This window comes from Heteronotia binoei, chromosome 11, assembly GCF_032191835.1.
Source record: "Heteronotia binoei isolate CCM8104 ecotype False Entrance Well chromosome 11, APGP_CSIRO_Hbin_v1, whole genome shotgun sequence".
Taxonomy (NCBI): Eukaryota; Metazoa; Chordata; class Lepidosauria; order Squamata; family Gekkonidae; genus Heteronotia; species Heteronotia binoei.
This window is the reverse complement of record NC_083233.1, coordinates 55,836,494-55,901,636: the sequence shown is the minus strand read 5'-3', so window position 1 is coordinate 55,901,636 and position 65,143 is coordinate 55,836,494. Positions and strand designations below refer to the sequence as shown.

The following is a 65,143-nucleotide window of genomic DNA, read 5'->3' as shown; positions in this document are numbered from 1 at the left end:
GTGGCACAGAGTGTTAAAGCTGCAGTACTGCAGTCCTAAGCTCTGCTCACGACCTGAGTTTGATCTCCAGCGGTAGCTGGGTTTTCAAGTAGCCGGCTTGAGGCTGACTCAGCCTTTCATCCTTATGAGGTCGGTAAAATGAGTACCCAGCTTGCTGGGTGGGGGAGAAGTGTAGATGACTGGGGAAGGCAATGGCAAACCACCCCATAAAAAGTCTGCCGTGAAAACGTTGTGAAAGCAATGTCACCCCAGAGCTGGAAACAACTGGTGCTTGCACAGGGGACCTTTCCTTTCCTTAAAACATTTCATGCCACCTCTTCAGAGACCTGTTTATGGAAGCAGGCAAAACAAAAACAAGATCAAATCATAAAAAATATAAAATGATTGAAACTCAAAACCATTTAAAATCACCCAATAAAAAGCCAGAAGCATAGAAACATAAGAATTAAAACAGTGGCTCTCCCCATCTCCTCTAATTTAGCCCTAAAGAGGAAGACAGAGGCAACAGAACTGCAACATCATGTGGGACTCCTTCACTGAGCCCGCTGTGGCCTCCCTCCACTGTAGTGTTGCACCATGTGACAGGTTAGTTATAGTAAGGAACTTTTTTCTCAAATTCAGGCCCTCCCAAAGCAATTTATTAGGTGATTAGAATGCACATGATTTGGCAGTGGAGGTGATGTGTCACAAAAGAGCACTTGCAGATTGGAAGCAAGGAAAGGAACCAAATAGGTTAAAAGCTCTTGGATTTAACAACTGACAAAAATATAGAGATTTCTCCTGTTCACCCTACTGTGTCATGGCAGTTGGAGGCTGGCAACATTGGACAAATACTTCAATCGTGGAATGAACCACTCCCCACAAGTATTGTGCTAGGGGACTTCAGACCTTTAAAGGAGATAGAAGAAGAGACTTTGTAAAAAAAGAAAAAAGAAAACATAGTGTAAATAGAAGCAAATAGCTTGATCTGTTTCCTTTTATTTATTTGAGGGACATTCTCAGAACAAAACCCCATCTTGCATACTCCCACACACTGCTTGAAGAATATGAGGCAGGGAAATGTGTGGCTCTGTGGACCACAGCAGGATGATTGTCCATAGCCATATTATTCTGTGGCAGTTAAAATTTCCTCAGTTTCCCCAATCAGCCAGTATGTTGTGTATTTCTATGTTATTTATTGTTTACTGTAATTATTTATCTTTGGGATTCTATGTGGGAATGAATGTGAATTGGTTGCTGTTAATTTAAATATTTTTTGAGGGGGAATGCTAAATTATTGGGGGGTTATTTTGTTTCATTTAGCACTGGGGGTCTCCAGAGCTGCATCTGAGCTACACTGTGGTACTTACTTGCTGCTCCCTGGTCTTCTCATAGTACGCCATCTCAGACTGAAAGCTGCTGTCCTTCAGGGAACAGCACCTGACTGAGCTGAGCTGACTTTGGCTGGCCCCCCTCTGCAGCACAAAATGAGACTATGCCACTGAGGCCTCTGGGATAACATAACAGTTTCAAAAGCAGTGTCTTAAGTGATACTTCAGCCTGGGAGGACCAGACCCTCCTTGTCCAAAGCCCCTATGGCAATAGGACTATCATGCCTTGGGATGGGCAGCCCACCAAGAAAGTGGCCAGGAAGGAAACGAACCACCCACTCTGTCATCCAAGTCGATCGTCTCTGATTTAATGTACCTGTGCTACTTTCCTAGTGCCAGTGAGTTTGGTGTGGGTTGTTACATGGAGTGGCTGCCAAGCACTGCTGCTCTTGCAAACAGTGTGACAGATGCTAGAGAGAGAAAAGGAAAGAGGGAGGAACAGAGACACAAACTGCAGACAAGCGTAGTCCAAGAGGCGTATGGATGAGATGGAGGCTAATACTGGAATCAGTGGGATTATTCAAGACCAGCTTCTTGGGAAAAAGTAACAGCCAGGAGTTGTGTTCATCCAAGTAATCTTTTCCAGCTCTAAAGGGTATTAGGGTAAGACTAGCCTGTGTTACTAAGATCACAACTCTTGTGCTTAAAATTTTTTCAACATAAAAGTGCAGACAAAAGAACAGTGGGTTTTTTTGTTTGTTTTTTGCTATAAAGTTGCAGCCAATTTATGGCAACCCCATAGAGATTTCTAAGCAACAGACACAAATAGGGGTTTGCCATTGCCTGCCTCTCCATAGCATCCTTGAACTTCCTTGGTGGTCTCCTATCCAAATACTAACCAGAGCTTAGCTTCTGAGATCTGACGAGATTGGGCTGGCCTGGGCCATCCAGGTCAGGCCAAGAAAGCAGGAGAAAGGAGCCGCTATGATAGCAGCAGATGATCGCAACCACAAGAGCTTGAGTACCAAATCCAAGCTCCACTGAGCTCAGTGGGCCAAGAACTGCAGCCTCCTCCACATCCAGAGTCATCTTCCTTGCAGTTCCTCTCTCTTTCTTCCTCTTTTTGTGCTGCAGTTGTGAAATGTATTTGTTTGTTCTTTCGTTTCAAATTATAATCAATTTGTTTCTGACTTCAGTCAATGGGTATTATTTTTGCTATGCACTGTTATGTCTAAGGAGAAACAAAATAAGATATAGCTTCTAATTTATTATTTATTTCTTTATATTTATTGGGGGGGATGTTTTTTTTTTAAAAAAAAAAATTACAGTGGTTCTGCCACTGAGCTTCTTGTAGACTATCAGGAGGGAAGGGGGGGGGAGCATCTAACCATGTGCAAGCAACGAAGTGGATTAAATTATCCTGAAAAGTCCTCAGAAAAAGAAATTTGAGTCTAGCAAGAAACACTTGACTAAGGCAAAACCTCAAAAACAAAGGTCTGGACCCACCCAGAGCATTCTCTGCAATGCTGTCCACATCTTCTGCCTGAAGCTTGAAAGGTACAGTGTGCTGGAAAAGGCTTAAGAGGATCAGAGTAACTCATTTTCACACAGCGTCTGAATTATGCTTAACAGAAGAGAGACACTGTACATGAAGACGAGGCATTTCACACAAAAAAATAAGGCATTTCCAGCAACATTCCCTAGTTATAGGCAAGCACCCTCCCAACACACAAACACACACTTTGAGCAAATTCCAATGCAAGCCTCCTGACAAGAACTGTAATTGTTCAAGATTATTTAGCCCTGTAAGAATTCCCAGGGCAAGTTCATGTAATATTAACTGCAATATTCTAAACAAAATTAGAAATGAAAGGGAGCCGAAAGTACATTTCCCTTGTTTGCCCATGATGGATGGTGGTTACTGAGCCCCTTGGCGATCTTGGTTCATCGGACTTCAGATTTTACAAACTACCTTTTGATCTGGCCATGTTCTTTAGTCTTCCTGGAAAATTTTCATACACACAGTCAAAAGTACAATAAAAGTTCCAGCAGTGTTTCATTCTCATGACTCGTTTCTGTCTGTTTTTGTCTTTCAAAATCTCTTTTCAAATGCATCAATGCATGAAGAGCACCATTTTTACATTGTTCAAATCACTGTTTAGGCTCTCAGCCCCACCCACCTCACAGGGTGTCTGTTGTGGGGGAGGGAGATAAAGGAGATGTGAGCCGCTCTGAGACTCTTGAGTGGAGGGTGGAATATAAATCCAATGTCTTCTTCGTCTTCTTCTTTAGATCAGGGGTGTCAAACATGCAGTTGGGGGGCCGAATGAGGCTCCCAGAGGGCTTCTATCAGATCCCCGAGCAACTGGCTTTCATCTGCTTCCTTCTCCCTCTCTCTTGCTTCCTTCTGCATAACAGCTTGCTTTTGCAAGGCTTGCTCAATTGCACAGGAGCTACAGAGCAAAACCAATATTTTCTCCATTGACTGAGGCTCCTCCCTTGGGGAGGAAGGGGGGAGGAATAGCTTGCTTTGCCAGGCTCTCAATTGCACAGCAGAGCTACTGAGCCAAGCCTCTCTTCCTTCTATTGGCTGAGGCTTCCCCCCCCCCCCCATTCCCCTGGAGAAAGAAAGAAAAAGCCAGAGCTTCCTTTGGCCAGTTCCCTGGATCCAATGGGAGAAATACAAAGAAAGCATCTTTATGACCAATGAGTGCTAACATTTCAAGCATGTGTTAAGTTTTAAAATATATATGTGTGTGTGTTTGTCTGTGTTCTTTATAAAATTTATATCTCTGCTACCTATTCTTAAATAGGCCCATGGCCCAGCCTGGCATGGCCAGCCCAACCTGACATGGCCCGGCCCAACAAGGTCTCATTTATATCAGATTCAGCCCTCATAACAAATGAGTTCAACACCCCTGCTTTAGAGATTCTATTACAGTTAGGGTTGCCAATCCCCAGTTAGGGGTAGAGGTTCCCCCAATTTGGACACCCTCCCCCCACTTCATGGTTATCAGAAAGTGGGAGGGAGGGAGGGAATGTCTGCTGAGCACTCCATTATACCCTATGGAAACTAGTTTAAAAAGACTGGACCAGAGGGTCCATTTCTATGAGCCCCAAAAGAAGGTGCCTTCATCCTCCATTATTTCCCAAAGAAGGGAAGGCATTTAAAAGGAGCATGGGCCCTTTAAATGTGATGGCCAGAATTCCTGTTGAAGTTCAATTGTGCTTGTCACAACCTTGTTCCTTGCTCTACCCCCAAAGTCTCCAGGCTCCAAAACCCCAGATATTTCTTGAGTCGGATTTGCCAACCCTAAGTGAATTATGCCTCCTTTGTTCCCTCATCTCCACATCCCCGTGTGGGTCTTCCACTGACATTCAGATTTCAGATGTTGCAGTGTGACAAGTTTTGCAATGTGATGTCTCTGTGATCAAGGGAGACACTGCATGACTGCATTTTACATCCTTCTGGAGCCATCTGTAGGAGTCAAGCTGGTTTTGAATTTGAGACACAGAACTGTGTCCTGAATACCAAGTTTCACTGGAATATGTCAGTGGTCAAAGCAACTACTGCATCACAGTGCATTTTGTTTAACCCCCTTCCCCCACACCAGGGGTGTTTGCCCTTCAAACAGAGTTTTGAACGATCCAATTAATATAAAGCACTGGAAAATGAGAGCTGGTGTTCTTCCTATGGAACTACTGTGCAGTATTTTGCCCTTGTACTTTCCCCTAGATTTCCACAAATAAATGGGCTAGACATTGTTTTAAGAACATTTTAAAAAGATTCCTAGAATAATGGGGGGGGGGGGTTGGCTCCCCAAACTTCCTTTCCCCATGACTGTGTCCTTGCCCCTATGTGGTCTGCGTTGTTTCATTTAACTTGTGAATCTCCATAATAGAGGTAATTACCTAGCCTTGAAATCAAAACTCTTGCACTTGAGTTGGAGACTGGATTGGAGTCCAGAGGATTTGAGTGAGTCTGTGGAAGCCATTCATAGCCAGCCCTAGTGCACATAGGATTTCACTTACTCTCACCTGATTTCCCTTGTTATTATCACCTTTGTCCAACATACCTTTTGGCCAGGTCAATCCCGTGATTCCTAGGATGGCCTATTGGGAACTCCCTTCTCCTTTTTTACCAGTGGAGAAGTTGTTTGGATCCTATCCATAGTAAGAAACATGTTTGCCACATACATAGGTCCAGACTGTTACATTAGGATCCAGGGCTTCTTTTGTAGCAGGAACTCCTTTGCATATTAGGCCACACACCCCAATATAGTCAATCCTCCCTAAGCTTAAAGTAGGCCCTGTACTAAAAATCCTATATGCTCTGGGAGGATTGGTTACATCAGGGGTGTGTGGCCTAATATACAAAGGAGTTCCTGCTACAAAAAAAAGCCCTGTTTAGGATCTATAAATCTGTATTTATTTCTGCAACATATAAGAAAATGAAAATCAAACTTGGTGGGGGAGGGGTTGGTATTTACAAATCTCATTTGAAATGCTGTTTTGGAGAGAAGTTTTACAGATACCACCGAAGACAAATTAGTGGGTTCTAGTGGGCACCGAAGTTTTACAGATACCACCAAAGACAAATTAGTGGGCTCTAGATCAAATCAAGCCTGAACTCTCGCTAGAAGCTACAATGATAAACTGAGGGTCTGCTGTACTTTGGTCACATTATGAGGTGGCAAAAGTCCCTGGGAAAGACAATGATGTTATGAAAAGTTGAAGACAGCAGGAAAAGAGAAGACCCAACATGAGATGGATGGACTCAATCAAGGAAGCCATGGCCCTCAGTTTGCAAGACCTGAGCAAGGCAAGGCTATTGACAATAGGACATTTCAGAGGTCATTAATCCATAAGGCCACTATAAGTCAGAAGCAACTTGTTGGCAACTAAAACACACAAGCACATGCACAGTCTTTGCATGCACAGGCACACACACACCCAATTCCATCATGCTCCATTTTTGTTTATGGTATTGGAGATACGTCAGTCACTCAGGGGCACAGGGTTTGTTGATAATTGTAATTTTTCTTGCAATTTAAAGAAAGGTGCAGGAATGCAACACTGGCTCTGAAATGAAATGAAAAGGAATTATTTGTGCAATTTGTTGTAGCTCTTTGGTGAAGAGTTGCGTAGACTCCACCTTGACATGTGCCCCTCTGCCCAGACTCCCATCCTACCTGCCAATCCCAGCACCACAGGCGATTACCTGATAGTTTGGGGAGTATCATGGGACAAAGTCTAGCACATAAGTGGTCTATTCACCAAAGCCCTATTGCTACATGACCTGAAAGCCTGATGGGAGCTTTTCCCCAATCAGGTGGGCACCTTAATTTACATCAATCATATGTTCCTAGGTGCCCTGCAAGGCTGTAGTTGAGGGCTGTAGTTGAGAGCAGCAAGTGCAGTTCCCCAGTCTAGCCTCAGAGTGTCAGGGTCACCAGTCAAACTACGGGGCCTTTCCAGAGCTGGACAGGAGCCACAGCATCTCTGTATTAAAAACCAGCTACCTCCTGGGGCCCAGCTTGCTTCACTGGCTCTCTGCCTGGCTCCACCCCTGCCCACTGAGAACACACTGCTTGCCATGGCTGCGTGCCCAGGAAAGCCGAGGACACTGCGAAAGGTTTTTCTCTGCATTGCTGAACCGCCAGGGAAGTGAAGGTCTGTGCCTGCCTGACTCAGCACCGAAACTGCCATTGCTGAGGTTGGAAGCCAGTGACCAAAAGTCTGTTCTGGAGACTGGGTATCGCCGGGACCTTCCTGCCAGAGGACTGTGGGTAAGACACTGCTAAAGGGTGGGTGCTGCAGGTTGTGGGAGGGAAGAGGCTTCACTAGCTGCACATTTAAAGTACTGGGACATTTTCCCCACCCTACCCCGAGCAGCAAAAAGCTGCAGGTTTTGTGACTGAGTTCAGTTTCTTCCGGATGAAAGAGTGCTCAAGAATTCTAGTGTTTTTACAATATCTACAAATGTGCCCAGAGTATAAGGGCAGGCAAAGGGCCATTCCTAATGCAAGCAAATAATACCCTGGAGAGCAATCGGGAAGTTTACCCCAAGGCTCTCCCCACTCAGTTCCAGCTAACTCTAGCTAGAAATGCTCAGCTTCTTCTCTCTCTGCTTCTGTCTCCTCCTCCCTGTCTCTTTATAAAATTGCCAGCCTTCTGTTTCTGCTGACTCCCTGGCCTTCCTTTTGCCTTCTCCAAGCTCTGGGGTATCTTACTGGGGGGGGGGGGGCAGGAAAGAAGTCCTCAGCTATCAGGAGATCTCCTCTTAACCATGAGCTTCCCTACAGCACAGCAACCAAGCCATCCATTTAGACATTTCATAGGGAGGGGGACAGATCTGAGCTGTGAGTTTCTTCCTCACCTACCACCTTTTAGCCCTTTAAAGGGCTTTTTCCTCCTTTCCCTGCTCATTTATATATATTATTGAATTTTAAAAATATACAAGTTAATATCAATATTAATACTCATATGCAATTAATCTTATGGAATCAGGTTATAAACAAGCATAAATACATACATACAATAAAACATCTAGTAAGAATTTTAAGTTATATAGATGTGTCTAGATATGTAGACCATTTTCTATCCAAGGAAAGAGATCAAGATGAAAACAAGATTAAAGTTAAGGCAATAATTCCTGCATCAAAATACAATCCATCTAATTGAACCCATATTATCATTAAACTATTAAGTAAGCATTGCTAAGAATTCTTAACTGACTAAATAATTTTTTATGCAAACTATTACAGATTATTCCAAAAATTACTATCGAGTAATTACTATTAGGTGTGATCCACGACTAACACAGTAAAAGAAAAGGAAGGCAGAAAAAGAGAGAAATAAAAAAGTACTAGTAAAAGGAAAAGAAACAAAAAACTAAACTGAAGAAAAATATTAAAAACTTATAAGTAGGGAAGATCAAGATATTGTGGTTTGTGTGGTTGACTATCATTTGCTGTAATGAACTCAATAAAAGGAAACCATTTCTCTGTGAATTTCGAGATATCATTGTCTGAGTTTGAATGTTGGATATGATCTGTTGTTTTTTCTAGTATGAGAATGTCCCAACCCTTGGATAACTAGCTGGAGATTGTTGGAACTTGAGTGATTTCCATTTTGATGCAATTAGGGTTTTTGCTGCTATCAACAATCTAGATATCCGCCTAAATTGATGTGTTGTTGGATCTTGCCAGATGTCCAGGAAGATCACTTTGGGAAGAAATGGGATTTCATATCCCGTTATAATTTTGATTTGATGCAAAATCTCATGCCAGAACAAAGCTGAGGCACACTGTACTGTTTCCCTGCTGAGGCACGCTGTAGTGTTTTCATCATAGCTCGGCAGAGACAGGGGCAGTTAGGGACTCCAGCCTCCAGGTGGGACCTGGAAATCTCCCAGAATTACAGCTTATCTCCAGGCTACAGAGATCAGTTTCCCTGGAGTAAATGGATGTTTCTGATGCTGAACTCTATGACACTGTTCCTCACTGAGGTCCCTGTCCTCCCCAGGCTCTGTCCCCAAATCTCCAGAGGTTTCCCAACCTGGGTCTGATGACCCTACCCCCCCATCCCTCAACAGTGGACAGGGGGAACCTGGCACCCTGGGGGGGGGAGGGTTCAAGTCAGAAGTGGATGTGGCAAAATTTCTGTGGTGTCTGCATTTTTGCAGGGATGGGGCTGCATTGCAGCAGTTGGAGGTACTCAGGAATGGGACCAGGGGAAGGAGGGGGAGGGGCATTGACTGCCATTCCCATGCCACTAACTGCTGCCACCCTGGCAAGGATGAGTTTTTTATGGCCCTGTGAGGATGTTGCCTTAACCCTCTTGGAACGCCCCCACACACTCATTATTTTTCTCCTGTGCCTCAATGAGAACCATGTGAGGCAGTGAAAATTCAGGAAAGTCTTTGTTCTTTGAAGGGGCTGATCATCCTTAGGCTCAAGGCTGTTTTAGCTGGGTCTTACCAGAATCTGCTGCCTTTTTTTAAAAGTCTTGGAGTGGGCTCATTAAGCTCTCTCCGACTAACTTACCTCACCTCACAGGGTGGTGGTTATAAGGAGAGAATGACATTGTAAGCTTCTTTGGGTACAGGGGGACAGGTAGGGTTGCCAAGTCCAATTAAAGAAAAATCTGGGGACTTTGGGGGCGGAGGCAGGAACAAGGATGTGACAAGCATAATTGAACTCCAAGGGAGTTCTGGCCATCACATTTAAAGGGACAGCTCACCTTTTTAAATGCCTTTCTTCCATAGGAAATAATTAAGGGTAGGGGCACCATCTTTTGGGGCTCATAGAATTGGACCCTCTGGTCCAATCGTTTTGAAACTTGGGGGGTATTTTGGGGAGAGGCACTAGATGCTATACTAAAAATTTGGTGCCTCTACCTCAAAAAATAGCCCCCCCCAGAGCCCCCAATACCCACGGATCAATTCCCTATTATTCCCTATGGGAATTGTTCTCCATAGGGAATAATAGAGTGCCTAGTAGACATTTCCCTCCCCACCACACGCTTTCTAAAGGGGGGGAGGGCCTCCATACCAGGGAATCCCCCCTCCCTCTCTCACACACACAAATACTTACTGGGTCTTCTTCCCTCTGCCTGCTGTGAAAACGAAAGCAAAGAAAGGGAGGGGCCGTTCTCCGAAGCCCTTCCTGTTTCCTCCTTCCTGCCCAGCCTTAAAGGGGCAGACATTTACAAACTGCTCAGGATCTCTTCACCAACATGAACCCTACAGGTATATTCTCCCCCCCCCACCACTTCCTGATTTCTGGAGACCGGGGGATGAAGCTGTGAACCCAGAAGTCTCCCGCCAAAGCGGGGGGGGGGAGAAGCCTAGGGACAGGCCTGTAGCCATGGCAGGGCAATTTGGGGCACCCCCCCCTCACACACAAAAAAGAGCCCTGTGGTGCAGAGTGTTAAAGCTGCAGTACTGCAATCTTAAGCTCTGCTAACATGACCTGAGTTCGATCCCCGGTGGAAGCTGGGTTTTCAGGTAGCCAGCTTGAGGTTGACTCAGCCTTCCATCCTTCCGAGGTCGGTAAAATGAGTACCCAGCTTGGGGGGGAAGCGTAGATGACTGGGGAAGGCAATGGCAACCCACCCTGTAAAAAGTCTGCCGTGAAAACGTTGTGAAAGCAATGTCACCCCAGAGTTGGAAACGACTGGTGCTTGCACAGGCGACCTTTCCTTTTCCACAAATTAGCCTGCCCCTTCACTTCCCATCCCTCCTGGCCCCCCCTCCAAAGGGGGCTGCAGAAAAGCAGGAAGAAAACCCCGGGGAGCCCACGTCTCTCTGACACTCAAAGAGATGCAGAGGGGAGGTCCTCTTCCTGCTTCTGCAGCCAACTTGGGCTGCAGACAAGATATCTCTCCCCCACAATCTCTCCCCTGCCCCCTGGATTTCCCAGTGCCCCACCACCCAAACTTTTCTATCTACAGCCCTGCAAGGGGGATCTGGTTCAGATTAGGATCACGTGCATGAGGAAAGTTAGCTTAATCCTCCCTCACAAACTCACTGTTTTTCTGATCTGAGCCACCATGGGACAAATCAGTGGCTCGGGTCAGAAAAACTGTGAGTGTGGGAGAGAAGAAACAGATCAAAGAGGTTTTGGTTTTGATCCAGTCCAAAGAGCTGTGCTCAGAATGGTGTTCCCTTTAAAAACAGGGGCTTCCATAAAGGAAAGGTCCCCTAGGATTGCCAGCCTCCAGGTGGGGCCTGGAATCTCTTGCTTTTACAACTGATCTCCAGATGGTAGTGATCAGTCCCCCTGGAAAAAATGGCTGCTTTGAAGGGTGGACTCTGTGGCACTATACAATACAGAGGCCCCTCCCCTTCCCAAACTCACCCTCTCCCAGCTCCACCCCCAAAGTCTCCAGGTATTTTCCAACAAAGGCCCGGAAACCCTAAGGTCCTCATATGGGAGGACTCTTCAATGGCTTTAAAAGGGCACTAGACAAATTGTATGGAACCTAAGACTGGTGAAGACTACTAGCTATGATGGCTGGATGAGTCCTCCACGTTTAGAGGCAGGGCTGTTTGTGGAAAGTGATGTCAAGTTGCAGCCCAACTTATAGCAACCTCATATGATCTTCAAGGCAAGAGACATTCTGTGGTGGTTTGCCACTGCCTGCCTCTGACTTCATTGCTGGTCTCCCGTCCAAATGCAAATTAGGGCTGAGCCTGCTTAGTTTCTGCCATCTGACAAGATCAGGCTGGCCTGGATCGTCCAGGTCTGGCAAAAATACAGGTTGCCAAGGGAGCAGTAGAGAGCTGTGGCCTTCTAATTGTGGGCTTCTTGGAGACATCCGCCTGGCTGCTTTGGACCTTTATTCTAGACCTAGAGGGCTTTTTCTTGTGCTTGGTTGCAAGACTCTGGCTCTGCTACAAGCCCTGGCTCTCCTCCCCATCAGACCCCACCCAGCCAAGGAACCCTCAATGCTACACCTAATTACACAGTGTTGTGAGGATCAGCAGTTACCAGCAATGGCAAACCCACAATCATACTTGTCCCTTTGGCAGGATTGGTGTAAAAGCTGGTTCCCTCCACCTGTTTGTCTGCCAATTTTCTTCTGTCTTGCTCTTCCCTTTGGAAAGGGCCCAGCTTGGAGTCCACCCATTGCCCCCAGTTAGAACAAAATCAGGGCTGAACAACATTGCTTTGTCTCATGAGCCTCTAGTGGTGTAAGTGAGAGGTACAGATACAGTTGAAGCCACCACACCCACCATGCCATTCTCCCAAGCTGAAATGGCACTGGGTGTTACTATTTGACCCACTGGACAAATTTACATGTTCCAGAGGCACACTTCTTTCAGATACATAGAATCATAAAGTTGGAAGGGACTTCCAGGGTCATCTAGTCCAAACCCCTGCACAATACAGGAAACTCACAAATACCTCCCCCTAAATTCACAGGAATCACATGAAGAAGATATTTGATACCTGGAGAAGATATCTGATGAAGTATGCATGCACATGAAAGCTTGTACCCAGAATTAAACTTGGTTGGTCTTAAAGGTCCCACTAGACACCAACTTTGTTCTGTTGCTTCAGACCAACATGGCTCCCCACCTGAATCTATGCTACTATCATGCCCACTCATTTTTTTTCTTAAACTAAAAAGCCCCAAATTATTTCAATTTTTCTTACAGGTAAAGTACTCTGCCCCAGTGATCATTTGGGCTGCCACTTTCCTTCATATTTTCCAGCTCTGATTTCACAGATACCTATACTGAGAAAGTAGAATTTCTGTGCTGAGTCATTAGTCTCTCTAGCTCAAGATGCATCAGGAAGGGCCATTTCCTCCAACATTTCACAGATGGAAAATGGGAACATTCTTGTCTAACATTCCTATTTTCCACATGAATGATCATTTACTTTCAATAAGGGCTCTCTGGGGTTGATTTATGGTACTATCCTAAGCGAAGTTATCTCCTTCTTAGTCCATTGAAGTATGTGGGTTTAAAAGGGTGTAACTCTGCCATGGATTACATCATCAGAAATATTTAAAAAGTGTTTGTTCTTTTGGTTCAAAATAATTTGCCCTTCAATTTATCCAGATTCAAAGAGGGAAGGTCATGTACTTTCATTTACATGCATAAATAGTCAAGACCAGCTGTGTCCACACACTCAAAGATTAAAGATCTATAAACCTGGGACAAAGAGTCTGGAATATGAACTTGTAGTCTGTGCTAAAAAAATATTTTTAAAAGCATCTGCAAAAGTTTTTTTCAAGAGCCAAATAGGGGCCCTGTTTGACCAGTGGCAACTTTCCCTATTCTAGACTAAATAAGAACCATTGGGGAAACTGATTTTTGTCCTGGGAATAGGGTAGGTGGAGAATGTTCCTAAAACCATGGGGTCCCAGTGCAGATGAATGGGCACTTCTGGCTTCCAACTGAAAACAGCTGTTTGGGCAGTGATCAGTCCCAGGGTCTTCCCCAGTAAGATGCCAGCAGGCTTAAGTTACAGGGAACTTATCAGTTTCAACAATCTTACAGTGGCTGCTGCTTCATATCTGGGCAGAATCCACCATGATGGTACTTACCAGTGAAGCTCTTCACAGTCAGAGGCCTGAAGGAACATCTCATCACCCTGTACATGCCAGCACACCAGCAAAGAAGGTTGTCAGAGGCTGTGTTCTCTGTAGCCCCATTTTCACAGGCTAGCTGGGTGAACACTAGAGACAGGGCCTCCTCAGTGGATAGATACACCCAAGATCAAGATCCTCCTTTACAGAAGTTATCTGGTGTCAGAGTTACAAGCAATGCTTTTTTTGAGTTGGAACACAGTTCCAGCTGGTTTGGTGTCAGGGGTGTGGCCTAATATGCAAATGAGTTACAGCTGGGCCTTTTCCGCAAAAAAAGCCCTGGTTACAACTGTTTAGCCACCAGACAAATACATGTTTATTCTTCCTTCTATACATCCTTCTTGCCTTTGGATTTTTATTAGATGCTTCATTAGATTGTCCTGCTTTTATTCTATGGCTTTTAAAAGAGGCCTTTCCTGGCTTTATGTTGGCCGTGTTTAGATTTAAGAGCTTTGCCAGTCTGTATCTGTTTCAAATGGTTTAAGTTTGTCTTTTTGTTTCTTGCAGTTTTAATACTTTTGCTTTGTTTACTGTTTTATTTAAGATTCTTATTGTTATAAGCTGCCTCACAGATATTTATATACAGGTGAGGTATAAACATTTTAAATAAATAAACTGGGATAAAGTGGCTCCCCTATTTGGCCATGGTCCAGCCAGCTAACTAGCTAATATTCAAATAGGAACAGGAAGTAAGTGTCCCTGTCATCTTTTCTTAGCTCTATGACTTTCTTCCAATACCCTGAGCACAGAGGTACTCTGGATTCAGCTAGCTGTGTTGTTGATTGTGGTAACAGAAAACATTTGTGGTTGCCTAGCAATAGCACATCTGTTCCACTCTCTTCCAGGCCACTGGGATGGTGTTGGGAATTTGCCCTGCAGCTTCACAGCGACAGACTGAACCTTCCACACATCTCCCTCCAATTCCACTGCTAGGATAAAATTGCCATTTAACTTTTAATTTCAGCGGCAGACAACCATCCTGTAATGTTAATAGGGCAAGGGAAAGGCCCAAACAGATGTACCAATGTTGTCTGTAATATCACACTGAGTCTGGAGGTGTTTTGAACACCTCCAATGACTGATGCAACTCTGGAGATAATCCTCTACCTTCCTTTCCTTAGCTAGATTGGCAGAGTGGAGATACTTGGGAAGGAGAACAGCTAGACAACTTACCAAGTGCTTCTGAGGCACAGCACGATGTTAGGGAGAGTTCTCCTTCTCTAAGCTCAAAGACAGCTGTAGAGGCAGTTTTAGCAATCCTGGAGAAGTGGTCCCACCCAGCTAGGGACCTTGAGCTTGTTTGGAGGTTCTAGCAGGGGAAGAATGGTACACTCCTTCTATCTGGGATGGTCGTCCTCTTCCACCGAGCACGCAGCTTTGGGAAGGACGCACATGGAGCAGTGAGGCAGGTAGGGGACACCCATCTAGCCAGCCACATCAGCTGAATCAACCCTGGCGATCAGTGGGGTGACAGATGTCGCAGTCAGATTGCCCTCACATCCAGGTCCAACTCAAGGAATATCTGTAGACTTTGGAGGTGGAGCCAGAAGACTTTGTGGGTAGAGTCAGGAGCAAGGGTGTGACAAGCATGATTGAACTCTAAAGGGAGTACTGGCCATCACATTTAAAGGGACCGCACACCTTTTAAATGCCTTCCCTCTGTTTGGAAATAATGAAGGATAGGGTTTGCCAGAACTACCTTTGGAGTTCAATTATGCTTGTCACAATCTTGCTCCTGATTCCACCCCATTGTCTCTTGGCTCCACCCCTAAAGTCCCCAGATATTTCTTGAATTGGACCCGGCAACTGTACTGCCACCCCACAGGCTGAGTCCAAGCAAGGGATGAGCCTCAAATTGCACAAGGTGGCCAAAAGCCTGCTGTTCAAGCCCCAGATGGAGCAGGTACAGGCAATGGCAGAAGTCCACTCTTCTTTTCACAACTCCTTCTGAGGGAGGGGTGGGCCTATGGATAGTTAGGGGCCTCAAGGTCTGTCCCAGTTGCCCCAAGGCAGTCAAAATCTTGGGGTTCCCTTGCAAATTATCTCAGTCAGGGGAGAGGCAGAGAGAGGTAAACTTAATGATGATGCCAGCAGGAGCTGCACCAGGCAAGTTGGGCAAAGAGTGGCTCAGTTGCTGTCTGTGCATGCAGGCTGGAAAGGCTGCAAGCAGGGGGGAAACGGGGGAGCTGCCCTGGGGCCCCTAAAGGGCTGGGGGCCCATAGGCCAGTGCCTGCTTGGCCTAATGGTTAATCCAGCCATGGCCATGGAGAAGCTTGGAAATAATTTACTAGACTTAGTGAGAGCCCTTGCCCAGTGCCAGAGAGAAATGTGCTCACCAGTGGAGAGTGTATTTGTGGCCTCCCTTGGAACCAGGTTTCTGTTTACAAAACAGAAACAGCTGTTTCATCAAATCTTTGTCAGTGGGGCTTCTTAGCCTGGAACAGGTGAATATACAGCCTAAGAATTTTCTCTTGCCATTGCAGACTTCCTTGGGTGGGCCCTTTGCTAGTCTTGCCTTGAAATTTTAAAATATATCAGCAAACTATAAAGGTCATAAACATTTATTTAAGTAAACTAGACAAGGATGAATCCAACCCACCCTTGTCTTAATCTATTTAAAGGGAAGCAGCCAATTGACTTATTGAAAATGACATTCTCCATTGTGAATTGTTAAAATGCTAATGCTGAGTAGATCTTGTCACTTTGCAAGATAGGCAGTTGATAATGCTTGTATTTACATTCATTGTCAAGGAGGAGATGATTCCCAAAACCTTTTTTCTCAGCATCCTGGCCCTCCCCATTCAAGCTGGGCATTCTTGCAAAGTAGGTTTTCTCTTCCCAAATGTTTGCTTGTCTTCTCAAACATGTTATTTCAGCAATACCAGAAGTATTCAGGTCACGCCATCTGTTTAAACAGTCAATGGAAGGCATTGACCGTCAATACTTCCCTGTCTCTGTTCCAGCAGAATTCAAGGTTTGCCATATCAATGTGCCCTCAAGAATCTAATAGAGAGAAATTAAGAGATACTTTACTTATGTAAAGTGTTATACTAAACTCTAAACTGGAGCTAGTCTCGCCCAACAACCCATCCATCCTGTCTATTGCCTGCCAGTGCCTCAAAGGCCAGCAAGAAGAAATTGGGGGGAGGGGAATGGGGTTTAATGATAATGGTTTGAGAAATCCTGAGCAACACCCTAGTGTTATGTTTCATCTCTGGTTTCCACTGGAAATCATATCATAGAATCACAGAGTTGGAAGGGGCCATAGAGGCCATCAGTCCAACCCCCTGCTCAATGTAGGATCAGCCTAGAGCATCCCTGACAAGTGTTTGTCCAGCTGCTGCTTAAAGACTGCCAGTGAGGGAGAGCTCACCACCTCCTTAGTAGCTGATTCCACTGTTGAACAACTCATATTGTAAAAAAGTTTTTCTGCTATCCAGCTGATACCTTCCTGCCCTTAATTTAAACTTATTATTGTGAGTTCTAGCCTCTGTTGCCAATAGAAGAAGAAGAAGACTGCAGATTTATACCCTACCCTTCTCTCTGAATCAGAGACTCAAAGCAACTTACAATCTCCCTTATCTCCTCCCCTCACAACAGACACCCTGTGAGGTGGGTGGGGCTGAGAGGGCTCTCACAGCAGCTTCCCTTTCAAAGACAACTCCTGCAAGAGCTATGGCTGACCCAAGGCCATTCCAGCAGCTGCAAGTGGAGGAGTGGGGAATCAAACCCGGTTCTCCCAGATAAGAGTCCACACACTTAACCACTGCACCAAACTGGCTCTCCACACCAAACTGGTGTGGAGAGTAGGAACAGCTCCCTGCCCTCCTCTAAGTGACAGCCCTTCAAATACTTAGAGCAATAATGTCTCCCCCACTCAACCTCCTCTTCTCCATATTGAACATTCCCAAGTCCCTCAGCCTTTCATGTTTTACAAAGGCAGGAAGTGACATCACATACTGCCAGTTCCCCCAGTATGGGGCTCAGGATAGTTGCCCCCGTTGCTAGTTAGTTAAGACTGCCCCTGATTCTGTCACACTCTACAGTGATCAAGAAACACAACCCCTGGAGCAGAGGCTATGCAGTTCAGGATTAGCTTGGTTTTCATTTTATTTTGTGAGACAAAGTAAACAGGCTTCAGTCTTGAAGGTCAGTTTGAGATGAGGCAAAATATGCTTCCTGTTCCAGTTGCTGGGATCACCAAGGTCTGATATAGCCCCTGCACCCACATTGTCCCACAATGCACTGCTTTACTTTGTTGTTCAATTGCACAATCAAGTCCAACTCTTTGCGACTCCCATGGACCAAGTCACATCAGGCCCTCCTGTCTTCCACCATCCTCCGAAGTCCGTTCAAATTCAAGTTAGTTACATCAGTAATGCTATCCAGCCATCTCATCTTCTGCCGTCCCCTTCTTCTTTTGCCTTCTGTCTTTCCCAGGATCAGGGTCTTCTCCAATGAGTGCTCCCTTCTCATTTGGTGACCACTCAGATGGCTGCCAGTCATTCCTATGAGCAAAAGAAAAGTCCTACACATGGGGATAATGTTCTGGTGGGGTAGAAGTAGACTTATCTCTCCTGACAATATGGGGCTCAGTATCAATCAATAGAGTTGTCATAAGAAGGTACAATATATGCAAGGTACATTGTAAGCTACAATATAAACAGTATATTTTATTTACTGATTTATTTACTTAAAACCTTTATTAGCCGCCTTCCTATCTTGAGGTGGCTTACAATGTAAATAACATTAAAATTATAAAACAAATAAAAAGCCCTGAATTAAACTCACAATTTAAAATTGCCAATTATTTATTTTATCACAGGCTCAGGGCAGCTAACAACAAATAAAAACAGCATATAAATTAGAATATACTATAAAAGCCACAAACGCATAATTTACAATCAGCAGAAGGTCCAAGACGTAATTTACAATCAGCAGAAGGTCCAAGACGCACGTCAATGTAACACTTATTATTAGCGCTACATCCATTGATGTTTATAGTTATTATTTAGCACTCTTACAATCCATATGCTGGTATCGGTTAGGCTGTCAACACTGTGGAATGGCGGACACCTCCCCTTTGTTCCAGGGCCCAGCCCTTCTGGTCTCCCCCACAGTGCATATTTACTTGACTGCAGGTGGGGCCAGACTGGGAAGGGCTTCTCCCAAAGATCTTAACCTGCAGGCAGATAGGTACATATGGAACAAGGCAGATATAAAGACAGTACTGTGAGACTTGGCCCACAGATCCCATGAGGTATAGTCGAGCAAGTGCTAAACTTGGACCAAGCAGACTTCTAGCCTCCCTTCAGTCCATGAAGATCACCAGATGGCCTTGGGCTGGTTGCTATTTCTCGCCTAATCTACCTCACAGGATTGCTGTGAGGATAAAAGTGGGTTGGGGGAAGAGCCCCATATAAATTCCTTAGATGAAAGGCAGGATACAAAGGAGATGGACACATCTAAATCTTAAAAAGACAGGAAAAAATCACTTTTGTAGGTAACACAACCACTCTACTGGAATTTTTCCTATAGGGTCTATAGCAATTCAGAATGGGTTGTAGCACTCTAAGTATTCAAAAGGTGTCTCTCACATTATTTCAGTATAAAGTAATAATAATCTCACAAAGTAGGTCAATATTATTATGCCTGTACTGCAGAGGGGGGGAACCAAACCAGCCACTTTCCTAAGGTTACACTGTGTCAGACTTAGGCATAGTGGTGGTGGCGGCAGCTACTATTGTTGAAACAGATATTTGCCCCATCTATGCATAAAGCAGAGGAATGAGGGTTCTGGTTTTAACATTAAAAGAGAATGTAAATGAGGTGAGTTGAACTCTCCACCCTCTCCCACCTTTCCCCAGATTTTTTTCTCTCTCAGACTTCTGGTATAGAAGTCAAGCTAGGTGAGGGAAGGAGGGAAGGGGGATTCCGCTGTCCTGACCTGCATGCCCCTTTCAGTGTTAAAATCAGGCCCACATCCACCCAGTACGTTAATGGATTAAACAAATGGCTGGCAAACTGGATCCACAGCAGAGATTAAATCTGAAGCATGGGTGTAGCAACACAGAAGATCCCTGAGGTGTATTCTACTTTGCAATTTTAGTTGGGAGTGTCTCACACCCACTCTGTATGAAGGACTCCTTTGATTGGATTTTCTTTTAAACCAGCCTGTCTTTATAACACAGCACATGCACACCCACTGTATATAGAATCAGGCCTAACAGCGTGTACACTCTTACATACACTCTTAGGGTGTTTTCGCACTCACCTTCAGCCGGCGCCGCGACCCTCTTGACGACGGAGGATCTGTGCTGATTTCCCACACGAAGCGCTGGAGCAACCAGAAGAGCCGCCAATTTCCGGCGCGAAGCCCGCTCAAGCGTTTTCCTGCTTCTTGGCGATTTACGTTTGAGCGGGCTTCGCGCCGGAAATTGGCGGCTCTTCTGGTTGCTCCAGCGCTTCGTGTGGGAAATCAGCACAGATCCTCCGTCGTCAAGAGGGTCGCGGCGCCGGCTGAAGGTGAGTGCGAAAACACCCTTATACATCTGAAGTAGTAAGCTCTGACTCACAAAATCTGAAACTGAAAGGAATTTTAAGTCTTTAAGGTGCTTGTTGACTCCTGTATAAAGAAGATCAGTGCTAGATCAGGCAAAGGACCATTTAGTTCAGCAACCTAAGGTATGAAAGCAACAGACCTTTTGTTAATTCCCATTTCAGAAATTCCAACATTCTACCTAGTCCAGCATCCTCCTTCCAACAGGAGCAAGCCAAATGTTTCTGTGAAGCTTGCAAAATGGCATGAAGGCAACAGGCTTCCACTCTTGTTTACCCCCAGATCCCGTTCAAAGATACACTGCCTTGGAACCAGGAGGCCCTATTTTTCTCTCACAGCTAGCATTCATCAATGGACCTCTCTTTCATTAATTTATCACAGTTTACAGTTCAAGTTCTTCTCAGCCACTGTATTACACCAGATTGACAAGGCATGTAACTGCAGCAGAGATGGTGGGGTCTGACATATTTGAAACTGTCTCTTCAGGCCTTAACTAGAACGGAGATTGACTAATTTGCTACAAACAATAATTATCTCGCATGTGATGTTGGGCAAGTTGAATGTCAGCCTGCAAATGTTAGGTGCACTGGAGCCAAAAAGCTTCTGGGGATTGCCAAACCATTGCAGCTTGGTAAGACTAATTGTTGTGTGGCATTTTGGTTTTCCCTTTTATCTGTTAGGGGCAGAGTTCCACGACAGGAGTTAAATACAGAGCTCCCAAGCCTCATAACATTTAATGCAGGGGTGCCAGCCTAGTTCACACATGGAGTGGAATGCGATTGCAGAATGGTCTTCATTGCTGTAAAACACTGGCCTACATTAAAAACTCTCTGCCAATAGAAATCCTGTATGGCAAGCCAAGAAAGGGAGGAACATGCTGGTTTTCTGTTTACCAGGGTTGCCAACTCCCAGTTGGGAAATTCCAGGATATTTGGGGGTGGAGCCTAGAGAGGGTGGAGCTTGGGAAATGTAAAGACCTCAGCAGGCTATAATTCCATAGAGTCTACCTTCCAAAGCACCTATTGTCTCTCTGTTGTCTCAATATCAGTTATAATTCCAGGAGATCTCCAGGCCTCACGTGGAGGTTGGCAACTCTATTAAAAGGACAGTGAAGGCGAGTTTCTCTCCTTCCTTTGGACTTTCTGGAAGCATCTAGCTGTATTTTGAGCTAGCTGCAGCAGGGCTTTTCTTAGGTTCTTATCTCCTGGTTACACTATTGGCTGATAGGCATAAACTAAGGTAAATGTTTTCCTAGAATGGAGATAAGGGGAGAGGCGAGAAAGAGAAATTTTCCCTGGTTTAGTGTCTGCATGTTTAAAGGTACAGGAGCTGAACCAGTTAAAACTGGAGGGGAAGGGGACTCTTCTAAACAAAGGCTCCTGCTATAAACTAAGAGTCCCAGGAGTCAATCTTCAGAGGCATGCATAGGGAGGCAGGCCTGACACTCCATGCTAATAATAGCATACTTGACTTGTGGTATATATCACGGTGGCAAGAGAAGGGGAGGGAGGGAGAGGCTGGGATATGTGAGACAGGCTGCCTAAAGTTGGATCTCCATTTCGGTATGCTTGCCCCATTGGGATGAGGTCAGCTGTTGCAGCTCGGATTCTCCAGGGGTGTTTCATCCTCTCCAAAAATACAGCTTGCAGGGCAGGAATTGCAACACTCCTCAGGCATTAAGTGTGTATAAAAAGGGCAGACAGTCATCTGGAACTTTAGAGAAGTTTCTCGGCTCCTACCAGAACAGTGTATTTAAGTTCCTCTTTGAGAACAGGCAAAGAGGCTTTTGCCCAAGTGGAACAAAAAGGTGAATTTCTTTTAATCCTTTAGCCGAACAATTTTTTCCCCTTCTACTCTGGAATTCACGCAAAGAAGACCTCTGCTTAGTTTGTGCAAGACTGAGCTTTGAAGCCCTGCTTCATTATTTCAGTTTTTTGCCTGGCAAGGTAGGAAGAGGGGAGGATAAGCAGGTTGTGAAGATTGAAACAGGATCCTGAAGCTGAAATTTAATTTCCTCCCCACCTTTCTGACAGCTGCTGAAGCACTTTGTGGGTTAAGCAGACGGATCTCTGCTTTTGGATGTCACTCAAGTGCTGCTTTTGTTTCCGGGACTAGAAAAGGACTGCTTGGAAACTTTCAAGGGCAATTAAGAACAGCTGTGTTGGTTTTTTTTCTTTTTTAGATCCCCCTCCTTTCTGTGGATTCTGACAAAGAGAGAATCATGGCTGACAGCCAGATGCCCTTTTCCTGTCACTATCCTGGACGGCACCGAAGCCTTCGAGACCCCTTCAGAGAATCCAGCTTGTCTTCTCGACTGTTGGATGATGACTTTGGGATGTCCCCCTTTTCGGGAGACCTAACTGCAGACTGGCCAGATTGGGCTCGCCCAAGGCTGACCACAGCATGGCCAGGCCCGCTGAGATCAGGGATGGTCCGCAGCACTGGCCTTTCTCCACCAGGATACAGCTCCAGGTTTGGGGGTTACACCGAAGGGGCTCCCTTTGGGGGAAGTCCTTCGTCATTGTCCGGAGAGCCGTGGAAAGTGTGTGTCAATGTGCAAAGCTTCAAACCTGAGGAACTGACGGTGAAAACGAAAGATGGTTATGTGGAAGTGTCAGGTGAGTAACAAAGCCAGTTCAACTACTGGGTGGTGGGCATGAGTTACATGAAGTGTTTTTATGGTTACATTGAAAAAAATGGCTGCAAAGTTTAATGAGTGTTTTTTATTTAGTACATGCTTGTCCCACAAAGGTGCTAAGGGCAACATATATGGTTCTTCCCTCCACCCCCTATTCCCCAGTTCTCACAGTGGTTCTGTGAGATGGCTTATCCTGTAGGAGAATGACTGGCCTAAGATCACACAGTGCGTTTCATCTCTTAGTGAAGATTTGAGCCCATGTGTCCCCATTTCACCATGTCTCCCTGTTACACTATTTTATACTGGTAAATTGATTAGGTATGGGTGCCTATAGTTTTTCCCTACTAGAGCAGTAAGCAACTTGGGGGCATTGTTGCCTGGGGCAACATACAGGGAGAACCTCATCTCCCTAGCACTATAGCCTCTATTCACACCTTTCCAAGCAGTGGCTCTTTGTGGCTAATTTAAATCACAGATCCCCAACTTAATAGTAAATTTGGCCCTAATTTATAGGCCGGCTGGGAAATATTAATTCACAAATGATGGTCAATCCAGGAAACCCCCCTCAATTTATTTATTTATTTAGCGGATTTATATTCCGCCCTTTCCCATATGGGCTCAGGGCGATTACAGGCATAAAAAGAGTTAAAATACAACAATAAATTAATAGTCTAGGATTAAACAATACAACTCAGTAAAAAATGTAATACAGGCGGGACGGGCACATTTTTCAGATTAAAACAGTTTTAAGCTATGGATTCCAGTTCTGGCTTGGAGAGCAAATGTTTGTTTGTTCTTTGGGGTCAGAGAACTATTTTGGTTCTGGTGTGCTACTGGAATTGGAAAGGAAAGTCTTTTTAAAATGGCCTTTCCTACTAAGCATGTGGCAGCTTTTAATGATTCAGCCACAAGTTATTTTAGGTTTCCGTATCCAAACCATGTTGCTTTTTAAATAACATGCAAATTAAATTAAATCATTTGATTGATCAGTACAAAGGCAGGTGATCCATCAACTTTAAAAACTGTTGACAACCCTTTCAAAAAACAGAAACAAACAAAAAAGTAGTGTACTTTGAAGAAAAAGGGATCCGTATCTTTGGTGTGAATTTCTAGAGTACAAGCCTACTTAATCGTTTATAATGTGTCATATAGTGAGCAGGCCAGAAATAGAGGTGCTCTTGATAAATATGAACATGTGCTCTAAAACACAATGTCCATAAATGATTCCTGTGGATAATGTCAAGGGGGAGGAAACTACATTAGCATTCACAAACAAAGTTTGGCTATGAGTTCATCTCAGGTCTGTGCTGGCCTGTTGTTGATTTATCCCAATAGGAAAGAAAGAGTTAAATAAAAACAGGACTTTATAGGGATTCTATTCATACGGTCCTTTGAACAGGCTGCAAATATGCTCCTTTTTCACCTTGTATGTGGATTCCCTTTCCTTTGTTTCCCAGTGCTAATCATAGTTTACTCTGACCTGGATAGCCCAGACTAGCCTGATCTTATCAGACCTCGGAAGCTAAGCAGGATTGGCACAGACTGGTATTTGTATGGGAGACCTCCACGGAATACCAGGATCACTATGCAGAGGCAGGCAATGGGAAATCACCTCTGAATGTCTCTTTCCTTGAAAACCCTCTGGAGTCACCATAATTCAGCTGCAACTTGAGGGGAGGGCATCTTATAATTTGCAACGACACCAAATTGGCAAATTACAGACAGAGAGTCAGCATGGTATACCACTTAGAGTTCTAGATTAGGGGATCTGGGAGACCTGAGTTCAAATCTCTACTGTACCATAAAAATTTTCTGGGTGACTTTAGGCCAGTTACACAGATTCAACCTAACCTTCCTCATAGGATTGCTGTGACAATTAAAAATGGAGAAGGGAACAATGCTGTAAGACAAACTAGGTTCCCACTGGGGAGAAAAGTGATGTATAAATAAAGTAAATTAATGAATACAGTTGCTTGCCTTACAAACACAGAACTGGAAACCCAGTTCCTGGTTTGGAAGACAAATTCTACCGAGTATTGGCAATTTCAAATGCTATGGACAGCTTGGGGTGTGCTAAATGGGAAATGGAGAAGGATGCTGCTCATGAGAGGGAAGGGAAGAGGAAGAGAGAGTCACATGTCTGCGGGTTGTTCAGATCTTCTAAACTGCTGGATTGTCTCAACTGAACCACCAACATCTGTGTATACAGCGAGGAATACTGAAAGACCGCTGAAACAGGAGAGCCAGTCTTTAAGGGGTAGAGCACCCAGGTTGCTCCCACATGGAGGTATTGCACACCCTCAAACTACAGTGGTTTCAGGGGTGCTTGTAGATCTTGCTTGTTTCCCCTGGCTCCTCCTCCCAAACCTGATTGGGTTCAAATCTTTTCTGATAGATCCCTAAGTGGGTTTGGGATCCATGTGGATGAGAAGGTATGCATTTCCACAATGTTACCAAGTTCACATTTGGTGTAGCTCACTTACCCTCTATCAGACTTTTCGTTTTTCAAAGAAATTAAATTAGTAGTGTCTTTACACTATAGCGATAAACCTGCTACTGATTTTTATGTCAAAATTGCAGGAAAAGCACTGTGGTGGCAGGCAAGGGGAGTAAATGGCAGGCACAAGAAATATGGAGATTTCTCTGTGTGGAGACTCTACTGGTACTATGAATGCCTTTGCAGTAGCAATGAGAGCTCAATGGGGAACTGCTCCCATGTGGAAAGGTGAAACTTAGTTTTATAATCAGATGCTGATATTTACAAAAAGTACAAAATACACACACAGTGTCCATTGCAAGTGGCTTAACACACATGTACCACTGCTTTTCTTTTGCCAAATATAAAGTATCAGCCATTGGGAAAACATTGGACCCTCTTCCTATTTCCCCAAAGAAAACAGTTATTCAAATAGGCATGTGCCATGTTTAAATGGAGAGCCGGTTTGGTGTAGTGGATAAGTGTGCGGACTCTTATCTGGGAGAACCGGGTTTGATTCCCCACTCCTCCACTTGCACCCTGCTAGCATGGCCTTGGGTCAGCCATAGCTCTGGCAGAGGTTGTCCTTGAAAGGGCAGCTGATGTGAGAGCCCTCTCAGCCCCACCCACCTCACAGGGTGTCTTTTGTGGGGGAGGAAGGTAAAGGAGATTGTGAGCCGCTCTGAGACTCTTCAGAGTGGAGGGTGGGATATAAATCCAATATCATCATCATCTTCTTCTTCTTCTTCTTCTTCTTCTTCTTCTTCTTCTTCTTCTTCTTCTTCTTCTTCTTCTTCTTCTTCTTCTTCTTCTTCTTCTTCTTCTTCTTCTTCTTCTTCTTCTTCTTCTTCTTCTTCGGATTGCCACCTTTTTGTAAGGACATTCTCTGTCTTGGTTTCCTAGCAGGCAGCAAGGGACACATCAAGTTCTCACACGGGGGGTGGGGGGAGAGGGAACAGCATGGGTTGACTTTTCTGGGCTACAGTCCATTTAAGAAAGGAAAAAAGTCCTAGTGATTTTGCACTCATACTTTTCCCCACAGATTTAGGGCTATCATGATCCAGAGTATGTAGTTGAAGACCTGGGTAGAGTGGCCAGATTGTAACCTGGAGATCGTGCTGCAACATTCCAAGGATAGTGGCACCAAGTGCAGCTGGTACCTCTTAGCACTTGCCCTCACACACCAGCCTTCTCCCACCCAACCCTAGCCTGCTGTAACAATTTGGATTCCAGTTTTACCCTATGGCAGTGGAAAGGGGGACTGGCGAAGTGGGGTGGCACAGAAAGCATACTCTCTGGGCCACATTTGGACAGTCCTCAATCTGGAATTGTGCCATTCCTACCCCTGTTTTCCATGCCCCAAGACTGTGTCTCAGTCTTTGTTCCCCATCTATAAAATGGAACAACTGTCTTTTTTGGTTTGGTTTGTTTTTAATTAACTTCCAGATGCCACATCATCTGGGAAGTTGTCAAGTTGCAGCGCTTCCCTCCCTGTTTCTTACAAGCTGTCTGATTGCAGTTCTGAAAAGCGGGTTTTCCTTTGATCTGCCTCTCCCCCAGGCTTTGGAATGAGATGAACAAGCAGCACTGGTGCCAACCCAGCTTTGTATCTTTGATTAAATTTCATGTACCTGACAATATTTTTAAAAGCCCAGAGAGAGTAGGCCAGGGAGACAAAGGGAGAAGGGATTGGAGGCAGGGATTTCAAAATAGATGACATTAGAACCATTTTAAGACAATTAAAAGCCCCACCTCAAAAAATATATGAAATGTGGGGGAAGCCACTGAAATTCCTTACCTAGTCCACAAAATAGCAATTTTCACTAGGAGAGCAAGATCAGAGTCCAGCACCTTAAAGACCCCTTAAACAAAAATGTAAAAAAGAAGCCCTGTTGGATCAAACCAGTGGTCCATCGAGTCTAGCATCCTATTTCACCCAGTGGCCAATCAGTCACCCTGGAGGGCCAAAAACAGGACATAGAGGCCAAGGCCTTTCCCTGACATTGTCTCCAAGCTCTGGCATTCTGAGGTTTGCTGACTCTGGATGCAGACATTCCCTTTAGTCATCATGGCCAGTAGTGACTGATAGACCTGTCTAACTCTCTTTGAAAGCCATCTGTGTTCATGGCCATCATGACATCCCACTGGTAGGGAATCCAATTACTAACTGAGGAAATGAGTACTGCCTTTTGTCTGCATTGAATCTAGTGCCCATCAACTCAACTGGGTGCCCCCAAGTCCGAGTATGATGGGACAATGATGTGTTATATTTGACTGCCTACTGCCATGTGCAAGGCACTGCAGTTACCCTGGGATAAACATGCACACCTGAACCATCTAAAAGCAGTCCATCCATACAATGACACTAAAATTTTGATTGCCTGATTTAAACTAACCATAGGGTTGATGTACATTTCAGGATTAAAGGTCGAAATTACATTCTGTGTGGCTCCATGATCCTTTTAACCAACATTTGCTCTCAGTAATAGAATGCAGCTACTAGGCTATGATTAGAAGCCATCAGAGGCAAGAGGGATTATTTAGCCCTCATCCTGTACCCCTGTCATCCTACTAAAAATCAAGCTGCTGTTGGCCCCAGTGTGTGTGGGGGGGGTGAACACCTGGATTTTTTGCTCATCTGGGCCAAAGCTGTCAGGAGGGAAGGGGGACAAATTCTATCCTAAAAGTAGATTCAGGTAGGTAGCTGTTTTGGTCTGAAGCAACAGAACAGAGTTTGAGACCAGTGGAACCTTTAAGACCAACAAATTTTAATTCTGGGTATAAGCTTTTGTGTGCATGCATCTGCAGAAATACTAAGGGGAGGCTGACCCTGTTTAGCTTCTGAGATCGGACTAGCCTGGGCCCTGCAGATCAGACAATAAATGCAGCCCCTCCCCAGATCCATGCCTTGGTGTGCAGGGTGTGCCATAACATCACAGTCAGGCATACCGGCAGCAAGAACAGCTAGGTCGAGGGGACCATTGCTGTTGAAGACACCCTTTCAACACTGTAACCAGTGCTTTTTTCCTGGGAGAATGCAGTGGAACGGAGTTCTGGAACCCCTCTGGAAACAAAATTCTACCAAAATGTTTAAAAGTTCATGAGGGGCACCCATTTCCCTCTTGAGAGTTCCAGCATCACTTTTTCCAGACTATTCTCAAATAAGGAAATCACAGAAATATTCTTTCCCTAGTAAAAAGGTAAAGGTAGTCCCCTGTGCAAGCACCAGTCATTTCCGACTCAGGGGTGACGTCACATCACAACATTTTCACGGCAGACTTTTTATGGGGTGGTTTGCCATTACCTTCCCCAGTCATCTACACTTTCCCCCTAGCAAGCTAGATACTCATTTTACTGACTTCGGAAGGATGGAAGGCTAAATCAACCTTGAGCCGGCTACCTAAACCCAGCTTCCGCTGGGATCAAACTCAGGTCATAAGCAGAGAGAGTTTGACTGCAGATGCATAGGTACCCTACCGCTGCTTCTAGAAACAAAACAACATCTCGGGATCCAAACATGAAAATTCTATTAGGGGTGCCAAATGCGGGTACAAAATTCTGGTTTCCTTGTTTATCCTGGGGACCCAGAAAACTGTTGTACAGAGGGATAGCGGCAGCGTCCCTGTTCCAATCTAGCATCGTGTGTGTGTTTTTCTGAATGGGAGTTGGGGCCCAGATATGGTGACTTCAGCAGCCCTGACTCCCTCAGGCCACTGTGGTGATGTTTTACCTGAGGCTGGGGTTGCCAGCCTCCAGGTGGAGCCTGAAGATTTCCCACTATTACAACTGATCTCCAGACAACGAAGATCAGTTCTGCTGGATAAAATGGCTGCTTTGGAGGGTGGACTGTATGGCATTGTACCATTTTGAAGTCTCTCTCCTCCCCACATCCTGCTTTCTCCAGGTTCCACCTCCGAAATCTCCAGTATTTCCCCTCCCAGAGCTGGCAATGGCAACCCTGCAACAGAGATCAGTTCCCCTGGAGAAAATGGCTGTTTTTGGAAGCTTGATTCAGTGACATTGTACCCTGCTGAGGTCCCTCCCCCAACTCTGCCCCTCCCCCCAGACTTCACCCCCCCCTCCAAATCTCCAGGTATTTCCGCACTCACAGCTGGCAGCCTTAGGCTCAAACTTCCTCAGGTATGGGATCTGAAGGTAGTTTGTGATAAGAGGCTCCTCTGCCCTACAACAGATGGGAGGCCTCTGCTTCAAAGTTAACGTGAGCACTTCATGCAGACTGTCAGTTCCTCAGCTGTTCCTCTAGAGCCATATCTGGGCAGTGTCCACACTCTCCAGGCCCTTTTACTGCTTGCCGGAGCAGTCTGAAATTGGCAAGGAGCAAAACAGAGCCAGTCAATCTGCCATGAGGGTCGGCTGCAGGCCTGTTCTTGCCTGAAAATGCCATTCCGCATAGCTTGTCTGCGTGTTTATTGAACTGCTTCAGACTGCAGCTGCTCCGGAGGGTTCGGTTTGTTAAACAGACGCCACACACAGGGAGGGCATAACAGGGAGTTGCTTCCAAAACTTGGCTTGAAGTGAAATCTAAACTGAATCTGGAGAGTTTGTTGATCAGAGCTAGGGTCACCAACTATGAGGCTTGGAAAATTTCTAGCGTTTGGCAACGGAGCCTGGGGAGGACAGAGTTTAGGGAGGGGGGAGTTTGGCAGGGGAGGGACCCCTTGATTCCCCTCCCCCCTTTTCAGATTTCCACCTGAACATATACGAACATATGAAGCTGCCTTATACTGAATCAGACCCTCAGTCCATCAAAGTCAGTATTGTCTACTCAGACTGGCAGCGGCTCTCCAGGGTCTCAAAGCTGAGGTTTTTCACACCTATTTGCCAGGAGCCTTTTTAGTTGGAGATGCCAGGGATTGAACCTGGGACCTTCTGCTTACCAAGCAGATGCTCGACCACTGAGCCACCGTCCCTTCCCCAATCTGGAAAAAAAAACCTCTTGGAAAAAGGATTGCAGAATTACATGTTGTGTAGTCCTGCCCTGAGTGAACCATATGCAAGCACAGGTTCTGCAAGTAGTTGTGTTGGTTTGCAGACAAATTCCAAAACCACAAATCATGCAATTATCTTCTATTAGGACCAAAATAGTGTGCATCTAATGCACAGTGCAAGCTTTAAACTTCTCTAGAACTGTTCTTCAGGCTGGACATTGGGGGAGCCAAAAAAGCAGGAGGATAAAAAAACATTGTTTCAAAGGGAGGGAGTGGCTCACTAGTAGAACATCTGGTTTGCGTGCACAAAGTCTCAGGTTCAGTGCCTGGAATCTGCTGGTTTAAAAGGCTCCCATGATGTGAAAGACTTTTACCCTAGATTTTGGAGTGTCAGAGTCTGCAATATTGATCTTGATAGACCAATGGTCTGACTCAATAAAAAGCAGCTTCATGCATTCAAAATACAACGACCTGCACTTGTAATTTTGACATGGAAAACAAGATGTGCTGCAGACTAAATTGGACTAATTTAGATGGCGTTGGATGCAGAACAGGTTTTTAAGTGTACCAAGTTGCTGGAACAAAGGAGGGTGGAAATGCCATTCTTCCTTTGTGAATATGAGAGGCAGCAAAAGGGTAAATATCTCTCCAACATTAAACGAGACGCGTAGATCCTGTGCAAGGCAGTGAGCAAAAATGAAACGCAATGCTTCTTATTGAAGCTGGAGGTTAGTTTAAGGTGTTGCGAAAGGTAACGAGCCAGTGGAATTCAAGTGGGTTACAGAGAGCCAGTGTCATATAGTGGTTGGAGTGCTGGAGCAGGACAATGGAAACTTGGGTTCAAATCCCCACTCAAATTTATGAAGTCACCTTGAGCCAGTCATTCCTGTCAACCTAACCTACCTCACAGGGTTAAAAGGAAAATAAAAGCTCTATGGATGCTGTTCTGAGTTCCTTGGAGCAAGAGCGGAATTTTAAAAATGTGGTAACTACATATAAGCTACCACAAGGACGGTCTATTATTATAGGGTTGCCAATCTCCAGGTGGGGGCTGGAGATTCTCTGCAATTATAGCTGGTCTCCAGAGTACATAAATATCTTGTTTATTTATTTAAAACATTTATTTCACTTATCCGGAAGAAAAAGGGTTTTTTGGAAGGGAGATTGCCTGGATTAAGATCCCAGTAAGGTCCCTCCCCTCTCCAAAACCCACTCTCCCAGGCTGCACCCTTGAATCTCCAGGTAATTTTGAACATGGAGTCGGCAACCTTAGGTGACATAAGGAAAGATGCAGAATAGTTTTTTGGTGAGAACAACCTTTGGAAAGTTGTTCTCTCTGGATTTGCTAAAAGGTTTCTTCCCCACCACTCTACTCTTGGCAGGTAAACACGAAGAGCAACAGGAAGAAGGAGGAATAGTCTCCAAGAACTTCACTAAGAAAATCCAGTAAGTACAAAGACCCATCATTGTTTTGTTCTACTGTTCTGCATGTATCTCTGTGTGAATGTCTGCAGTTCACCCCTGTACATGTGCATCTCTTTGTGCAGTAAGAAATACCCCAGACGCAAAAGACATTAGTGGACATTGGCATAAAAGGTGAACGTGTACATGTATCTTGAGCCAGGCTAACTCTAGGCCAAACCAGGCCTGATTTGGTAGTTATACAAATTGAGCTCCCTGCAATTGGTCTTTTTCATATACCAGGTGTGAGAGAAGCTAATTTGGATTGGGACCATGGCAGGTGTGAGAGAAGCTAATTTGGATTGGGACCATGGCATGAGAGCAGGGCTGGCTTACCCACTAGGCAAACTAGATGCTTGCCTAGGGCACCAGGAGCGAGGATCGCCAAATTGGGCTCCCCCGCCGCCCATGACAAATGCCTAGTTTGCCTGCCTGCCTCTCTCCCCTCCGTCACCGCAGCACTTTTCCTTCCCTTTCTGCCCGCCCCCCCCCCATTGCTGCCGCCGCTCTTTTCCTTTCTTCCCACCCGCCACTGCCATACTTTCCCTTCCCTTCCCATCCGCCCCCACATCACCGCCACCGCTGCTCTTTTCTTTCCCTTCCCGCCTGCCCCCCATTACCGCAGCCGCCGCTGCTGCATTTTTCCTTCCCTCAGGCCAGCCCTAGCCCTTCTAGTGTATCCCCACAGCTGCCGCCTACTTGCGAGTAGGCAGCAGCTGCTGGTCTACTCGTGATTAAGCAGCAGGCCCAGTGACTGGGGCAGAGCTCTGCTGCCTAGGGTGCCAGAAGGGCTAGGGCCGGCCCTGCATGAGAGAGTGGAAAGGAGTTATGTTCTCCTCTGTGCCTTTTTCCCATCCTGAAATGATGCCACATAGATACTATTTGCCTCAGCCTGGAAACATAACTAGTATCTTTCCCCACATGTAGCAATCCTAAATTGCACCTCTCTTTTCCGACTGGAGCTAATAATAGCGGGGGGGTGGGGAGGGGTGATGCTCTCAGAGCAATGGCACAAAGGGAAAGCGTTAACTCCCTATGTCCCAACACCAATATTAATTAGAATCCACCATGGCTGCTTTATGATGTAATACATAGTTAAGCTCCTACACTATCACTTCTTAAAGCCCTATGCTAGAAAAAACTGAAAATGGAGAACTATGCAACTTGAAAGCAATACAGATGACTGGCTTACCATGGGGTAGTGGTTTCTGTCACAGTTTGGCTTGTCTGTTTCTTTGTTTGGGTATCTGTTACTATAAACAAGCACAGTAACTCAAGCTGGCAAGCACAGCAACTCATGGGCTACCTGTTGTATATAGGGTTGCCAACACAAGGAGATCTCCCAAAATCACAACTGCTCTCTGAACAATAGAAACCAGTTCCTCTGGAGGAAATGGCTGTTTTGGAGAGTGAACTCTATGTCTATGGCATTAAGCCATGCTGAGGTCTCTCACTTACCCAAAGCCCACCCACTCCCAGGTCCGCCCCCAAATCTCCAGGAATTTACTAGCCTGGAGTTTGCAACCCTGGTTGTATACACCTGCTCCAGACTCTCCTATGGTAGCAAGATTGTCTCCACAAAGTTCATTCCATTCACACATCCTGCTTCCCTCCACCCAGGGCTGGCACATGGGAGTAGGCCAAGTAGGCAACCATCTGGGGCACCACTTGGCCTAGAGACACCATGAGACGGCCCTGCGCCTGCTTCCGTCCTGACTTTGCCGAGGCTTCTGGAAATCAGGTGGCCTCAGCAAAGTTGGGGGGCGTGGCAGCGAGCGCGCTTTGAGAGGGCGCGCTACCTTCCAGACTTTGCTGAGGCCTTCCAAGGCTCGGGCAGACTCGGCAAAATCATGCGTGTGTGACAGTGATGTCATCTCTTGCGCAAATTTAGCAATGGGAGGGGTAGAAAAGCAGGATCTGGCCTGGGGCGCGCGCAGGAACCACATATGTTTTTGCTTCTTCCCTCCCTCCCTTCTTTTATTAACTGTTTTCCCAAGCTCACCATCACCACTAAAATCTGGTTCTGGTTCTGCAAGTATGATACCTATTTGTGGGATTTGATTTATCAGTCAAAGACCATCCATAATATTCTACTATGGATAAGCTCCCTGGCTTTAAAGCATCTGTTTATCTGTGGTTGGGATCATGGTAGCTACAGGACAGGTGTTTCCAGATTTATAACCCACCCTAAGGCCAAGGATGACTCAGAAGAACCTGCAGGTGCTCCCAAATTGTAGGCTCCTGGCCCTTGAAGGAAGGGGAATGTTGAGAAAGCAGGTGGCTGGGTGGGGGTGACTTCCTGCTTAGGCTTAGAGTTACCCTAGAAAGTGACTAATCAGCATCCATTTAAAAATCTATTTAGGAATCCAGGCATCACACTCTCAAGCCCCCACTGTTTACTTTTAAGCACTGAGTCATGCTCCGGAACTTTCTCTGTCTGAGGATTGCAAGGCTCAAAGGATTTTTCGAGATGGAATTGACCCTTGCCTTATTGCCAGCCTGCCCCCAGCACATAGATGCGGCATGGGCAGATGGGGTTTGTGACTCTGCCAACAGGGCAAGGCAGCCTGTAGGGTTGCCAGCCTCCAGGTGGGGCCTGGAGATTTCCAGCTGGCAGAGATCAGCTTCCCTGGAGAAAATGGCTGCTTTGAAGGGTGGATGCTATGGCATTGTACCATGACTGCTTTGGAGGGTGGATTCGATGGCAACATTGAGGTCCCTCCCCTCCCCAAAGCCCACCCTCCCTAGGCTCCACTCCCAAAATCTCCAAGTTTTTCCCCAAACTCCATTCTGTGCATGGAGTTGGCAACCTTAGTCATGGGATAGCCAGAGCACAAATATGGCTGAACATTTGGGGTGCAAAGAGCTTTTGAACCAAGCAGGAAATAACACCTCATCACTCTGAGATCTTTATCCTTCCACTGGAAGCCCTGGGGGGGAGCGGCATAAGCTACACATTATGTTTTCTTTGCTCCCCCCCCCTGGCTCCTGGCGATCAGATGCATGCTGCAATTTCTGTGCATGGAACTCAGTTCCTTCCCACCCTCAGGGCTGAATGCCTCTTCTAGAAACTTTCTGCCATTCCTTCTTTTACACATTTTTGTATTGAAAATCCTTTCTTTTCTTAGTGTCATAAGGGCTACCCTTTTAGTGAATCTAAATGTTTCAAATGTATTAAACTAATTAATCTAACCTATGCTCTAGAAGATTCTGTGGGACTGTACCGCATACTAAGAAACTGCTTTCTCCACTCTGCTAAAACCTTGCACCTAAATCAACTAAATCCATGTTGCTTTTAGAATAATTCTGTTACAATGGTTATATTGTTGTGGGGAGGGTGACAAAAGAAAAGAATGTATTTCAAGGACAGCATCTAGAAAAACAAGCAATTTATTTTACAGCTTTCGAAAAAGTGTGTGGTTTTTAAAAAAAACAGTTTTTAAAACAATTTCATCTGATGGCAAGATAGCAAAGATTTACATCAGTAAAGTTGCACTGAAATTACTACAACGTATGCGAGTAGTGTAGCGGTTAGAGCAGGGGTGTCAAACATCCGGCCCAGGGGCCAGATCAGGCCCCCAGGGGGTTCCTATCAGGCCTGTGAGCAAGTCCTCTTTCTTCTCCTTCTCTCGTTTCCTTCTGTGTCACAGCTTGCTTTTCCAGGCTTGCTCAATTGCACAGGAGCTACAGAACAAAGCCTCTATTTTTCCATTGGCTGAGGCTCCTCACTTGGGGAGGAAGTGGGGGGAGGAAGACCTTGCTTTGCCAGGCTCTCTCAATTGCATAGCAGAGCTACTGAGCCAAGCCTCTTTTCCTTCCATTGGCTGAGGCTCCATCCCCTCATTATCCCCTGGGGAGGGAGGGAAAGAGACAGCTTCCTTTGCCCAGTTCCCTCGCTCATACAAGAGATATACAAAATCTTTAATTGTGTTTGTTTGTGTCCTTTATAAAGTTTATATCTCCGCTGCCTGGCATTACATTTTGACACATATGGACTGGCCCAACAAGGTCTCAGATCCAGCCCTCATAGCAAATGAGTTCGACACCCCTGAGTTAGAGTGTTGGACTAGGATCTGGGAAGTCCAGTTTTGCATCCCCTCTCTGCCATGGACACCTGTTGGGGACCTTGGGCCAGCCGCACATTTAGCCTAACGTTCCTCACTGGCTTGTTGTGAGGACAGAACAGAGGAGAGGAGAATGATGTAAGCTGCTTTGGGTCCCCACAGGGGAGAAAAGCTGGGTATGAATGAAGTAAATAAACACTTCTGGGCTCAAAGCCTGAATGTTTCTCATACTTAAGGGCTCAAGAGGACCTTTCTTTCTATGCATGCCTCTTTGTTCCAACTGCCCCTAACAAATTGTTCTGGTCTCTTTCCCTTGTAAAATTCTGTCCCTGTTTTGCCTTGGAGGGGAGATATTTAGCACGTTTCCATGGGGAAGGACTGTGGCTCAGTAGCAGAACATCTGTTTTTCATAGGGTTGCCAATCCCCAGTTTGGGGAGGGGATCCCCTGGTTTGCAGGCCCTCCCTCCCCTCAGGGTCATCAGAAAGTGTGTGGGGCAGAAATGTCTGTTGGGCACTTCATTATACCCTATGGAGACCAGTTCTCATAGGGTATAACGAAGAATCAATCTGTGGGTATCGGGGGCTCTGAGGGGGCTGTTTTTTGAGGTAGAGGCACCACATTTTCGGCACAGCTGCCTGGAGCAAAAAAAAATCCTGTCCCTTCAATGGAGGGTTAATAGGATGTTATTTGCCTGGTGAAATATGCCATGAAAGGCTTTGGCTGCCCATTTTCATTAAGCCTCAGTTACAGGGACAAGACATAGGTTCTCCAGTCGTGTTGGCAACCCTGTGGCCCAAGCACAGTTTTGCTACCTTACTGACAAAGAGGCCAGTCTTTGTTTCTCTCCTGGGTATTACAACTGCCAGAGAAGGAGCTCCTTTTTTGGACATAGATCATTTCTGCTGTAATGCAAAACGTTCTTGGTTGTTCTTGTGCTAGGCTTAATCTGCCCCAGCAGCCAGTCAAACTGGGGCCTGCCAAGGAATTTACATTGATTTATACAAAGACTTCTCTCACACAAAGCCAGAATTACGATACCAGGAGGATGGGTTTTCCTCAGCAGAAAAGCGCATAACTCTTCTCTCACCTTTCTACCCCTCTTCTTCAATTTCATGCTAAAATAACCCCTATAGTTTAAGCAGGAGATTTCTTTCAGTAATCACTAAACTAGAGCTGGTGGGAAACCTGTCAATAAGTATATTAACTTTTGATAGGGGGACACCCAAGTTCAAATCCCTGCTCAGCCTTAAACCCTGTGGGTGCAAACCTTATTTCTCCATTGTTTAGGAATAGGCTAGAGGTAGAGTTGATCATTTGCCTGTTTAAAGAAAAAAGATTTGGTCAATTGACTGGTCAAATTGGGCAAGTATTTCAAAACTTTTAATTTTATTGGACTAAGTTTTTAAAAAATACTTTAATTATGTTTTTGAGACCCTGCTAATCACAAAAACAAGCTAGTTACTGTGTGCTGCAATGAAATAGACTTTTCAAACCATGTAATGAATTTATTATAACTTTTCTAGGAGGTTTCTACAGCTGCCAGCAATACACTGAACAGCCCTTTGGCTTTTGTCCTGGAACACCAGGGTCAGCCTATGGTCACAAAATTTAAAACAATGGAAATAAAATGGAAATAAAGCAAACAGCAAAACCATTGTCAGTGTTTAAAGGCAGCTGTGCTAAATAGACAGTAAGCCAGCTATTCCTTGTTTGGAGAGGCCTGCAGAGACTGTGTGGTGAGAAGGGAGTCTTTTGCAGAAAAAGCCCAGCAGGAACTCATTTGCATATTAGGCCACACCTGCTGACCAATGTTCCCTCTAGGTTGTGGAGTTTTGTGAGCAAAAATTCTATTGTGTGAGCTACTGGCATTAAAGTTATGAGCCTGCCATTTGGCTACTGCATAAATTAGTTTGTTCTGGGGCCATTTTTCCTGAGCTAAGACAAAAATGTGTGAGCCAGAGGCTAAAAAACTGTGAGCTAGCTCACACAAGCTCACCTTAGAGGGAACAGTGCTCCTGACACTAAGCCAGCCAGAACTGCGTTCCTGTGCATTCCTGCTCAAAAAAAGCCCTGATGGTGAACATGAGATGTTTTGCTAGATTTGCAGCTGCCTTTCTGCAAGCTATTTAACACATTGGTTGGCAGCAAGCCCAGGTCTGATAGGTAACCAGCTACCTGAGCAACTGTGCCCATACAAAAACTTGGTTTTGGTTGCCTTTGCAGTGGGCATTTTTAATTTTACACTTAAAACATTTCGGAAGCATATCCCCAAAATGGAAAAAGTGAAAAAGTCCTCAAGCATGGCCATTCAAATCAGTTAAATGGTCTGTCTACTGTGTATGCATGCCAAAGATGCCAATTCTTTTGCTTCAAAAGAAAAGCAAATGGTATGTGCTGATAATATTGCTATGGGTTTTAGGAGAGTTTAGTCTAGGACAGTGAGTTTATGTTTTATTCTGATTTATTTAAAATTCTGTATTTTATCTATATGGACCCTAGGATTACCATTTGCCTGCTTTCTGTGCTGGCACTCAGTATAGCAGTGGGGGGAATATGGAGGGGGATGGAGTTGTATGACACTATGACATCATTTCCACCTGAAAAACTGGAGTGTGCAATGCTCTAGGAGTCTTCCTCATCTACATGATAAAAATCATAGAGATTGGGAGGTTCCTGAAGCTTTGCACAACTTGGTGATGTCACTTCCTGTTTTCCAGCCAGAAATGATGTCACAGTGTTGTACAATGCTACTGACAACTGTCTCTACCCCACTCTGATCCTTGATTGCCAGCTAAGGCCAACATTAATAGGCACACCTGTTAACAAATACCAAAATGCTATAGTGATGGTTTTAAAAAATACTGCAGATGCTGTTAGGTCAAACCAGATTTTCTTGCAATTTAATCCAGAATATGTTCAAGAACAGATCTTTTAAGTTTGCCCTGAGACTAAATCAGAATACTTAACTCAAGGCCTTTTTTGAGCAGGAACACACAGGAATGCAGTTCTGACTGACTTGGTGCCAGGGAGCGTTGTCTAATATGCAAATGAGTTCCTGCTGGGATTTTTCTACAAAAAAGCCCTGACTTCACTAAATGTTCCATTTCATTTTCCCCCCTAGGCTTCCTGGAGAGGTGGATCCCACCACAGTGTTTGCTTCCTTATCACCAGAGGGGCTGCTGATCATCGAGGGTCCTCAGATACCTCCCTACTACCAGTATGGAGACAGTAGCTATGGTAACGAGATACCCGTGGACAACCAAGAAACCACCTGTGCCTGAAGCCTCTCATTGCATTTCCTCCCCTTCAACCCTTGCTCTTCCCTCCTTGTGTGACTGCGTTCGCCAAAAGCCGATTTGATTTTGTACATTTTCTTATAAGATCCTCTTTTGTAAAAACATGTCCTGCTGCTTCCCAAGTTCTAGTCAGATCTCTGTGTTGCTGGGAGAAGGTGAGTGTCCTGGCACCCTGGAAACCACATGTCCCATGGTTCCTTGTGGCTCAGATACTGTTGTGAGCATGCACAGCTGCATCCCAGGCCTAAAGAAGCCTGGGACATCTATCTCAAGTTGGAGGCTTTTTTTCTCGGGGTGTGTGAGTGTGTGTGTGTGTGTGTGTGTGTAAAATGCCATCAAGTCACAGATGACTTATGGCAACCCTGGCAAGGGCTTTCAAGGCAAGAGAGAAGCAGAGGTAGTTTGCCATTCTGTTCCTCTGTAGAATCGTCCTTGGCAGTCTCCCATCCAAGTACCAAACCCTGCTTAGCTTCCGAGATCTGACTATATACCATGCTGCCTTCCCTCCCGTTTCCTTCAGCAGCCATTGTTATAACATCTCACATGTTATAACATCCCATATTTTTGATACAGCTCCTGAGGCCCTATAATAGTGGCCTTGAACCAGAGGAACACCATCCAGCAAGACCTGTAGCACTTCCAAACACACTTGAGGCCGATTCTGAGGAGGAAGCTTCCTGAAGACATCCCCAAGGAGCACAGGCTGCCAACTTCTGACCCTAGGACTGGTGTTTCAGATCTTTCTGGCAGGGAGCTGGTTCCAAACTATATTGTCAGTTTCCACTGATTCTTCCTACTTGTAGATACTTGAGGTTCCCTCTCCCCCCACCCCTGTCCCCTGGAAGCAGCACTTTTTGGAGATCAGTGGGTAGCAGGAAAGTTCCATACTACTGATGAAAAATTTCATCTGCATCCAACCCAGGGAGTTTAAAAACCCAGATTCATTAACCTACCTAAGGAAGTCTGGATGTTCTACAGGCCCCCAGCTGAGGAGGCAACAGGCTTAAGAGCCTGCAGCTAGCGACTTACTTGCTAGACCTTTAAACTCCATGCACCTCATTCTTAGGTGGCAAAGATGTGGCAGTCATCGGTCTTGCTCAAGGTACCTAAGGGCTTATCGGAAATCCACCCGCTGTGAAAGCCAGACTGCTGCTCTAGCACTCAAAATTGGTTTAGATATGGAATCCCTTGCTATCTACCATGGAACTCACAACCTTTTCTGCTTGCTGTGCCTGTTTGTCTGATCCCAATCTGTACCCTTTTCTTCTTGCCTCTGTTGTCCTTATTTGGCCATCTGAAGTTCTTGCCAAGCCTGATGTGTGTCTTCTAAGAGCTTCAGGCCTAGAATACTAGCCATTGTGCATATGCAGAACCAGATATAGCTCCTGCCTCAAAGGTATCAGCCAAGGAGGTAAAGGATCTCATGGGCAGCAAAAATAATTTCTGCAAGTTCACACACTGCTGGGATAGCCAGCCCTTGTTGAACATTTACCTTGAATTGACCATGATTCTCAGCCCCTTGGATTGTGGGGCTACCAGTGACCCATCAAAACACTTACCAACCTACTACTGATTTTGCACTGAAATTGCTCCTGCAATTGGTCCATCCGAGTTTACAGATGTTTCTGGAGCATCAATGCTGAACTACTGAAGAAGACAAGAACATCTTCATCCTTGAGAGAGGTGGAGCCAGCTGGCATCTCTTCTTCACTACTACCACAACGACCCTTCCAGCGTCAGGATGAGCCAAGCTAGTCTTTTTTTTTTACAACTGAGACTGCAACAACATCACAGTGGCTTCTCCTTCCTGTATAAGCACGCTCTCCCACATCAATTAACACCCTTTATGAATCACAGTCCCATCAAGGTCTTACATGCTCCAGTTTTTGTTTATCCAAGTACATAGCAACAAGTCGTCTTTGTCATTTGTTGGATGTCAGTGTATGTGGAATATTTATGGCAATAGGAAGAAATAGCTTTAAATGTTTATTATGGTCCTACCCATATGTCACTTCCCCCATGGAGTAGGGTACGTTGTTTCTATTGAGAAAAAAACACAAGAGTATGTTGTAGACTGACAAGCTGTCAACAGACCAGAACTATTTTAAAAATATATAAGACATAACTGTTTAGACCTATTTCTTTTTCCTTTTTTCAAATGAGACTTGTGCGTTTATTTGATTAATAAATTCAAGGTGAAATTCTTAGCTGTGTACGTTTGAATCTTTACAGTTTAACTTACCTTCTAAGCAGCTAGCAAAGTTTCTGCCATTCTAGCCATGTATTTACGACATTTTTATACTACCCTGTCTCCAAAAATGTACATGATCTTTACCTCCTGTTACTCCTGCAAGAGCCCCATAGACTGGAGTATGTTAGACCAAGAAAGTTGAAAGGTAAACCCAGAAAGACTTGTGGCTGAACAGGTTCCCATATCTTAGGATGAGCTACAATATACATTTTTTGGCAAGCCAAGTCTGCCTTCCCACTCACTCCCCCCCCCCCCCACCATCTCACAAGCATGTGCTCAGCTCCAAATAAGGCAGATAACTCCTCCAGGGGCCATTTTGGCTTGAGAAAATGGCACAGGGGCAGGCAGGAGCTCTTACATGCTGTTTTTCCAAACCAAATTACCTCCCCCCCACCCCCAGTTTTTAAAATGACATTCTCTCAGAGGCAGTCAGTCTATGAGCAGCAAAGGCAGCTACCCGGGGCCTCATGCTGTGTGCAGCCACCCACCCCCTAGCCCTCACTGAAGAGGGGCGGCTGGTTTGGCAGCAGTTGCTGCTCTCATCTGCCCCCTCTAGGCCTCCAACAGCTGGCTCAGCAGCAGTGGCCAGAAGGAAGGAAGGGGTGGAAAGAAAGCAACTTTAACTTTAAATGCATTCTCTAAACCGCTGGCTTGGCTTGGAGAAGTGATTTAAAGAGAGAAATGCCTTCTCCAAGCTGTCCAACATGGTGGTGGGTGTTTCAAAAGTGTGTGAGAGCCACATGTGGCTCCTGAGCCACGGTTCGGCCACCCCAGCCATAGAGTATCCATTTTTCTCCAGGGAACTGATATCTGTAGTCTGGAGATAGTGTAATCCTGGGGGTTCCTCCAGTTCCACCTGGAGGCTGGCATCCCTATCTGGGGATAACTGATGCGGGGGAGGTGTAGAGTGAAAGCTATCATTTTAACGCTGTAGTGAGCTTACCACAAACACGTTGCGGTTGAAAACAGAACACTGGATTAAAAAAAACCTTCCATCTGATCCAGGAAGGCAAGTTTTATACTTTCTTCTTACAAACAATAACAGGAGCCAAGATTTCATAGCCATGATGTAATTTGACAAGGGAGTGTCATATTTACTCTGTTGTGTAAGGGGGCATTTTGATCCTCATGGGCTTTCACACTGTAAGCTTGTTTTGAGTAGAAAAGATAATTGCCTTGAATCATTCATCTTGCACAATTGCCATCCTTTTTCACTACTACTAGACTCAAACTTTGTTCTGCTGCTTCAGACCAACACGGCTACCCCACCTGAATCAGCTATTCCTGTGACTCTACCAGCTAAATAGGAATGTAGCCAAGCTCTAGGATAATCACTTAGGATTGCCAGCCTTCCAGGTGGAGCCTGGAGATCTCCTGTTTTTACAACTGATCTACAGCTGACAGAGATCTGTTTCCCTGGATAAAATGGCTGCTTTGAAGGGTGGACTCCATGGCATTGTACCATGCTGAGGCCCCTCCCCAAACTCTGCCCTCTCCTGAATCCACCTCCAAAGTCTCCAGATATTTTCCAACGCAGAACTGGCAAACCCTATTTCCACCCCACCTGTGGGAAGAGCTCCTGCCTTCAATGGCAACATAGACAGTTGAGGCTTTCCCTATGCCTTTCTTTTCATACTGGAAAATGCAGTGCCTCTGGAACTTTGACCTGCCATGCAGCTGTTAAAATCATGGTAGTTAAAAAAACAAACACACACATCTCTTGAGTTTGACAAGTTTGGCAGCCCACGAAAAACCTACACTGGCTGACCTGCTACATTTATGTAGTTCATGTAGCTTGTAAGCAGAGTGTTCCTGGCAACTATGGGAAACCCCTCTCTCCTCTAACTTGACTGTCACTAGAGGAAAATTCCATGCTTACTACCTCAAGAATTCTGTGATGATTTCTTGTTACTGGGACAATTAAAACATTGGCATTGGAAGCTTTTAGTGTCTTGTGGTTCTCAATTGTCTAAAACAGGGGTGGCCAACGGTAGCTCTCCAGATGTTTTTTTGCCTACAACTCCCATCAGCCCCAGCCATTGGCCATGCTGGCTGGGGCTGATGGGAGTTGTAGGCAAAAAATATCTGGAGAGCTACCGTTGGCCACCCCGGCCTAAAAGAACAGGAACTATTTCCATCTGTAGTTGAAGATGAAGATGAAGATTATATTGGATTTATATCCCGCCCTCCACTCCGAAGAGTCTCAGAGCAGCTCACAATCTCCTTTACCTTCCTCCCCCACAACAGACACCCTGTGAGGTGGGTGGGGCTGGAGAGGGCTCTCACAGCAGCTGCCCTTTCAAGGACAACCTCTGCCAGAGCTATGGCTGACCCAAGGCCATTCCAGCAGGTGCAAGTGGAGGAGTGGGGAATCAAACCTGGTTCTCCCAGATAAGAGTCCGCACACTTAACCACTACACCCAACTGGCTCTCCAGTTACTATTCCACTAGAAAATTCAAGGGCTTCTACATGTTCATATAGAAAAGTGGCAATGATTTACGGGAAATAGAATCTCTAGATCCCTGGGCAAAGTTTTTAAATAATCCTCTACACCATGAAATGCAGATTCAGGTTGGCAACAATCTAAGTCCTCTTGCCAGACATTACATCACGACCTGGAGTGTGATAAGTATATTGTTTTGAATACTGGTTCTCTTTGCATCCATTCTGTTTTCTGAAGATGAGCTAAGAATTCTTCCTCTGAAGCCTAATAGTCAACCTTATTCTAGTTTGGACTGGGTTGTTATAACAGCCTGGGAATAAGGGATGTCAGCCTCCAGGTGGGACCTGGAGGATCCCCTGGAATTACAGCTCATCTCCAGACTACAGAGACTACAGACTCCTAGAGAAAATGGATGCTCTGGAAGGTGGGCTGTATGGCATTTTACTCCACTGAGGTCTCCAGGCTCCATCCCATGGGCACTCCATGAAATTGCTGAGCAGTTGGGTTAGAATGCATAAAAGGAAGTACTTCACCCAAAGAGTGATTAAAACATGGAATTCACTGCCACAGGAGGTGGTGGCAGCTACAAGCATAGATGACTTCAAGAGGGGATTGGATAAACATATGGAGCAGAGGTCCATCAGTGGCTATTAGCCACAAGGTATAGATGGAAGTCTCTTTCTGGGGCAAGTGGTGAGCCCGCTTCAGTGGGGTAGGGCGGCATATAAATAAAATAAATAAATATTCTTTGTGCGGGGGGGCAACAGTGGGAGGGCTTCTAGTGTCCTGGCCCCACTGGTGGACATCCTGATGGCACCTGTTTGTTTGTTTTTTGGCCACTGTATGGCAGAGTGTCGGACTGGATAGGCCATTGGCCCGATCCAACATGGCTTCTCTTATGTTCTTATCGATCCCCAAATGTTCAGGAGTTTCCCAACCTGAATTTGGCAGTTCTGCCCCCCATCTCCCACCAGTTGCTGGGAGCAGGGCTTTTTTTTTCCTGGAAAAAGAGATGCTGGAACTCTGGGAAACAAAGGAGAAACACATGGGTGCCCCTCATGAACTTTTAAACATTTTTTTGAGAATGTTATTTCCACAAAGAGGTTCTATAACTTCATTCCTCCAGAGAAAAAAAGCCCTGGCCAGGAGGGAACCTGGCAACCCTAATCCTCCTAAACTACCATTACCTGGTTCTCAGTCAAATAGTCCCAGTGACTCTGCCATTGCCCCAAGACTTAGCTTGGCTTGTTCATAATCACTAATCTGTGTCCAGGAGAGCAGCCAGTAGAGAATGACACTTCACCCACATGTGTGTGCATAAAAAATGTACTGCTTGAGATGGAATTTAACAGTTGTACCTTGTTTACACTCGAAGTTAATTTTCATGGGCAGGTAAAACCTTGCAGAGCAGGTTTTGCCCATTAACCTCTGGGCTGCCTGGGTGTGAAGGCCTTTCGTATATAGGGCTACCAATAGGCCTGATTAAAAAAAAATGTCCTGTCTCTTTAATGGAGGTTTAATGTGTGGAAGTAGACAATGGATGCTTTTCATGGCATAGAATTAAATGCTGTCCTACTAAGCCTCTATCAAGAACAAAGGAGTTGCTTCTTGTGGCCTCAAGACTCATGAGCAAGGGACACACACAAATATTCTAGAAAGAGATTAGTAATCTTCTGTCAGACAGGATGGGTGATGTCTGATGTTACTTAAAGCAGACATGGAGAATTGGAAGAAAGAAAAAGATGTTGCTTTGGAAGGAGAAACCTGGAGGAACAAAAATGGGGGAGGAGAAAAAATAAATGGCTTAGAAAGAGAGGTTTAAATATGGCTTGAAACAGAAATCTGGTAATTTTCATCGAATCATAGAGTTCGAAGGGACCTCAGGGTCATCTAGTCCAACCCCCTGCACAATGCAGGAAACTCACAAATACCTCCCCCTAAATTCACAAGATCTTCATTGGTAGCCAATATAACTACCCTGGCTACCTGTTAACTCACAATCATTCAGGGGTAAATTTAGGAAGAGAAGATTGCTTTTAGTTCCTTACTTGTCCTTTACTCAGTAGTTCCTAGACATTTTCCACAGCTGTATCAATCACTGCAAGATACGAGTTAACGTCACCCATTTATGAAAGAGTGGTAAGCTTCAGAACTACAGTCCAAGCCCTACTCATGACCTGAGTTTGATTCCGGCAGAAGCTGGTTTCAGGTATCCCGCTCAAGGATGACTCAGCCTTCCATCCTTCTGAGATCAGTAAAATGAGTCCCCAGCTTGCTTGGGAGTAAAGCGTAGATGACTGGGGAAGGCAATGGCAAACTACCCTGTAGAAAGTCTGCCATGAAAATGTCATGATGCGATGTCACCCCAGAGTCGGAAACAACTGGTGCTTGCTCAAGTGACTACCTTTACTTTTCTATTATTTATGAAAACAGTATTATGGTCGTCTGCACCTATATAAAGCTTTTCAGATAAAGCCTCATGATGTTGAAATGGAATAGCATACATACCTTTTCCCATTTGTACAACTTTACATCAGAGGGGGGGAAAATCTGTTAATTTCTGCCTTGAGAAAAGCGACAGTCCTGTTTATGAAAAGCCCTAATTCATATGAGTAGCAATCCAGCAAGCCAAGGGAGGGTTGAGAGTAAAGCCTCTCTCTCTCTTTAATCAAATCTTTATTGAGCTTTTAATCTTCAGATAAATAAAAACCAAGTCCTACTGGGATGTGTTCCTAGAGCATGCCAAATTAATACAGCTGTACAATGGTGGGTACAGAGTGCTGGGCTGTGACCAGAATTGCAGGATGCAGCATCATGGCCTTCAAAGATGTGATGTGTCATTATTGAAAATCATGAAGTGTGAAAGATGCGCCAGTAAACACCTATCATTGTGACGACTCTCTGACAGACAATGCACAGTCACGCAGGCAGCTGCCTTCTACTGAGCTGCGTGGCCTGATGCTGTGGACTCAGAGAGGCCAAAACCACACAATATGTTTTTCCCAGATGTACAGATGTGTTCTGGGAGCTCCATGCTTCCTACATAGGGCTGCCAGATCCAGGCTGTGAAACTTCTGGAAAGTTGGGGATGGAGCCTGGGGAGGACAGGGACTGCAGCAGGTACAATGCCATTAAAGTCCAGCCTTCAAAGCATCCATTTTCTCCAGGGGAACTGATTTCTGTGGTCTGGCGATGAGCTGTAATTCCAGGGCATCCTCAGGTCCCACCTGGAGGCTGGCATCCTGATCAGGCCATTCAGATTGGGACTGTGGCATGCATGGAAAAGAGGTCTTTGACCTCTTCTTGTGTTGCTTTATGTAGCTGAAATAGTTCTGCTGTAAGGGTTAGGGACACTCATACCTGGCAATCCCCTGGAAGGAATTGGGAGAGGATAAAGACGGGTGCACTGGTGCATGTAGGCTTGCCAGCCCCTCACTGGTGGTGGGGGGGGGGTTAATCCCCCGACTCCAGCCAGCAATTCCCTACTGCTTGCTCAGCAGGCCAGTGGGGAGGAAATGGTGCAAACAGCGGGAATGCAAGCAGCACCCTTATGAACTGATGTTATTCCCCATTAGGTTTGCCAGCTCTGGGCTGAGAAATACCTAGATATTTGGTGGGTGGATTCTGAGGAGGTGGGGTTGAGGAGGGGAGAGAATTCAGTAGGGTATAATGCCATAGAATCCACCAGTTGTAATCCCAGGAAATCTCCAGCCACCACCTGGAGATTAGCAACCTTATTCCCTGTCTACCTAGAAGTGACATCAGTGCATTGCCGGGGGACGTTGAAGATGCTCTTGTATTTAGACAAAACTCTGCCATAAAGATTTGCCCAAATGTCAGATCATCCCCAGCATCCCCCCCGCAACTTGCTGATGTCACTTCCAAGTGCATGGGAAGTGATGTCAGGACATTGCTGTTAACATCATTGTGTCACTGGCAAGGCCCCACCCTGTAAATTCCCCTGCCAGTTGCCAGGTCCCATACCACTTATTTGAGTGATGGTCAACAGAAATCCTCTCCTTACTTTTTCACCACTGGAAGAGCTGGTCTGATCCAACCTGCTAGACCTTTTTAAAAGACTTATGGGACCCAACCCACCTGCAATTACAAGACAGCGCAGGATGGATAAGGAACAAAGATTCATATACTGAGGTGGTTTATGCAACAAAGTCAAGCTTGTATTAAAATTTTTTAAAAACATCAGTATTGTACACACAAATGCACAAGAGTGGCTAAGCCACATATATAAAACCTGCAAGAACATTTGGGAGTAAGAAAATAACAAGTGAAAACACAACCAGTTAAACTTAACTTGACTGGAAAACAAAGTAATTTCTTTTAGTACAATCTGGTTCCTTTCTCAGGTCAGCTGCCTGCCTTTCTTAAAGCAGCCAAGCTCTCCAGTACAGATTTCTCTCTTCCCAGGTGCTCTGGCCCTCTTATTTCAGTTCTTGCTCTTTGCTCTCGGATTCCTCTTGTTTATATAGCTTATTGCTGGTACTCCCTCCAATCCTAACCCATCAGGAAAGGGGCATCCCTACTCTTCAATTCTTACCCCCCCCCCCAAATACTTTAAGCTTCATTTCTCCACTTCCCCAAGGGCCCCTCTTTTTTGGATTCTGTTTCCTAGGCTGACCATATGAACCCTCTGCTTGAACCTGATCAGAATCATTTTTCTCCCCAAAGACAACCATTTTAAACATTAAATAGAACAAGAACCAAATACAAAATGATAGAAATAGTTCTGTTCCTTTACAGTCCTACTGCACTGTTTTTATGCTGCCCTGGCTTTTTACAATTCTCCCTGTGGAACTGGGTCCGCTTGCACATCAGTAAAAACCCTGGTCCCATTTGTACCAGGACTGGGACTTTTGGCCCTTCCTGTGATTTGCAGTCGGTGGGCCAGAGCCTAATGTAAGTGCAGGAAAATGTACTGTACATTGTATTGTAGAAAGCTTTCTTTTTGTTATTCTCTCTACTGATTGTTCTGCCTTTGCACAGCCTGTTAGACCCCTGTTGGGCATTGTAATCTTTCTTCCATTCATTCCTGTATTCAGACTTGTTCCTTTCCCTTTTGAATAGCACGAAATTTTCCCCTCCTACTGTTTTCCAATGGAATGATGCTCAGTCTAGGCTCTGCTCATTGCCTTAAGGAGCCTGTGGTTGTTTGAACCTCTGCATGTTTACTCTAAAGTAAACCCCACATATTTTAGGGAGAAATCTGCAATGGGCAAGACTGCACACATTACAAAAGGGGGGGGGGGAGGAAGGAGGGATGGAGAGAGAGAGAAAGCACAATCCTGTTTCATAATACTTTGACACAGAAACCTGAATCTGAAACCATGCATCTATTATGCAAATTAGCTATTTGTTTGGCACAATTTACTCTTTTTCTGATAATAATCTGGAGCGAAAGATACTGCTCTGGGTGGATGCCTCAGAGAGCAAAGCCGCAGCCTGACTGCCCCAGTCATCCTCTATCAGGCTTGAAAGGACATCCCTGGAGCCTGCCTACTCCTGGTGTCTGGAAATAACTACAGCATAGGTGGGCTGTGGGCAAACCTTGGGGCATTAGGACTGCATCTGGATCTCTCTACCCACCTTTGAGGGCTTCAGGTTGTATCCCGGCTTTTTCTGTGTCCAGCACCAGGAAACAAGAAAAGCTAGCATCCAGCTTGGAATGCTAAAAAAATCAGCAGAGACTCAGATGTGGCTGAAGTCTATTTCCCATTCTCCTGCTCTTAATGATACTCACCACAGGCTGCATAACAGTTTTGTGAGAGCACTGGCCTGCTAGCTGATGTTGCAATCTGCCAGGCCAGTTCCCTCCAATAAACTGATAAACACCTTGAGCCTGCATGAAAAGCTTCTGCAGGCTGAATGTGATCCCTTGAGACCATAATATTCTCTCAGGTATAGACCACCAGCAATGCCTAGCTCCTCTGTTACATAAGAATGCCTTTCTTACTTCATAGTCAGTCCGCTTGTGGTAACTAGGCCACAGTTCACTGCTGTAGTGCAAAAGCAGCCAGCCACCTTTGTAAAGCAGAGATCCTCCTCAGAGAGATGAAACAGTATAGGAGATACTAGAACCCAGTTGTCTGAGGAAATGCATAAGGCCTTCATGAGTGAAGGACAATGGATCTAGGCAGAGGGGGCATCTTGATACACACAGAGTTAATTGCTTGGAAGGTTAGGATTTTAAGCTAGCAAGCCTGTGTGTGTGTGTGTCCATTTATGATACTTTGAGAGTTGTAGAAGCTTCAAAATCATATCTATCCCTCTCACCCACCCTTTGCTGATACAGAAGAGAGGATCTTACAAAATTCTATTAGCAGATATGAATGCTGATATCTTTCATTACTATCCTCTGTAAATCTTCTCAGGTCCTAATTACACAATTACGTAGTTCTTAGTTTGTGTCCAGATCCACCATGAGGACATTCAATCAGACATACACTGTGTATTCTCTACGGGGAACTGAATTCCCAGACACATGATGGGGGATTGTGAAGGTCAGGGTCTTATACGATGCTGATGTAAAGAGGTAGTGTGTGTCAACCAGTGTGGTCTCCACCTGACAGAGTTAAAAGGCCTTTGAATGTAATGCATTCAGCAACCCTGAGGGGATGGGCAAAGAATAATAACTTTTAATTTCTCCCAGAGATAGGGGAATAAGATATTTCAGAAACTAGGATAGACGTGATGTAACAGTCTTGCTGGACCATTCTTTTTAAGAATACAGTTGATAATCGAGGAGAGCAGAGAGCAGTCAGCAGCCAAGTTTGTGCCCTTGAGGTGAATATTGGCCTTCCCTCAGCCCCAGGGTTCTCATAGTGTAAATGTGAGCTCCTCTCAGAAGTCACAAATCATTCACTAGTTTTCCTAAGATACAGATGCAACCTCTTCCTCAAGTTAACTTGTTTTATCACAAAAAAGAGGTCCCAAGACTTCCAAAGTCTCCTGAGACAAGTTATCTCCCAATGAACTCTGTGGAGATAAAAATCCTACCTCCACACATTCACTGGTTTAACCTGCTGACCCAAGGCAAACTCTGAGACAAGATCCCTCTAGTCTCTTTTTCTCTGAAGGTTCAGACCCTTATCTGAGCTGAGACGGCTTTCTGTCTCTTGCACTCCACTCTCATCTGGCTTCTCCAGTCCTTCCAGGGATCCTGGTTGACTCCAAAATGTTCTGCTCACACACTGAACAGGACTAGATGTGATTGGTGTATTTCAGAAATACCCATATTTGCCCATCTATCACAGGGACCAACCTGGGATAAGGATCAGCACATGCAACTCATGGGGTAGGCGCTCCTTCCTTGGAGGTTATTAAACAGAAGCTAGATGGCCGACAGCAATGAGGATCCTGTGAATTTAGGGGGAGGTATTTGTGATTTTCCTGCATTGTGCAGGGGGTTGGGCTAGATGACCCTGGAGGTCCCTTCCAACTCTTTGATTCTATTATTCTAAGGGGGCCTAAGCCTTCCCCCATACCTTTTTCCCAACCTGTAATTATCCCAGAAGGTACTTGTTTGCTCCATTGGGAAAACTCATATGTGCCTCATCAGTTTACATGGAGACCCACAGTGAGGCAAATAGTGGCTCCCTGGGGCTGTTTCAGATCCTCCTTCCTTCCATCCATCCATTTGTGTTGCAGCTTGCAAACATCTGATGTTCATGTCTTGCAGGTCTCAGACATCTGACATTTATTCTATGTGACTCTTACATTAAGCAGGTTTAGCCTGTAGGCACCTTCATGTATGTTCATGTGTGTGTGTGTGTGCAGAGGCAGGGAAGTTTAGTCATGGCTTTCCTCACGTGCAATCTGAAGTAATCCAGTACATAAGTAGCTGATTCTTTAGACTGAACCCATCAGATTTCACAAAATATTACATGTACACTCTCAAACTTATCTTTGCCATCATAGGTCCTAGAAGATTTATTTCATGTTAATCAAGCGAAGGTTGAGATTCTTAACAAAACAGAACTCCATGACACCTGCAGCTTTTCTGGACACCTGCAAAAGCACAGCATCCCCAGGATATTTATGGAATAAGGAGCTGCACAATCTCAGGACGGACAGGCTCAGTCTGTTAGTGGGGGAGGGGAGCGAGGTCCAGATCTGCATTCATCAGGAAGCAGGACTCCTTCTGCTATATCATGAAACAGTAATGGTTATTGCTGCCAAGAGCGTCGATGAAAATACTCAATGGGTACCTTTCTTGGCATGCTCAGTTCTGCCATCTGTGTCTTACAAACAATTTTCCTTCAGCAGGGAGCAATGCCAGAATTAATATCCATACTGTTTTCTTGTGATATCACAGTTGGTATTCTGGCTTAATTCTCAGACCCAAAAATTCTGGCAGAGATTCTCCAAACATACTTTTTCTTGACTACATGTGTAGGGCATTTGGAGGGCAACCCAGATGGGATGCTGGCTCTCCCATCTTTCTAAACACCTCTCAGTTCCTTATTTCCTTCTCAGTTTTTAAATTCTGAATTTTTAATCCTAAAGCTAGCTAGACTGCTCTTTAAAGGACCACTAAAGCAGCCCAAACTGGGGGTTTCCTGCATGCTTCGGCTTTTGTTATCCATACAGTTGGAAATCTACCCTGCAAATCATGCTAGAGGATGAAGTTTCAATTGATAAGTATGCATTGGCAAATAAAGCCTTATTCAAGGGGTTGCATCAATAAAGATTACTTTAATTTCCTTGCAGCGAAGCAACGCAACCCATAGTGATCTATTTATAGTCTTGTGCTGGCTCAAGCTGTGGTTTATGGCCAGAGCTCTAACATGGTCTTGGAGTCCCAGGTTGTGGAGAGTAAACAACTTCCAATTCACCAGGCTCTTGCATTCATACATCAAGGGAAACCATTGTTTCTTTCAGACCATGAATTCTTTAGTAATGTTCTGCACAAGAAGGATTGAGAGGAGCAGCCAACCAAAAGAAAGAAGCTGTGTTCAAGCCCATCCTGGCAGATTTGCAGCTTAAAGTGACATCTGAATACACTCGGTTTCCTTCATAGAAGAAACAGTAATAGTGTCTCTGAACTGTAGTTACAAGGATACAGGTTGCGCAGGTCTTAGAGAGGTGCAATAGCAATTAACACAAACTGTACGAAATAGTACAGTTATGTCAAGTGAGTTGACAGAGGGCAGCTAATGATTTTAAGTAGAATTCCAGAAATAACAACTAACCACCAATTCTGAACCTCTTTCCCTAAATCTTAAACAATTCTTTGCACAGTTTGGCTGCCAGGCTGCATCTAGTTTTCTCTGAGCTTCTTCATAACATTATTTTTTGCTCCTTCTCTTTCCATGATTTATTTTTTATTTATCTGTGCTTTTTTCAATTGGATCATCAAAGGTGGGTTGAGAAAGCACAGAGAAACAAGGAAGGAACTACAGAAGGAGAAGGAAAGGAAAATGATGTTGTAAGGAGGGCAGAAGCTCAGAAGAGGGGGGAAAAACTCTGCAATATGGCATTCAAAACACAGGAAAATCTCTATGAGCCTGAGAAATGCTCTTAGTTCCCACGCTTTATTAACCCAAGTATCTTGGGAAAAGAAGTTTCAAGACTGAATTTTAAAAGCTTGTCATTCACCAAAGGCTGAGAATCCTCTTTCACACAAGAGCAGCACATTACAGGGCAAAGCATCAGGACTGTGCATTGCCTGTGAATTTCCACGCAACTGTGTGAGGTCAGCAGAGCCACCATGGCAGATATCAGGGCTTGTTTGTGGAGGTATAAGTGCTTAGTTATGGTCTAGACTTGATGGAATCAACTTCTGTGGTTCCTGGGAGTGCATCCTTCACAGGCTCTTTTGCTATTTCTCTATAACCTACCTTTACTTAAGAATTAACACGTTGTATCCGTGTTGGAATACACCTGGAGAAACCTGAGTTTAAATCCTCACTTTGTCATGAAGGTCCTGGAGGACCTTGTGCCAGCTGCTCTTGTTCACAGCCTAATCTACCTAACACAGTTGTTGTGAAGATAAATGGGGGCCTCTGTGTGCTCTCTTGTGGAAGTAAAAATGAACCAGAGAGGGGACGAGTTAGAATGGTGAAGTCGTGCAGGCTGGGCGGGATGTGCTGTGAACGCAAAAATAAATGACCTCGAAACTGGAACTAAGCGGTTAGGTTTGGATCAAGCCATGACCAGCTGCAGAGAAAAGATACTAAGAAGTCAGTTTCACTGAAAAATTCCAAGTTTAAATTCTAGTTGCCCAGGCTCATCTGGGGGACTATAAATGTTCTTGGGGGGGAGGCCCTCCCCTTGAATGCTGTATCCTACAATTGTATAATACAGAATTCAACAGTTTTGGAAATTATTTTAGTGTCTTTCTTTGGCACCCTAAACTCCTAGGAAGAAAGGTGAGCAATAGATTCCATAAATATACACTTTCATTATCTGCAGGCTTTTACTAGTTATTTAAAACTTTCCAGTTGAATGTTAGTACACCTGCCACGTCTGGCTTTTTAATACAGCGTTAACAGTACATTGCGTCACCGTTCAATGTCACATAGACCTTCCTATCTATAGGTCTCTTTGGTGGGACAGTTTCCTAAAACAACATGCCATTGCTTACGAATCATGATTACTGGCTAAGCAGGATTGACCCTGGCTAATATTTGGAAGGGTTACTTCCAAGGAATACCAGGGTCATGATGCAAAGGCAGGCAATGGCAAGCCATCTCTGAAACATCTCTTGCCTTAAAACAAGCCTAGCTGGACAATCTTAGTATTCCCTGGCTATTCTACACACAATGCCATACAATTATTATTATTATTATTATTATTATTATTATTATTATTATTATTATTATTATTATTATTATTATTATTATTATTACTATCAACATCCAGAGCTGCTCTTTTCTCTTCACCAGTTGGAATGTTCTTGAGCATTCTGTGACAATATGGTAGCTGATCAGTGCCTGAAGTAGAATGGAGGGGGTGGGGAGTCTGCAGGCAAAGGGCAGGCAGCTACCTACCTACCCTGGGGGATACCAGCCTTCAGATGGAACCTGGGGATCCCTTAGAATCACAGCTCATCTCTAGACTACAGACGTCAAATCCCTTGGAGAAAATAAATTCCTTAGATGGTGAGCTCTGCGGCATTGTAGTCCAGGCTCCATTCCCAAATCTCCAGGAGTTTGTTTCCCAACCTGCATCTGGCAACTCTACCCTCCATCCCCTCCAGTGGCCAGGGAGAATCCAGCAACCCTATACTTTCTCTGGGAGCCTAGTCTGGCTCTGACCCTTCTTCTCTAGCTCCTTCTGTATTTATATATACGCAAGGCTGGCTCCCTCCCTCCCTCCATTCCCGTTAACCTTCGATTTGGCTGTATGCTGCTGCACGGAGAGGAGTCAACTCCTCTAGGAATAGAAAGAGGGCATGTGAGGTCATTCCGTGGCTCGAAGTCTCGGGTAGCAAAAGAGTTTTTGATGTTCTGTTTGCCCTCACCCAGGCTGTTCGATAACGCTTTCAAGCCGTTAGAGCCATAAGAGGAGAAAAGATAATGGCCACTGAGCCAACTACATTACATTTTATGGTTCCGTAGCAATTACGCTGCATTTTATGGTGTCATAACATATTACATTTTATGGCTTAATATCTGCTTTAATACGGAGACGCCAATGCATAGAATCTTAACGAGGGGAGCTGCTCCCGTTTGGAAGGGGAACGGGGGCTTCCGACACGGAGGAGCTGGAGAGGACAATGCAATCGAGACGGGCAATTACCCTCAATGGCTCGGCCTCCCTGCAGCCAGGCGCCTCCACTCCCGGGCCTCTGCTCTCCGTCCTCAGCCCAGCACACACCGAGGAACTGCGAAAACCTATTTTTTTGACAATTACTTTGCATCTGACGCATTCAAATGGAAGAGCCCCTTTGGCTCAATTGGACGGAATTGTTTTCCAAGACGTTTGGAAACACAAACTTTACCCTCGGTACAATTCCTCTGCACTCAGATTAACCTCCACATAACTCTTTAAAAAAGGATCTTGCAGTTTTGAAATATATCATGGCCCAAGCTATGCTTAAGGGTCCAATAGGGTTGCAGCTTCTGGGTGGGGCCTACACATCTGATCTCCCGGAATTACAACCAGTATTCCCTCTAAACTGAGTTAGCGTGAGCTAGCTCACAGATTTTTAGCCTTCAGCTCACACAGTTTTGTCTTAGCTCAGGAAGGATGACCCCAGAGCACACTAATTTATGCAGTAGCTCACAACTTTAATGCCAGTAGCTCACAACTTCATTGCCAGTAGCTCACAAAGTAGAATTTTTGCTTACAAGACTCTGCAGCTTAGAGGGAACATTGATTACACCTTCATCTCCAGACTAGGGAGATCAGTTTTTCTGGAGAAAATAGCTGCTTTGTAGGGTGGACTGCATGTTGGCAGCGGAGGAGAGGACTCACAATAATGGGTTTAAATTAAAGGTGGGACAATACGGGCTGGATATTAGAGAAAACTTTTTCACATTAAGAGTTGTTCAACAGTGGAATCACCTACTGAGGGAGGTGGTGAGCTCCTCCTCACTGGCAGTCCTTAAGCAGTGGCTGGACAGACACTTGTCAGGGATGCTCTAGGCTGATCCTGCATTGAGCAGGAGGTTGGACTAGATCGGGGGTAGCCAAACTTGCGTAATGTAAGCATAGAATAAATGTCAGATGTTTGAGAACCAGAAGACATTAACAAACAGTACACACATAGCTTTATTAAAGCTCTTAATACTTTCTGTGCACAGAAAGATAAAATACATGTGCATGCACTTTACAACATGACTGTGCAAGAAGGAGACTTTTTAAAAATAGCTAGGCATAACAGTCCGCACAAGACCAGCACAGGGAATTATTTTTTGGCACCAGTGGGAGAAGAAAATACACATGTACCATCAGGGCTTTTTTTGAGCAGGAACATACAGGAACGCAGTTCCGGTTGGCTTGGTGTCAGGGGGTGTGACCTAATATGCAAATGATTCCTGCTGGGCTTTTTGTACAAAAAAGCCCTGTGTACTGTACAAATCACTGACCACCGTTTGCATCATTATGGATCTCTCTTTGCCTTGACAGCAAGGTTAGTAAATGCAGCACCTACAAGAGCTATGAAACTGGGGGACCCTGTGCTACCCTCTTTAATTCCATCCCTCCTTCCAATGGCTCCCTCGGCTCTTGTGCTCTCTTTCCCCATTCTAGGTCTCTGTGTGACCTCTGTGGTAGGACTTGCAAAGCCTGCCTATTTTCCCCTCCTTACTCCCTTCAAACACAGCAGAAATACTTGCCAACCTATGGGTCAACACTCAGAGACTGACTGTGGTCACAATGCTATGTATGTTTACTTGAGAGTAAGCCTGCATTAAGTTCCTCCTTGGTCTCTGGGAGCCACACAATATGTGTGAATGAGTTGCATGTGGCCCCCAAGTTGCAATTTGGCCACCCCTGGACTAGATGGCTTGCATGGCCGCTCCCATCTCTATGATTACACCTCACTGAGCCCACTTCCCTCCACAACCCCACCCTCCCAGGCTCCACCCCCAAATCTCCAGGAATCCCCCCCAATGTTTGAGAACCCTGTAAATAATGGGCTCTTGCAAGAAAAGTGGGGGGATGAAATGAGAGGCTCCAAGAAATATGATAACATCACTGTTTTTTTTCTATTCTGCCAGTACTTAAGGTATAAACTTTTTTGGGAGGGGGATCCAAGTGTCAGAAATGGTTGTTCTGTTCTTTCAGCTCTTTTGCACTGCTCTCCCATGAAGAAGTCTGATGTATGGCAAGCCATTTTAGGGTATTTCCAGTGCCTGCTTGTAGAAGGCGGTGCCAGCAAAGAGACCTGCCCCTTTCTTGTTTGTAGGGCTGCCATCATTCAGGTGGGAGCTGAAGATCTCCCAGTATTGCAGTGGATCTCCAGACGACATCATTCATTCATTAATAAATTAAAACAGTTATTCCACTTCTCCTGGAGAAAATAGCTGCTTTGGAAAGTGGACTGGGTGTGGCATTAGAACCTACTGAGATCCTTCTCCACTCTAAACCTCACCCTCCCAGGCTCCACTCACAAATCTCCAGGTATTTCTGAACCCAGAGTTGGCAGCCAGGAGAACACACAGAAGAGCCTTCTCCCAGGAGACCTTTTGTTAATTGCATGGCTGTTTCTATGGTTCAGGGACGGCAGGCCGCTGTCAGAGGCAGATTGGCCCTATGTGCCTTATCAGAAACATTCCTGGAGAGCTGTTGCCAGGAAGGAACAAGCTGAGCCAAGAGACCCCCTATGGGGCTGGGAGCCCCTGCTTGGCTGGGACCCTGTGGTGGCAACAACAACAAAAAATGGGTGTCATTGATCAGCCTGCTGCCACTGCTCTTATTGCGGTCTGACTCTGAGCTGAACAGACAGCTCCTGCAGAGCTGCCAGCACAGCAAGGGGTCTCTTGGCTCTGCTTCCTCCAGGACCGTTTTAATAGCCTGGTCTGCTTCTTGCTGCTGTCTTCCAGAGGATGGTTTCAATGGCTGCTTTATCCTATGCAGGGTTTTTTTTGAGCAGGAATGCACAGGAACTCAGTTCTGGCTGGCTTGGTGTCAGGGGGTGTGGCCTAATATGTAAATGAATCCCTGCTGGGCTTTTTTTAACAAAAAAGCCCTATATGAAACAATGGTGACATCAGGGGGTGTGGCCTAATATGCAAATAAGTTCATGCTGGGCTTTTTCTACCAAGAAAGCCCTGGTCTGATGTATGGTTGTTGGCAGGGTTTTTGGGGTAGAAAAAGCCCAGCAGGAGCTCATTTGCATATTAGGCCATACCCCCTGCCACCAAGTCAGCTGGAACTGCATTCTTGTACATTCCTGCTAAAAAAAAAAAGCCCTGATTGTTGGTGTACTTTTGTTATCCATCTTGGACTTACAATGTAGTCAAGGGCAATCTAGAAATATTTTGATCAATAATTTTGTGCCAATTTATATTTAGAATGATGGACCCTTGGGATCCATTCCACTCACTGTGGCATGTTCTTCTAGTGCAAGGAGATTTCCACTGATAAATGATGCTCTCCAGAAGAAAACAGAACAAAGGTAAAGTGGTCCTTTGTTTTATTTTGTTGCAGTAGACTAACTTGGCTGCTCCTTTGCAGTCACCAGAGAAGAGTGAAAGAGATCAGATGCTGCACATTTTATCTTTGGTTTTTCTATAACCCTTCTTTATCATTACTATTAAACACCACCTGAAATCAGTTCTGCAGCAACTTGGGCCTATCGTCCAAGTATAGAAGTGCCATCACAGCAAACAGCAGGTGATTCTTGTCACTGATGATCTCCGAGATGATGGTTGAGAGATAAATTCTCTCCAAAAGTTTTGTAAGAGATGATTCTCTATTTAGAGCTAACCCAACTCGATTTTTTTCCTCTCCTCCCTCATCTCTGTGTACCTCTTCACCTCCTTCCCCTCCTTTTATGCATGCAATTTGATTAATCCATGAGGATTAACCTCTCTTTAACTCCTTGATTAGCTGCATTTTAGAACTCCATTTGTTTTCCCTTTTCATCAAGACAGACTAATTTACATCGATATAGACATACTGCAATCTCAAGAAAATCAGTGCAAACGATGAAGAGACATGACTGGCATCTCAATTTCACCTTCCAGATGCAACATCCTTAACACGTGCATTTTGCTTTCACACAGGCACACTATTTGGGTAGGAAGAACTTTTTTTCTCCAGGCAGAGTGGCCAGAACTCAAGTAATGGGCAGCGGGCTGGGGGGGGGGGTGGGAATCTCCTGTGGTATTCCCCTAGGACTTAAATCATAATTTTGATTCCCATTCCTCACTGCAACCAGTGGAAAGAAGTGCTAGAGCAGTAGAATACCTTGAACAGAAAGAACCAGTTCACTAGAGGGTCCTCGGTGCCTGCTGGCTGTGGAAGGTTGTCAAACAGCCTGATTCCCCTCCACCTGGCCCCTGTGGACAGCTGGCAGCAGGAAGCCTGCTGCATCCCTCAAATGGTGGGACAGGTGATAAAGAGAGCATGTGCCAGCTGCCTGGGGAGAGGAGGATGAGCAGCATCTCCCAACCTCCTCCCATTCCCCACCTCCTTGTGCCTGGGGAGGGGAAGTGGGGAATGGGGGGAGGTTGGGAGACACTGCTCATCCTCCTCTCCCCAGGCAGCCCTGCCAGAGGCAAGGGAGACTGGCAGTGTCTTCCTACTCCCCCAACTCCCTGTAGCTCAAGAAACATAACCTTTCTGCCTCCCTGGGGGTGGGGGAGGCGGGGCTTGAGCACCCTTGCTTGGATACCCAAAATCTTCAGGCCAAACTTTTAGAGGTGGTACAGTGATATAATTTTAGACTCTAGCTAATGGTCTTTGGCTAGGGGATCCATTTTTGATAGTAACATATACCTCAAACATAAAGCTATATTCTGCTTTTGGGGCCTAGCAATGTCCCGCTTTTACTGCTGATCTTCAGCTGGCAGAGATCAGCTCCCCTGCAGAAAATAAGGGTAAAGTCTAACAGTGACTGCACAGTTAAAGAATCAAACAAAAACCAAGTCTTTAGGAAATTGTACGAATTTATATCAGAAATTCTCAATTCATGCAATAAAAGAGATCCCACACATATACAGACCACAAAAATCCATTCTGATATGTCGACTCCTGAAAAATTCGCAACTCCAATAGGGTCAAAAAACCTCCTTCTTCCTTACGGCACACAAGGACTCCAACCAACGACGTTGGCTTCTAAGGTAAAAATCACCTCACATGATCACTAGCTTGAACCATGTTCCACTATAGATAGCTTTTTCGAAAGCTGAATGATAAACCTTAACGCATCATTCTGTCACACTCTTATCAACGTACATTCTTAACTTCTTAAAGACGGCTTCAAGTTAAGAATGGGCGTTGATAAGAGTGTGACAGAATGATGCGTTAAGGTTTATGATTTGGCTTTCGAAAAAGCTATCTATAGTGGAACGTGGTTCACATGAGGTGATTTTTACCTTAGAAGCCGACGTCGTTGGTTGGACTCCTTGTGTGCTGTAAGAAAGAAGGAGGTTTTTTAACCCTATTGGAGTTGCAAATTTTTTCAGGAGTCGACATATCAGAATGGATTTTTGTGGACTGTATATGTGTGGGATCTCTTTTATTGCATAAATTGAGAATTTCTGATATAAATTCGTACAATTTCCTAAAGACTTGGTTTTTGTTCTTTCTGGCACAGTTGATTTTTGTTTGACCCCTGAAGAAAATGGCAGCTTTAACTGTACCGTGCTGAGGCCCCTCCCCTCCCCAAACCCTGCTCTCTCCTGGCTCCACTCCCAAAGTCTCCAGGTATTTTCCAACACAGACCTGGCAACCCCAAGTGGGACATTCTCCTTAGAAGTGCTTTGGAAGTCTTTGGGCTGGATGCAGCTGTCCTTTGGTTCATGCTAAGCTCTGCTGCTAGCTGTGCTGCTCCCAGCAGTGTGGCAGTCTTTAAAAAGCCACCAAACGCTTAGTTGTTTTGGTACCACAGACTGGCACAGTTCTTTTACCAGCCCTTTCCTTTCAACAGCTTACAGATTGCACTGGCAGCATCCCACAGCAAGGCAGAATCTTGTCTGAAAAACCATTTGCTCAAAACTTTTGCAGTTGGTTTTGAAACAAACAAACAAACTGGTTTTTCAAGAGTTGGACATAGGAATATTGCCGGCAATTTTATTTGAACTCATTGGTCTTCTTTTCAAAATAGTCAGGTTGAATCCTTCTTGGAAAATCTGTGGCTGCTCTAGTCCTGAAAATTAGTACAGAAACTAAAGATTTGTATTGCTGAAAGCAATGGATGGCCAGTGCAAGGGAAAACAAGGAGAAAATAAAAAGGAAGAAGAAGAAAGTACAAGTCTGGAGGAGGCAGGAGGCATGATATGTGTTCACATAAGCTGTTATTGTTTAGTTTAGTTTAGTTTAGTTTAGTTTATTTGATTTATATCCCGCCCTCCCTGCCAAAGCAGGCTCATGGCGGATCACAATACACAATAAAGTCACAATAAAACAATTAAATTAAACATTAAATTAAAACAGTTAAAACAATTTAAAGAATTGATTGCGAATTTCCATTAGTTACAGATGGCATTCAGTGTTCTTAGACATCCATTTAGACCTAATAATTCTGCAGTTTCAGTTAAAAGCTAGCTGAAATAATATCGTCTTGCAGGCCTTGCGGAACTAAGGTCCCACAAGGCTCTGACCTCCTCAGGCAGTTGGTTCCACCAATGGGGGGCAGCAACTGAAAAGGCTCTTTCTCTGGTTGTTTTCAGTCTTGCCTCCCTTGGCCCAGGAATCGATAGTAAGTTTTGCGTTCCAGATCTAAGTACCCTCTGGGGAACATGTGGGGAGAGACGGTCCCTAAAGTACAATAAATAAGTCAACAAATAAGAATGCGCTAAAGCATTCTTGCTTTTTCCCTTGATATTTCTGCCTAATCCTTTCTTCATAGTCTAAAACCTTCTGTTTCTCTGAACAATCGTTCGATGAGCTGGAAAACGAGATGCAAGAGTACAGAAAGGGAAACGTCTGTGAATCTAAATGGTTAACAACTAGGGAATCATGGGAAAGGAGGTGGATGTATGTGGATCACTAGCCAATGTCTGTCTGAGCCCTGGCGCTCAAAATTGTGAAACTGACAAAGAGAAGAGAATCTTCAACTTATGACCTCAAACTGGTTTTTAGAAGGCTGATTACCTTGATGGTAGAAAGAACAGCCATTTTGTGATGCAGTGGAAGGTCTTGTGCCCCCGGCTGTGCTAGCTGTGGCATTGGACACCTCATGCTGTGGTGCTGGTCTCTTAGCCCTCCAAGTATATCAGGTGAATACAGAACAATTTTTTTCCAAGAGGTTTTAAGTGCTTCTCAACCTTATGGCTGAGATCAAATGTAGTACCTGTTCTTATCAGTCTAATATCTAATACATTCTCTGGGTGAGAACTATATATTAAATGGATTTTCGAAAGTGAGAGCTGGAATAGGGGCTTGCTCCATCCACTCCATGCACTGACCTGGTATTGCAGTACCTCCAGGAACTGTGCACCTCCTCTTGGGGAGAATATATATGGTTAAAAAACAGAAGAGAATTTTTGTTTTTCTTTCCTTGCTCATTGTTACATTTTACTTTTAAAAACACCCTGGAATTTCTCACATTCCTCTATCATAAACACTGGCCTTGTTCCATTTACACTGGTGTCCAGTTTGCCTCTGAGCGCTATTCAAGGTGCTGGCTTTAATATTTGAAGCCCTGTGGGGCTTGGGGCAATATACTTTAAGTAACTCCTACTCCCATGTGGACCTGCTCTGGTTATCTTTGGAGGCCCTACTCTGGGTGCTTCCACTATCTGAGGCGAGACAGGTGACAATCCGAGAAAGGGCCTTCTTAGTTGTGGGCCCAAAATGTTGGAACTCTTTCCTCAGGGAGATTCACTTGTCTCCTTTAATTATTGTCTTCCATCAGTGGGTGAAGACTCTTTGGTTTGGTTTGGTGTTCCCCCACTAGCTGTTATTCCTGTGTGTTCACAGACTCCTATGCATTCCTTGGACAGCAAAGACACCATAGACAGTCTGAGCATGGAACATCTCAAAGACACAAAACAAGATCAGAAAACATGGAGAAAGCTGGCCCATAGAATCGCCAAGAGTCGGAAACAACTGAATGGTAAACGTTTTATTGAAATATTGACAGAAAAGAGAAAGGAAGGTGCTACTCCCTCCAGGGGAAGTGTTCTCTGTTGTCTGGACATCAGCTGTAATTCCAGCAGAACTCCACACCCCACCCTAAGGATGGTTGCCCTAACAAGGGGTCAGGATGTTCTCTTCTTCTGTAATCTACTACAACTTGTTGCCAGTGTTCCCTCTAAGCTGAGTTAGCGTGAGCTAGCTCACAGATTTTTAGCCTCCAGCTCATACATCTTTGTCTTAGCTCAGGAAGGATGACCCCAGAGCACACTAATTTATACAGTAGCTCACAAAGTAGAATTTTTGCTTACAAGAACCTGCAGCTTAGAGAGAACATTGAGAATTATTGCTGATCTGATATACTTATGGAGTTTATCACCTTTTAGGTCTGGTGAGAGGGGAGCATTTCTCCTTCCCAGGGAGGGACTGAGCTCCCCCTCCCAATGCAAATTTCCATTTAGGATAGCTTTTTCTTAGCCAGCCATACTTCTGCTGGGGTTGAAACACAGACACAAACTATAGCACTCTCTTGGTGGTCTCCCCCCCCCCCACCATCACCATCATAGTCAGCCCTCCAATGAGCCAGACAGGTACCCTCCTCTTCCTGTTGCTAAGCAACACCTCACAGACTCTTCACAAAAGCACTCCTTTCCCAAAGGCAACATTGTTAGATCTGTCATTTCTTAAATAATTATGGTTATTTATTATTTCATATAATCAAATAATTAACTAGATGATACAGATCATTCCAGTATACACCCTGGTTTTCTTTTGTTATTGTTAAAGTAATGGAAAGAGAGGGTGGAAGTGGATTTTCAGTCTTCTCTGGGTAGCCTTGGAAGAACAGTCCATGATCAGGGATGTGTGTATTCTATAAAATCACTGAAAAGCAGAGGGAGACTATATTATATTGGGTGCAAACAATTCCATACTTTGTAAAAAGTGAAAGTTCTGATTCTTCAGATAACATATCCCTACAAGCACAGACATCTCTGAAAGTCTAAATGCAATGATCGTTAAATTCTTGGAAACCAGAGGAATTGTGTAGTGGGATTTAAATGGAGGAAGTTCCTTCTTTTCAGGACTTTTTTTGTGATAAGCTAATAGGCAATACTAAACAGAGTTTCATCCTTCTAAACCCATTGATTTCAGAGGACTTAGAACAGTGTAACTGTTTAGATTTATTCTGTAAATATAGAAAATAGAAAATAATAAAATTGCTTGCTTTCATAATATGTACATGCATTCCATAAAATCTCAATTTTTATTGTTACCTTGGGCAGGATATTGTGTTTTAAGTGAAACTAGACCCCACTCTCTTGCCTATAATTTATTGCTGTTCAGGAGAGAGTTTGGTATGGTGTTATCTGCAGCAAATGGATATGTTTTTGGAGGACAGCATTAGGTAATGTATTTGACAAATTGCCTACTCATGACTTACTACCTTTGGTATGTTCTTTCTGCAGTTTTAGTTCTTCTGATGAGGTCATTGGGCCCTGGAGGGATTTTCTGAGCAGGTTTTACAAAGAATGCTTTCCAAGTACTTTAAGAACATGCCAGAAGACTGAATTGCAACTTCTTTTCTGCTTAAGGAATACTCTTGAGGGTGAATTATCATGATTTGTAATCTCGTGATTATAGAAAACAAGTGTGCTAAATAGTACAGAAATTACAAAGACTGTGGGTAATTCCAATTTAAAACAAAAACAAAAACAACCAGTTGTGTAATTGCTTTTTATTTGTGCCAACCAAAACAGCACACAACAGCAAGCTTGCAAGCGCTCCAGAGTTCTTTATCAAGCTGAATGTTCAGTCAAAACAAAAGAATGGGGTAAAGGACAGAAGAGAATAAAATCTTTATTGATGTTCTATGGCTAG

General features: G+C 44.8%; 1 protein-coding gene and 1 non-coding gene across 3 annotated transcripts; both read left to right on the top strand.

The window, feature by feature from the left end:
* The first annotated feature begins 6,829 nt into the window (after positions 1–6,829).
* HSPB8 (heat shock protein family B (small) member 8) lies at positions 6,830–41,064 on the top strand. Of its 2 annotated transcripts, none has more exons than XM_060249629.1 (4): positions 6,830–7,099; positions 22,157–22,592; positions 31,420–31,483; positions 38,686–41,064. In XM_060249629.1, exons 2-4 carry the CDS (start codon positions 22,196–22,198, stop codon positions 38,843–38,845), a joined length of 621 nt encoding a protein of 206 aa, XP_060105612.1. In that variant the 5' UTR covers positions 6,830–7,099; positions 22,157–22,195; the 3' UTR covers positions 38,846–41,064. The 2 variants fall into 2 exon arrangements, with proteins under 2 accessions (XP_060105612.1, XP_060105613.1); XM_060249630.1 differs by lacking the exon at positions 6,830–7,099 and adding an exon at positions 21,525–21,781 and having other exon boundaries at positions 38,686–38,978.
* A 21,377-nt stretch (positions 41,065–62,441) lies between these two features.
* Positions 62,442–62,632, top strand: LOC132579774 (U2 spliceosomal RNA). Its single transcript, XR_009555996.1, has one exon. It is a non-coding gene; the product is annotated as a U2 spliceosomal RNA (small nuclear RNA).
* Positions 62,633–65,143: the final 2,511 nt, after the last annotated feature.

Bases quoted from the DNA above. Each gene is read 5' to 3' on its own strand.
- HSPB8 (XM_060249629.1), top strand. From the start codon at position 22,196: ATGGCTGACAGCCAGATGCCCTTTTCCTGTCACTATCCTGGACGGCAC. The intron at 22,593-31,419 runs GTGAGTAACAAA...TACTCTTGGCAG, and splicing joins TGGTTATGTGGAAGTGTCAG to GTAAACACGAAGAGCAACAG. The intron at 31,484-38,685 runs GTAAGTACAAAG...TTTCCCCCCTAG, and splicing joins AACTTCACTAAGAAAATCCA to GCTTCCTGGAGAGGTGGATC.